The sequence below is a fragment of the Humulus lupulus genome, chromosome 6, assembly GCF_963169125.1.
Source record: "Humulus lupulus chromosome 6, drHumLupu1.1, whole genome shotgun sequence".
NCBI lineage: Eukaryota > Viridiplantae > Streptophyta > Magnoliopsida > Rosales > Cannabaceae > Humulus > Humulus lupulus.
In genome coordinates, this window is record NC_084798.1 from 19,002,041 (window position 1) to 19,074,129 (window position 72,089).

A 72,089-nucleotide genomic window follows, 5' to 3' on the forward strand; every position below is an offset into this window, starting at 1 on the left:
CTAACTCACAACAGTTTGGCATTCGTCAAGATCCTGTTCCACCACCCAAATCAGCTAATGAAGTGAGCACCTCTAATGCTAATCAGCTGGGTCAACAATTGGCTCAATTAATTGTAGTGGTACAACAACTAGCTTTGGGCCAACAGGTGCGGCCATGTGGAATCTGTCAAGTAGTGGGGCACCCTACTGATACGTGCCCTACTTTAGTGGAGGGAGAAACTGAGGGTGTTAACGCTGTAGGAAATTTTCCTGGTCAATTACGTCAGATGTATTATGAACCATTTTCACAAACTTATAATCCTGGCTGGCGTGATCATCCAAACCTTCGATATGGGAATCAACAACAAATAGCTCCACAACCAACAGCAGCAAGACCACTTGGTTTCACTACACAACAGAGGTCTCAGAATAATTATGTACCTAGACCATCACAACCACCGCAAGCTGCTCCACCACCAAGTGCCAAACCTTCTACTGAGGATTTAATCAATGCACTTGCTACAAATACTCTTCAATTTCAGCAAACCACCCAAGCTTCCATCAAAAGTTTGGAGAATCAGGTGGGACAATTAGCGTCATCATATAACCGATTGGAGGCTCATATGTCAAATAAATTGCCTTCACAACCTGAGATGAATCCCAAGGAGAATGCTAGTGCAGTAACTTGATGAGTTCTCATCATGGACAACATCAATATCAATAATGACTTCATTAGTCTCTGAAATATCCCAAACATGTTTATGTTTCACATCTTGAAGTACCTTCCAACCTCGACCTTTCACCAGATCGTCAAGATAGAAAACTTGCTTCGCTTGGGTAGCAAGTATATAATGGTCATATTTATACCATTCACCAGTGACATTTATACTAGCAATATTATTTTTAGTGATTGATTTGTTCCTGCTCGGATGAGTATTGAACCATTTGCAACGAAATAATATTACTTTATATTCACCAGTATAAGATAGTTCCAATACTTCCTCAAGTTGGCCATAAAGTGTCAAACATTTTTCTCTAGCAACAGATAGTCCACTATTTTGTGTAATGGGATTCTGATCTCGATTATGTGTCACAAATTGAACCTCATTCACAATACAAGCTTGGTAGGAATGAGCAAGAAAATCTGGCCCAGATGCTAAAGCTAGTAATTCATTTATGCAGTCAGGCGACCCGAGTTGGTGCAACTCAAACATCTATATATAGATTAAACTTAAATTAAGATCCTAGGCAATAAAACAATATACAATGTTTGAGTAAGTAATTTGGTAATTACATATTACCTTTGTTACACCCAAATTTCGAGGATGAATAAATGAGTCTCGAAATGTAGGCTCGTAAAGCGTAAGCTCGAAAATAACAAGAATTTGTTTAACACTTGTATAAATATGCATGATTCCTAACCTGTTGTTTTTGGAAATCGAGCACAAGTTTAAAGGCTCGATTTGTAAATTGTCAAGCTCGAAAGAAAGAATCTTCTCTGATGCATATTAGTGTTGTTCGAGCCTTCGTCGTAGGCTCGAGGGCATTGGTCTCCGAAGATTGAGTTCAATGAAACCATTAGATGAGGAGGAGGCTAATTGGAAAAGCGAGCTCGAAGTATTGGTCGATTTGAAAGCGCGTTAACCTTGCGTTCAAGGTCAGCAACACGTTTTACACACACCAGCTATTAGAATATCCCTATTCCTTAGGGATTTGTTGTTATCTGATATTAAATCCCGATTATCATGGGATATTATGTATTTAATGTATTTATTTACATTAATTTCATATTGGAATGATTAGTTGTAACTTCTCTGAATCAGGGGAAGATATTCTCCCAGCCAGGCTTATAAATAGCCTGGTAATTTTCATTTGTAGACACGCAAAAATTGATACTGAGAATACTCTGTCAAATTGTTCTGAGAAACCTTTGAGAGAGTGTTAAGATCAATAATATTGACTCGTGGACTAGGTAGATTTTAACTGATGAACCACGTAAAAATTCTACTGTTCTTTTCTAAAATATTGTTTAGTGCTCTTCAAATTTAAGTTGACGAAAAACGGCGTCAACAACCTTCTTATGAAACCATGTACGAAACTCTTTCTTCTGTAACTCCTCATGATTAATAGATAAAGGACGTTGTCAGATCTCAAGAAGGTGCTCACTGTAAATTAACATAGTTAACATATTAAAATTAATGATAATAGTTAATTATCACCAAATTTAATTTTATTAGAGAACTTACTCCATATAACATTGAATTTTAGGAGAATTGTTGAGAATGAACAACTCAGCTATGTTGCAGGTCTTCTGAACTAAACTCACTGGATGTCTCTTACTAAGTCGATGACATTGAGATTGAAACACTGAAAGTTGTTGTGGGACATAAATTATATCTTCATTCCGATCACGACATTTAAATTTTGTTTCAACACTTTTGAAATACATGGAGCAAAATGTCAAAGCCTCATCTGCAACATAGGGCGGAACATCGGGTGGGTTTTCGGGTGCTCGGGTTCGGGTGTAAGAAAATAGTACCGAACCCGCCCGAAACAAAGTCGGATTTAAAGCATTTTCGGGTTTCGGGTGTGCTCGGGTCGAGTTGGCTCGGGTTCGAGTGTCAACTGGTCTATTTTCAGGTTTGGGCCTTCAATGGGCTTTGACAGTTTTTTTCTTTCAAAAATGTCATTTTTTGAGTTTTTTTTTTTACTTTTGTCTTGTAATTTTTTTTACGTTTGTCATGTTGTTTTAGAAACTTAATTTGAACATAATGTATAAAAACAAATATAATTTTCATACCACATTTCCATCATGCCAAACATAATTTCAAGTTTCAAGTTTCAACACAATTTATAGAAAGTTAGAAACTTCATAAAGTCTCTTCCCTGACTAATGTCCATCAATAGTTCAAATTCAAAATACAAACATAGGAAAATAAAAGAAGTCATAAAGTCCAAAGTCCAAAATAGGTACAAACGTCCAAATAGTAAATACTAAATACTAAATAGTAAACACTAAAAAATTTGGTTCATAAAGTCCAAAAAATACAACCATAATTCCCAAACAAACTTCAATTCCCGGATTGTTGTGCAGACGATGAGGCTGTTGAGCCTGAAGCTGAAACTGAAGATGGAGCATGAACAGAGGGAACGCTAGCATCGCTCATCATCTTTGCAAATATTATTAAAATAAAGATAAATATTAGAATATAAAACACTTAGACACTTGAATTGAAATAATGAAAATTCGTAATAAAATTACCAGACTCAAGATCGTCAGAGGTTTGAAGCATTTCTGATTCATCCATATAGTCTCGAATGATGATAGGTTGATGTGAATCGCTCTACCAATTCTTGAGAAAAATTAATGCTTCAACCATCCTTGGGCTCAGTGAACTCCTAGAAGGATCCAAAATTCGACCCCCAGTTGAAAATGCTGCCTCAGAAGCAACTGTGGTAACTGGTATAGCTAACACATCATGAGCCATGATCGACAAGATCTTGTATTTGCATCCACTACTCGCCCACCATCCCAAAACATCAAAATTCTGACTTGGTAGCTCAACTGCCTCTTCCAAGTACTTATCGACCTCATTTTTTGACTTACCACCCTTCTTCTCCATTTTTCGCGCCACATACTTATCATGCAAGTTACATGACCTCTTACCCTTGTTACTGGTACTACTGGTGGTAGGCCGAGCAGACATGACATATGAGGACAAACCAGAAACAATAGCTTGAGATTGAGTCATTGATTGATCAACATGTGTATCAATTAACTCATGATATTGATCAAACATTGCCCGTATAGTTTGCTCCACCCCTTTAACCATCATAGTGCACGTTACATCATCATGAATATCACCAAAGCAATGATGGAGATAATCAAGCTTGTATTTGGGGTCAAGAACCAAGGCAATCAGAAGTGCCTCATTACATTCATCAAGCTTTCCCCAATACTTGTCATATTTCTGCTTCATATTCTTTGCCATGCAACACAACAACTCATCGTCCTCATCATCAAGTGTTAAGTCATTTAACTCTTGTTGCATGTTGCATATTTCAATGAAGTACTTATTGGCGGTGACGTATGTGGACCCACTAAACTTCAATGTTACATCATAAAATGTCTCAAGAAATCTCACAAAAACTAATGCATCCTGCCAATGTTGTTCAGATGGTGGTCCCTCATTTGGCTTCCCATCTTTGTCAGCCTCATTAAAATATTTCGAATAATTTCCATTACCTTCCATTCTTTCAAATGCCTTTCAAAATTTTAATGCACAATTAAGCATGAGGAATGTTGAGTTCCACCTTGTTTGGACATCTAAACAGAGAAGACCCTTGCATTCGATCCCTTCCTCATTCACACATTCCTTAAACGTTATAAGCCTAGAAGGGGAAGACCTAACATATCTCATAGCATTTCTAATTGCAGCAATGGACTCATGTTTTTCCTTCAATCCTTCACTGACAATTAAGTTTACTATATGAGCACAACACCTCATATGTAAGAACTTTCCTTCCAAAATAAGTCATTTCTCTTTCTCTCTAAACTTCCTTTTCAAGTACCTAATGGCAACATCATTAGAGGAAGCATTGTCTACCGTAATGGTAAACAACTTAGATATACCCCAATCATTCAGACATCGCTCGATCTCTTTGCCAATAGTTTCCTCTTTATGATCTATCACTTGGCAAAAGGTAATAATTCTTTTTTGGTATGCCCAATTATTATCAATCCAATGAGCTGTGATGACCATGTAATTCATATTTTGGATGGAAGTCCATGTGTCTGTAATAATAGATAGCCTCTCATTGCTCAAAACCTTTTTCAATGTCACCTTCTTTTCTTCATATAACTTCAAAACATCCCTAGTAACAGTCATCCAATAAGGGATCACAAACCTAGGTTGAAGAGTTTTCACAAATTTTTTGAAGCCCTCGCCCTCAACATGTCTAAATGGTAACTCATCTAACACAATATATTGTGTAAGGGCTATCCTACAAGCTTCTTTGTTATAAGCCAATGCTACTAAGCTTGTTTCCCCCTCCTTTCCTCCCTTAACCTGTTCAAAACTTAAAATCTTCTGTTTTTGGTCATCTATCCTCCATGAACTAAACTCACAAACATTCTTAAAATGGTATCATAGATGACTTGTCCCATGTTTTCTCGTGTCACAAAAAAAACCAGATCCACAATAGTTACACATACACTTAGGCGGAGGAGGCTCTTCCAAAGGGTTTGTTGTTGATGGGGGTGGGGGAGGAGGAGGGTCTTCCTTGGTGAAATGTTCCCAAATGGAAGACCCTTTTGCCTTTTTTGTAGGGAAGGGAGGCTTAGTACTAGAAGAAGGTTTACCCTTCTTCCTTTTTCCCCTAGGTTGATCTGTGAGGTTATCAGTGGGAGGAGGAGGTTGATCTTGATTATCTTCCGCATGAGTTTCATCGACTTCCTCCTCTGTATCCATCACCTAATACATATGATTTAACAAAAATACATAACTAAATCTAATCAATAGAACAACACACAAGCCTATAATCCACTACAACTGAGCAGCACACATTCACACACAAGCCTAGAATCCACTAAAAGAAAGATAATAAATTTACCTCAAGGTGCGAACTCTTAAAATTTATCGACAACTCCACACCTTCTTCTCAAACTCACCACCACCAACTTGTAACAAATTCACGAAAATAAGCAGCGAAATTTTAGCATATCACCTTAGAAATATATATATATTATATACATACAAATTTTGCAACTCAACTAAAAGTTTCTGTAATAAAAAGCTAAATTAGTAACTAACTTCACTACTAAATAATTAAATTGATTAAATAGATCCTAAACAAAATAATTTTAAATAAATTTATGCCTACCTTTCAAGAACACACATACACACAAATCAACTAAAATTTTATTGTATAAACAAAATAAAATAATAAGATTGAGAGAGTATATAATATACCAAAGGCAGAGTATATAATTTTATTTGCCCTATTAGTATTGCTTACTTACCAAATTTGTTTGTTTGAATATCCCAAATTTCATATTCTAATATCACTATCACCATGTTGCCCTCTTTTGTTGCATACTTTTGTTACTATCCTAATATCATTTTCTTTTATTTAACCATTTTCTTTTATAAAATCTTTTAAATGTTATTATTATTATTATTTTCCTATTATTGTATGTGATCTCATAGGAATTTAAAATCTGCTTATTTTGATAATTTAATATTACAACTTTAAAAAATATAGTAAATTTTGATAAGATTTAATTTTCTAGACTTCCAAACAAATTCAACTTGTAACAATAATAACATTAGACTAATAGGCATAATACAAACACATTAGTAGTAACTTTAAATGCTATTCAATAATTACAAACAAATATTTATGATGTAATGATAATAATTAATTGAAAGAGTACTCACATAGTAGTTGTGAGCTAGCTACTGCAGCAAGCAAGTTGCCTTCTTCTAGGAGCCGAAGAGAAGAGGAGTCCGATCCGAGCCTTCCAAGCCTTAGGTGCTCTGCTGCAGTTTCGACGAGGGAGGCTAGCGATGTGGACGGGAATCGGGAGGGAAGGATGAGGGCCAGCCACCGTCGACGGGGAAGAAAGAAATCAGGAGAGGCGGACTCCGGAGAGAGGCTTGGGACTCGGGGGGGGGGGGGGCAGCTGATGAGCTTACTCTGGCAGGGGGCTCGGGACTCAGGGGGGTCGGGGCTCGGGAGAGCAGTGCACTAGGTCTGGGTTAGGGATTTAGATTTTAGGTTAGAAAAAAAAAAGAATAACTAAACTAACAATAGGGAAAAAATGGGGCAAATTTGGATGCACTTTCGGGTTTCGGGTGCAACCCGAACCCGCACATGGTACTAGAAGTAAACCGGAACCCGAACCCGACACGCATCGGATTGGATCAGGCTAACTCGAATTTTTCAGATTTTCTGAAAAAACAGGTTTCTCGGACTCGAGTTGGTCGGGTTCCTCGGGTTTTTCGGGTTAAATGTTCAGCCCTACTACAACATATCCTTCTGCTCTAGAACCTTCTAGACAAGCTTTATTCCTGACATAGTTTTTTAATTTTTTCATGTACCTTTCGAAAGGATACATCCACCTCATACATACAAGGCCTTCTAATATAGCTTCATCAGGCAGATGCAACACCAAATGGATCATTATATTGAAGAATGTTGGAGGAAAAATCAACTCCATCTTACATAAAATGATAATAAAATATTGTTTTGCTTTCTCCATGTCCTTTACGTTCAATGTCCTAGAACACAATTGTTTGAAGAAATTGCACAATTCCATGATTGTGCCTAATATGAATTCTGGTAGAAATTTTCGAACACCTACTGTAAGCAACCGTTGCATTATCACATATCTGTCATGGGACTTCAACCCAATAATATTTGTGTCATTATCAATTAATTTCTTCTTCATATTGGAACAAAAACCATATGACATCTTAACTCCTTTTAGAAATTGACAAAATTGGTGCCTCTGTTCAACAGTCAAAATGTACGGAGCATGCAGCTTCAGTAACTTTTTGGTATGATCTTCGTAGATCCACAACTCTTTCCTACATCCCATTTTCTTAAAATTATTTCTTGCATTAATAGTGTCCTTATACTTATCATTTTCTAACAATGTTCCAAGGAGGCTGTCACATACATTTTTCTCGACATGCATCACATCTAGGTTGTGTTTCAACTGGTTTGAACTCCAATATTCAAGTTCATAAAATATACTTTTTTTTTCCTCCAATTACTTTCATCTGCACCTCGTTTGCGCTTCACACCCCCAAAACTGTCATGTTTACTGGGAACTTGAGGTGGTAGAGCATTAACCTACTCTAAAATTTGTTGGCAAGTAAATTTTCTTGGACTGTAACGCCCTACTTCCTTAGAGCCATTACTAAATGAGTTTAAAACGTGCATTTAACTCGCTAATCGAGGTTTTAAGGCAAAAGTGTGAATAAACCATAATCAGAGTCATACTTTGAAAATAATTCTATTTACTGAAAATCATAAGACGTTTAACATTTGGGATCCCAAAATACTGTTTAGAAATATTTAGAACTCAAAAATATAATCAGAGTCGGCTAAACGACAAAATCTAGTTTCAATACAAACATCTCCCAAAATACCCCTGACTGTGGCAGCCAGGACAGCCAAACATGTACGCGCCGCTTCACGCTCTCCGTACTCATGGTTGGTCGACTTGTCCCTTGCCTTTACCTGCACCACAGAGCACCCGTGAGCCGAAGCCCAGCAAGAAAACCCTCACACGTAGACAACATATGCATATCAATAGGCTATACAAATACGGCCATGCCGTCCCAAGCACTTTACCAGGCCCTGGGTTCACAGTCTGCACCGTAAGGATATCCCAGGTATCCTTTAGGGTCTCACCCTGGAAACTCGCACACCGCATGCTAAACGCTGCTCCCGACCCCTTGCCGCACTCGGCCTTGCACTCCACGTGCTTTACGCCGTTCTCGGCCCCTTGCCGACCTCGGCTTGCATCGTTCCCGGCTCTTGCCGAACATTCACACAATTGCATACATGCCATAATAAAGCAGATACCGAACATGAATAAAATCAATCAAAGGGCTACGCCCTCCAACACAATCATATAGGGCCCTGCCCTGCATACAAGCTCTGCGGAAACAGCAGTTTTCTTACCTGTGTCCCGAGCTTCCTAAGCACCGCGATCACTAACACAGTCCTCTAACCCGAGCGTCACAACACATGAACCATAATCAACCATCACGTTCTAATCCATTAAATAGTTCAAGTCAAAATTCAAACCTCCAGGACCTTGGTTTCCACCAAACTAGGTAATAGGAACCTTCCCGGGCCTTAACGTTCAAGTTCCCGAGCTAAAAACCCTCATTTTGCCAAAAATCCACATTTGGGTCGCGGCTCAGCCTCCCTTAAGCGCCGTAGCGCGCCCTTAGACAAAGACGAAATTTCCTCACATCTGCCAGCCTAGGGCCGTGGCGCCCAAACCTTGCGCCGCGATGCTTGGGAAATTCCCTCGAAGGCCACTAGCCTAAAAATGCAAGCAAGTCGCGATGCTGAAGAACAGGGCCGCGTCGCGAGCCCGAAACCCAAAATTCCCATGCAAACTTTTCGAGCTAACTCCCCTAAAAATCATTCCAAACACACCCCAACAATAGAATTGAATCCCATAATCACCCCAATACACTTTAAGCAGCACATAAGCCCATAAAAACCAACCCAAATCCTACTATAACTCAAGAATAATCCATCACTCAAAACACATGCAACACTCTAATATTCAGCTTAAAACCAGTGTGATAAACCAAGATCAAAGCTTACCTTGAGTTAAGTTAAGTCTCTGAATTTGGTCCTTGAGCCTCAAGCTTCTAGCTCCCAAGATTTCCTAGCCCAATTCCTTATTTTAATTAGCTTCCACCACAATTTTCCTTTGATATGCCTTAGAGAAAATAAAGGGAGAGAAAAGGAAATGCTTGGATCGGTTTCTACAAGTTTCTGAGTGTTCCCATTTCTTTTGTTTTATTTAACTTAAGCTTTAAGGTTACCTCAAGGCTCGAGGTACCAAAACGTCCCCGATGGCAAAATAGTAAATTTCCCCCACATTCCCTTCTAAACATTCTAACCTCAAATATATCTCCAAATATTTATTTCCATAACCCGATAACCCCATAAAACATCTAATACCCCTCGACTCGCCCCGAGTCAAATATTCAACCCCGTTGTGACTTTCTGACTAACGGCTCCCTAAGACTGTCTCGGATCGTGCTACATAGATATATCACCAACATATCACATTTATGCCCTCAACGGGCTAAAATTACAAACATACCCCTAATATCCAAACGGGGCCCACATGCATATTTAATTCAACTAAACATGCATCTCTTTCACATATTCACATAAATTCACATATTATAACCATAATTCACCCATTGCCCTCCAATCATGTTAATCAAGGCCCCTAAGCCTTATTATCAAATTTGGGTCGTTACATGGACGATCTCTCTTCTCAGGTTGGCCGTCAATTTTTTTGTTCTTTCTATACTTATGATTATTTCCCAAAAACCGCCTATGACCAACATAAGATGTTTTACCAATCACTCGAATGGACGAAGTATCTTCATTACATGTTGGACAAGCTTTGTATCCCTGCCCACTCCATCCAGAAAAATTGCTACGGGCAGGGAAATCATTAATCGTCCACAAAAGTGCCACTCTCATCTTAAACAATTCATTCTTTCTGCCATCTCTTGTGTCAACTCCGTTAGTCCATAACTCCTTCAACTCATCCACCAATGGTCTTAGAAATACATTCATGTCCTTACTAGGTGATTTTGGCCTTAGAATTAGAAAAGTCAACAGGAAGTACTCATCCTTCATGCACAACCATGGTGGTAGATTATGATTGGTCAAAACCACTGGTCACATATTGTACGATATACTCATGTTGCCAAATGGATTAAACTCATCGGCAACCAAGCCTGAACGAACATTTCTAGCATCTATTCCAAATTCTGGATGTCTGGCGTCGAATTCCTTCCAAGCAGCCCCATCAACAGGATGACGTATCACCCCATCTTCTTTCGATCTCCCCGTATAATGCCATATCATGTCCTTTTGTTGTATGACTTGAGCTATACATTCGTTTTAACTTGGGGGTTAATGGAAAGTAGCGCATTACTTTATGTGGAACTTTTTTCCCTTTCATCCTTTCATTTTTCCATCTACTATTCCCGCATATTGGACATGAATCTTTAGTTGCATGCTCATTGTAAAATAACCAGCAATCATATTTACACACATGAATTGATTGGTATCCCAACCCTAACTTGCTAAGTTTCTTTTTGGCATCACAGTGTGTTGGAGGAATTTTATTATCTTTCGGAAATGAAAACTTTAGCAACTTCAACAATTCATCGAAGGAATTGTTTGGCCACTTTCCCTTAACTTCAAGTGCATCAACTTTGCCAAAAAGTTAAGGGATGATATCCAATCACAACCCAGATACAACTCGGCTTCAATCTCATCGAACAACTCATCGAAATACTGACCCATTCGACTGCCATTCACCTCATCTGCTTCCTCTATATTTGCCGGTAAGATGAAATCATCAATGACGTTGATCATCTCATTTGCAACTTCATTATCCTCGACTACCTCATCGACAACAACTTCGTCCACCTACCCATGGAAAATCCACTGTTGATAACTTTCTTGAAAACCCCATTGAAAGATATGTCCCTCTACCGTATCCACTCGATGGAACCTCGAGTTAGGCATTTCAGACACGGACATCTAATATTTTCGTCACAGCCTTTGTGTTGCTTCGCCAAATTGATAAAGATTTTGAGACAGTTCCAATCCTCATCACTATTACGATTTCTAAAAAACGTCCAACTCTTATCGATCGGCATCTACGATACAGGAATAAATGACAATTAAATATCGTTAAACTACGTGTGTGCACCCTATAATCCACATTTTCACCCCATTTCTATAAGGGTAAGAACTTATCCCATTCAGGTTTACTGTGTACATAGTGTGATCTATACTCTTAATATTGTTTCATATCGGTACAAATTTTCGTAGCACCTCCCTATAGTTCTCATAAGTGGACAGACTAAAATTAAGTCTGCTCACTTACAATAACAAAGAAGGAGACACATACCCAAAGTTGTACTAATGAAACAATAAAATGAGTTATAGATCAAACTATAGATATATAGTAAACTCAAACTATCCATGCGGACAAAAAAGTCATGGATAATTCGGAGAGACATATTTAAGAGTCCTTACTGACTCAGCTTCTCCGAATGGGTCTAAGGTATTTAGTAATTACATATAATAAAAAAAAAATCACCAAGTTATAATAATCGTTCTATCCTATATTTGGTAATAAAAACTTACTACCAAAAAAAAGCAAGACAAATAAAAAATGGTCTTATGATGTATTATGATTTGTTAAGTTTTATGACATTTCCTTATATCATATATTCTATAATGTTTAAGTTTAAAAATCATTGCATATATTATTGTTTGTATAATTTAACTTTATTATCTATTTTATGTGTTAATGTTTAATTTGAATTATTTATTAAATTAAATAAGCCTTATATTAATTTTATAATGATTGATATTATTTTATAATAGTTTTTTTGGTAATTTTATTATAAAAAAAATCAATTTATCGTTTAAATTGAATTTTTATTTAAATATAGAAAAAATTATTAATTATTTATAATTAAATATCATTTTTTTAAGCTTTTAATTATTTAAATATTATTTTATTTATTTAAATGTTAATATCGGTAAAATTTTAATTTTAATAAATTATTTAATTAAGTTAGTCTTACATTAATTAAAACTTTTATTTTTTAATAGTTATTTAGTAATTTTATTATTAAAAAGTTTAATTTATCATTCAAATTTAATTTTAAATTAAATATAAAAAATTATTGATTCTTTATAATTAAATTTTAATAACTATCAATTTTTTTAGTTTTTTAATTATTTAAATCTTATTTGATTTCTTTAAATGTTAAAATCTAATTTTATTAAATTATTTACTTAAGTTAGTATTACATTAATTAAAAAATTTATTTTCTAATAGTTATTTAGTAATTTTGTTATTAAAATTTTAATTTATTTTATATTTTAATTAATTAAAAATCTACCGAAATTTTGACACCATAACGATTATATTTATAACTATCCCAAAATTTTAAATCTGCTAATAACAATTAAATCCAATCATGTTCATATTATTATATTACAAACATATTACTAACATCAAAATTTTAAATAAAATTAAAATCAAACTTTTATCATAAAAAATCAAACTAATAAATTGAATATAAAACTTTCAATATCAATAATTCAAACACAATATTATTTTTATTATTACTAAGTTAAAGATATTTTTTATTCAAATATTAACTGAAAATATATATACCTATCGGTTCAACTGTATAGGCAGCGACCCAAACTCCGGCACTGCTCCGGTGTCGTGGTGGTGGTGGTGGTGGCGGCACAAAAATCAAATGTGTTTGGAAAATAATATTAAAAAAAATTATATCTTAAAAAAAATTGAGAAAGAGGTCGAGATATACCTGCGATGGTGGGTGGTGACTGTTTGCCGGTGGTGAGGTCGGATGTGGTGGTGGTGGTGAAGGTTTTGGGAATTTTTTTTGGAATTTTAAGAAAATGGGTTTTAGGGAATTTATGAGAGAGAGGCTGAGAGAAAGGGGTTAGGAAGGGGTTGGGGAAGGCTGGGATCGGGGGACGGTTTGCAGAGAGAACACAAGAGGAGAGAGAAAGAAAGGTGCAGTAATGAGGAAGAAGAAGAGGTTGGGGCTGATATATCGTGACTATTATGTGCGGCAAAATTTTTTGCCACAAATAAAGGTCACTGATAATAATTTAGCAAAACGGCGCCATCCCACTGAAACCCTAAAAGAAAAAGGTATTATTTGCGGTGAAAAATTTCGCAGCAAATAAGACAATTTTCGCCACAAATATGAAGCAAAAAATACCTGCGGGAAACTTCCCTCCAAAATTTTCACTCACGTTTTCATGACTGTTCACCTTTGGGCCGAAAATTTTCGCTGCAAATAATTTATTCGCCGCAAATAAGCTTTTATTTACTCGCGCTAAACAGTGCACGCCCTATGTTTTCCGCGCATTTAAATACCATTATTTGCGGTGAAAAAACCGCCGCAAATAATTTTTTTTCGTCGTTAATATCCCACAATTTCCTAGTAATTTTTTAGGCAATTATTTGCCGCAAATTTAAATATTCGCCGCAAATAATAGGCTTTAGTTGCGGCAAAACTTTCGCCGCAAAAAATGCTATTTCTTGTAGTGTGGTAATCTCTAATCTCAGCATCAAGTTTTCTTTCTTTGTTTTCTTTCTTACAAAACCTCACTTCTAACTCTATTTCTCTCTCTCTTTCTTTCTTTACATGAAGTATGTATTGCTCAAGTGTACATCTCTAAAAGGAACAAGGGGTATATATACAATCAGATGACACTACTACAAAAACATGCTTTTAGGACACTTTTTTAGGGCACTCACCTAGAGCAAGCCCTAAAAACTGATATGTGTACTAAAAGTTTAATTTTTTTTTTAACAAAAGTTCCTGGACTTTTTAGGACACTCATTGAGAATTCTTAAATAATTTATTTTAAGGCACGCAGAGCGAACCCTACAAACTTATGTGTGTTCTAAAAGTTTGAATTTTTTTTAACAAAAGTTCCTGGACTTTTTAGGACACTCATTGAGAGTCCTTAAAGAATTGTTGTTAGGACACGCAAAGTGAGCCCTAGAAACTTATGCGTGTCCTAAAAGTTTGAATGATTTATTTTAACTAAAGTTTTATTATATATTATATCATAGAGAGAGAAAAACACAGTCCATTCTCTCTTTCTCTCTTTCCCTGGATTCCCTCTCTCTTCCCCCATTTCTCTTTCTCTCTCTCTCTCACGCATGCCTGCTGCCCAGCCACGAACGACGGCTCTCCGGCCACACCCCGCCTACATGCGCCGGTCCACGATGTTCCTCGGCCCCCGAAACTCCCAGCCCCACGAGCCCTTAGCCTCACGCGCCCCTAGCCCAGTTGACGGAGCCTCCAAAGTTCGGCAACCATGTGTGTTTCCGAAACGTTTTGGGCATTTTTCGACCACCCCGAGCCAAATGAGCACCACCACTGCATTCCTTGTGCTTCGGGCTTCAAAACCTCTAAAGGATCAGACTGAACCACCACTGTAGGGTGGTGGCGCCGTCGTCATCGTCAGAGGTCCGGCGGGAGCTTTGGCTACCATTTAATTTTTAAAAAAATTAAAATAAAAGATTTTAGGACTTGCAATGCGAGCCCTAAAAACATTCGTTGTGAGTCCTAAAAAAGCTCAGCTTTCAAGGCTCTCAAATAGAGGACTCACGCCCCGCAAGTCATAAAAACTTTAGCCCTAAAAAGTTTTTTTGTAGTAGTGTGGTTCACGAAAGTAATTCTGGTAAGAACTAAACTCTTTTTAGTTAAATTTGTTGAGTAAGTAGGTAGGACTTCTGTTACTGTTGTTTATCTGTTGTAACCGTTTTGTTGTGCAACTCATATGGAGATTTAATCAACACTTATCATACATGTCGTTTTCTTTTTTGGGAAAAGTTGAGAACCACCCACTTTTAGGAGTAGTTAACTAAAATTAGACACTAAATATATTTAGTTGAACTTTACCCATTATTATCATGAGACTTCCCAAATTACTCTTATTTGAGCACATGGTTCTAAGTGTTGTTGTAATGTGTCATATTATAGTTAAATTGGAAATGCATTCTAATTGTAGCGTGTTTAAGGCGAAAAAAAAGCATATAATTGAAGGGGTATAATGGGTACATTAATTGAAAATTTGGATACTAAAATAAGAGTTAAAAATAATGGGTAAAAATTAAAGTGGATCATTTAAAATGGGTACCGGGTCTAATTTCGACTTCTTTTTTATTTCTATATTTGCTTCTTTTTTTTTCTTTCTCATATATTTATTAGTTTAGTTTTGTGTAACTTTGTCCAAACCATCATTTTTGACAAAAATTAATGAAAATAAGACGAACAAAAAAACTGACTTGCAAATGTTGTACATAAAATTCAATTCAAAATTTAATAAATTACTAAAAAAAATTGTTGACTAAAATTGTAATATTTAGAACATAGATTAATTTAATGAATACGTATTTTTATATGTGAGAAATCATGTTAGATCCAATAGATCTAATATATATAAGAGAAACTATAATATATATATATTAATTTCAACCACTAAATCTAACAATGTAAAACCATGCATTAATTGATCTTATTTATTTAAAAAAAATCTAAATGAATTAACTAATTACACATTAAAAAAAAAGGTAGATAAGAGAAGCGTGGGTGTAACTACATTATGAAAAATAGTTAATGTGTGAGACAATAAAAGAATATAGAAAATGATTAGCTATCTAGTAGAATAATAAACTTTGATAACAATATATTATAACAAGCAATTGCAATTGTCAACATTATGATTTTGAACAATGAGTTTTATTAAATTCATTTATAAAATTAGAATTATAACTTTATGGTTTTACTCTTTATAGTTAGCTTGAATGGTACCTAAAGTTTTGTAGACCAACAATAAAAATAATGTATTTTTATTTGGAAGGATTAGACTATGAGTGAGACAATTGAATTTATTGCCATGTTTTTAATATAATAAAATATATCAAAGATTTTGATTGAAAATGACAATATTGATAATCGATAATATATTAAATAATATCTTACATTTTGAAATTAATAAAATTTTAATTTTCTCGAAGTCACCAAATAATTACAATTTAAAATCCCTTCCTTGATTGACGAAAAGTTTTTTCTTTTTTAAAGAGTTTGTGTATCAGACTTTTCTCTCTGTGTATGTTTTTATTTTTATTTTTTTATTATTCTTTGTTTAAACACCTTAGTTTTTTATTCGAGTGTTTGATCAAGTCACCATATATTGGAAAATTTTGTTTACTTTTAACAAATATAAACTAATATTTTTTTAAATAGTAAAACTAAAAGTTATTTTTTCAAAAAAAAAAAATAGTCAAAAAATTTAACCTATATTAAAAAATTAAATAAGAAAAAGGATTAATATCAATAGCGATAGCTACTTGAGCACTAATAATGAAGTATATATCTTCACCGACAAAAAATACACTGAATTTTATTTATTTTTTTAATGAAAATGGGAAACTAGCTTTAATAAATCATTATGTGATTAATTTTGAGTGTAACCCATTCGTATTTGTAAAAGAAAAATATGCATTTATGTTATGTTATTTATTTTGTTTGAAAGAAATTACGTATGAACAGGAGAACTAAGAAATATACGACGAGAAACAGTCCAAATAAACTCTATTACTGAACTAGCAATAGAAGTTCTCTGTACATGTGCCACACTATTTACAGAACGCGAATTAGCTTCGTGACTATATGAAATCATATATTTAATTATTATTTATATGCTTAAATTACAACTATTGTTGTATAAATAAAATTTTGTAATGTTGAAAAGCTTCATGAGAATTTGTCAAAAAAAAAAGCTTAATGTGAAAAATAAAAACATTTATCTTACACGGGAAAAAAGAAGCTTCAACACAATAAATTTTGGGATAGAAGATTTTAATTCATATTAATTAGTGACTTTGTAAGAATAACTTTGGGGTAGCTTATGCTATATGTGTGTATGTATCTTGAGAGAGAGACAACATGCAATTTTCGAGCATTATTAATAATCACATTATTATTATTATTTTTATTTATTTATTTACAGAGTAGCCAATAATAACTAGATTTGGCTAGACATGTTGTTTCTCGAGCCCCAAATTAACAAGCACAAAATCATACACATGAATATGTATGATAACCAAAAGTGGTGAGTGGTTAAATTGTTGGCTACAAAACCTACAATATATTTTCAACTCTATAAAGTAAATTTTTTATATAAGAATAGTTTTGTGATCAAATTAATTATATTTTAATTGAGAGGTTATAATTAAATAAATGTATTGATAAAAAAAATTACAAACACAAAAAAGTATTAATTTTAACAACAATAACAATATAAACTCTTTAATAACTATATTACATATTCAAAAGTAATTCATGTGATTTTCATGTAGAATAAATAACATAATATATATATATTTGACTGTATACATAATTATTATATAGAGATATAATTTCTTAATATGGAACTTAAAAAATATATAACTAATTATATTTTAGAAGTTATTTTTATTTATAACTAACCCGAATTAAGACTAAATAATTTTATAAAAAAATAGAAATTATTCTTGTTTTACTATAGTAAAATTATCTAATTATTTATCAAGATTGTAATTCTAGTCATCTATTATGATCGTATACTTTCAAGAATAGCCAAGTTCATACCTAATATTAGTTCGCCGTGACCAAGGTGAACTAGGCTCAAGTCTTAGACTTCCACAAATTTAGCCCCCAAGTTACAAAATAAAAGGTCCAAAATTAAAATTTGATTGGACCCAAATTTACTTAGGGCGGCTCATGTAGTTCATTTGTACTAAGTAGTTAACCAACACTAATACTTGAAAAATACGTAAGTGTTTTTTTATTAATCCTTGTTGTAAGATTGAAATATTAATTGTGGGCATTAATTTAATATAATAAACATATAACAAAACGGTACAAGATATCTTTATATATTAAATGAGGCAGTAATTATCTCACTTAATTTATTTAAATATATATATATATATACGGCTACAATTCATTAAAGACTTAAGTTTAGGTTAGAATACTCTGAAATAACTCATCATATTTGTTATATGGTACCAAATATAAATAGAGAATTGATAAAAGACATTATTAGTATCTATTACTACAAAGAGATGATATAATGTTATTGTTAAAATTTAATATCGGATTCTACACATTTTAATTTAATAATTATTATGAGTATTTCTAAACAATTATAGAGTTTAATCTATTGTGATGTTAGACACCTTAAAGTGTCAAATAACAATACTCATATAAATAATATGTTTATACTCGAAAAATGATCTGAAATTTAATTAAATTTGAATTAATATTTTATTGGTAATTTGGTTTAATTTTGAGTTTATAATTTGTATTTATGTAGTCATATTTTTAAAACAAAATTCATAGTAATGTCTGTTATAAATTATTTTTTTCTATTTTATACGAGAAAATAATTAAAAATTATAGGAGAAAAATATTATAATAATTAGGTGCTTGCATGTGCACGATAAGAACCGGTGCACTAAACTTTTTAGTCATTTCCGTAGCTACTTTTAGCAGTTAACACCACATGCATTGCCTTAATATTTATATTCACGGGGTAGCCAGCGGTTGTTGATCCGTTCAATTCCCCCACTCGCATTTCAGGCAGCGTGCCACTCACGCGCTCTCAACAACGAGTCTTTCGTGATAGGTGGCGACGAAAGGACGAAAATGTCCCCACCGCTAAATCAAAATAACTCAGGTGGGTCAGCCTTAGCTAGCTCGAATCCGACGTGTCAAGCTGTAAAAGGGTAAAGAAGCCCAATCACATGGGAGGATATGTCAACGTGCGTGTGTCTTTGTACTTTTCTCTCGATAAAAGATATATATAAATATTTTTTACTTTTATTTAATATTTAAATTTTTAACTTTTTATGTTGTTTATGATTTTTCATTTATGCTGCAATAAAATAATAAATTATTGCCTACGTACGGCTGCCGTAGCCTTAAATGTATTCAATTTAAATTATAATTAATATTCTTTTAGGGAATTATAATCAATGATACCATTTATTTATTTTAAATGAATCAATGTTATTACTTAGGCCAACAATTTAAGTTTATTTATTGTAAAATTCCATTTGGGGTTAATAAAAAACTATACCTGGAAGTGAAATTTGTTACAAAGTTACGTAATTTGATTATATTATATATTGTTTTCAAATATCTACTTGAAGAATACAAATTTTAAAGTGTCAGAAATCATAAATTTTATAGTTAGCTGTGACTATGGTAGATTTATGATTATTTATATCAATTGGTCTTTTTTTAGTCACTGTATGGCAGTTCCTATTTTAGTTTTTAAATAAATTATTACCTAGGAGCAGTAGTTATACATTATTTGTTTTATGATAATTGGTGAAAAATATAGATATTTTTTTTATGGCTATTTAGGATTTTTAGCCCCGAACTATTAACACTGCCATATTATGCTCTTAATTTTTTCAGGTCTTTAAAAATTTTCCCCGAACTATTAACAGTGACATATCCTACTTTACATCACTGTGAATATTTCGGGAGTCATTTTTAACGACCTAGAAAAATTAGACGGCACAATATGGTAGTGGTAATAGATCGGAGGTGAAAATCCTAAATAATATTTTTTTATTAATTCAAAAAGTGAAATAATTTTAGCTTTTGTAAAAAAAAATTAGTCATTTTATTCCCTCACTTTTGCAAGTATTATACATTTACCCCCTCACTTTTGATATTGTCTGCAAATGCCCCCTTTAAGGCAAAATTAGTTTCTTTTACCCCTAACTACTTATCTTAATATTAGTTTACCCCTAAACTTTTTATCAATCATTAAATATCACATAAATTGATAAAGTTGTTTTATTTTTACGCTTAAATTTGATTTTTTTTTATAAAAATAATTTTTTAGTCTTGATTTATTATATTCAATTATTATATCAATATTAATATTTTTTTATTTTTCTACCCGTAACAAACATGATATTATAAAATATTTCCGCAAATATCTATTTACTTATGCAACAATATATGATTAAGTAAAATTGATTAAAAATATGAAACATATTAAACTACTTATAATTTTATCAACCATCATAAAAGTAAATAATTTATCTTAGAAAATTATATTAATGAATAACCAAATAAATAATATAAAAAAATTTAAATTGCTTTTTTTTTAATTCTTATTGTTATCCCCAAAAATTGGAGATCGATGACGTGGCAATAAAAATGACAAGTGGCAAGGAATGATGGGGTGATCTGGCTTAGCAATAGCCCAATACATCAGTGAAGAGTTTGGACTGCTTGAGAGATGTCATGACCAAGCCAAGTGCACCCGAGGAGAGTACTTGGGCTGGGGTGTGCCTGGTCGGACTTTGGTCCGAGGAGCACTCCAAGGAGGTGTGGTCGGATCTTGGTCCGAGGAGTAGCCCCAAGAGGTCCGGTCGGACCTTGATCCGAGGAGAGCCCAAGGTGGAGTGGTCGGACCTTGGTCCGAGGAGAGCCCAAGGGTGGTGGTCGGATCTTGGTCCGAGGAGAGCCCAATGGTGTGGTGGTCAGATCTTGGTCCGAGGAGAGCTCAATGGTGTGGTCGGATCTTGGTCCGAGGAGAGGAGAGTGCCATGTTAGAGGAGAGATATGGCATGCTAGAGGAGAGTGCAATGTTAGATGAGAGGAGTGCATGTCCTACCACCATGCACTTGTCCGACCAACAAAAGCATGTTCTACCAGCAAGTGTATGTCCTACCAGCACTTGCATATGTCCAGCATGCATGTGTCCGACCAGCACTTGCATGAGTGGTCAGTAGGGGATATGGGTCGACCAGATAGAGGAGGACTAAGTCAAGATTCCCAGAAACGGCTTCAACAAGAACCGGTCTTGGCACGCGCGAGAATCTCTCATTCTTCCCACAAATTGGGGGTTTTGTTACATTTTGAATGTTTTTTGTAATTTAAATGTAATAAATATAATAAAATATCCCGATTCTAGGGGATATCAGATGTATGATCCTAAGCCTATAAATATATGGCTTATGGGATCAGAAAGGGTCTTCTCCTTCTTTTGGGGACTTTTGGCAATTTGAGATTTGGTCTGAGTTCTAGAGAGAGAAAGTGCATTTTCCTTGAGAGAGAACCCTTTTTGTATTCCTGAAAATTTACACCGAAGAAACTCAGTTGACACTGGTTCATCTGATCTTGAGTGTAGATAAAGTAATAAAATCTCTAAGTGGATTAGGTTATTACCGACTGAACGGGGCTAAACCACTGTAAAATCTTGTGTATTATTTACTTTTCTTGATTAAACTGTCTGTGTCGTTTAAATTCTCTTGAAGGTTTGTCGTTATTGACGTTCTCTCGTCGTTGGCTAAAAACACAGTCAACACTTATTTTCATCATTTTTTTATTCTTATTTTCACCAACTAATAATTATTTGTTTTGAAAAAAATAAATATTTTAATAAACTTTCATTTAATGTTATTATTAAAAAAATAACAAAAAACTATATAAATTTGGAAATTCTTTGAGTTTTTTCCAAATCAACATTTTCTCATTTTTTTTTAAGAATAAATAGTAATTTTGCCCTCCGAACTATGATCACTATATGATTGTGCCCCTTGAATAATTCGCAATATTAAAAATCCCCCCCGAGCATGTTAATGAAATATAAAACTTCTGTTAGATTTTGTCTGTTGGGGTTTTATGCCATAATTAAAACTCAATTTCTTTGTAATCTCATTTTATTATCAATAAAAGAATAGAAATCAATTTTTGACTTTGTCAATCACTTTGTTCACATGTTTTATTTTTATGATTATTTGTTTAATATAAACTTCTATTAAATCCCGAGCATATTGCTAATCATATTTATAATAACGTAATCACAGTGGAATATAAATATGATTATATGTTCAAACATAATTTAGTCCTAAGATTAGTCAGTGCACATGATTTACACTGACTTGTCAATTTATGATATGATCTACTTACACATTGTAGTGTTGTGTTCTTTCAAGAACATTAGCAAAGTAGATAAGATCGGATGTATTTGTTACATAGGACTGGACCGATATTAACAATAGATAGGATAAGTAAACATACCATTATTATCTATTATAGTCATATCATATAATTGATCACAAGTCAATTCAATCTCAATTCTGAGTGGTTAGTATTTTAACTGATTGTATTATTTGAGTTCTTTGACTTGTTCGTTACCAGCTTACCCTCGAACTAGCCCATACTTACATCTTGGGAACTCGGTAGTATACTTGAATGGGAGTGTTAATTATAGATATGAACATCTATAACTTCTGATGAATAAGTAAAACAATGGTTTCCTTTTAGTTTGGTTTGAGGTGCTAAGTGATAGAAATGTCATTTCAGTAATTAATATTAGTTTATTGAAATATCATTTACAATGAACTAAGTGTTTTAAGGATAAAATACAATGAGGGGTAAAATAGTATTTTAGTCTCATCTCATTGTAGACCGTCTATATAAGATTGAGTGATAATTATGGTTGTAACAACGGATAACTAATAACGTATCTATATTGCTTATAGAACGTTCTATGAATTCAGGAGTGCAATTCTGAGTCTTTAGTGGAGTCACGAGGAATTAATAAGTTAATAAATTTATGATAACTTATTGGAGCTCGATTTCATAGGCCAATGGTCCCAACAATACATTGGATAAAATCATCTAGATAGTCTCAATTAATTAATTTAATTATCAATTGGAATTATCAAAGTTGACCAGGTCAATTTTGGACAATTTCATAGAGTTATGCAATTTAGAGAAGAAAATAAATTTTAGGGAATATTTATTAATTAAGACAAACTAGTGTCTAAATTAATAAATAAATTTAAATCAATGTTCAAATTATAAATAATTAATTTGATAAAGGATTTAAATAATTAATCAATAGAAAATAATTTAAGCTTTTAATTTAACACCAACGAGCTTATAATTAAATTGGGAATTTCACGAGCCTATAGCCCATGAGAATTTCGACCTGACGGCTGATATTACCTATTAATTTATAGTTTTTTTTTTTAATTAAATAAGTGATTTAATTGAGCTTTTAAAAAGAATGCTAAGTGAGAGTTGAAAAGAAATGATTAGAATGTCTAGTTTTGATACATAAGGGTTTTAGACTCTTTCTACACAAAAAGTCATTTTCTAAGCATCTATATTCTCTTATCTTCTTCTCCCTGTATTTATCTCATGTGCTGAGAATCGCCCACTCTAGTCTAGGTGATTCTAAGTATATTGTGGAAGACTGTGAAGAAATTTGAAGATCAGTTCAGTTTTTTTGTGATACCCTGCGACATAAAAGATACAAGGGTTAGAGAAACTGAATGAATGACTTATTCATTCTACTGCATATAATGTAAGTGTTCTTATCATTATATATGTTTAAATTCACTTATAGAAACATGTTATAGGTTTTCTTATATTAATTTGTTTAATATATGATTTACATGAAAATAAAAAAATCTTATATAGTATTCCCAACATTGTCTTAGGTGGCTAAGAGAACTCCCAATAGATGCTCTTCTTTATCCTCTAAAATACCTCATCAAAACATTACTTTATTTATTTTACATATAACTTTTTCATTACACCATACATCAACTTCTCTATTTTTTCTATATGTCATTTAAATATATTTTTTATTCATTTTAAATTTGTTCTCTCATTATCAATCGTATCTTTATATCTTTTAATAATATGATATTTATCCATATATAATATCAAAATATAATTATACTTTATTTTAGATTATTCCAAAATAAATAAAATATAAATTAATACAAAATTTAAAAAATAATTATCAATATAATTATTATAACAAAATATAAAATAATAATATGTATATAAGTTTAAAAAAATTACTAAAACCATATAATATTATTCCTAATATCAAACATATGTATAGAAAAAGTTAGAAAAAAAATTAATAAAATATTTATAAATGAATGAATAGTTGTCTCTACATGTAAATAGTGAATAGTGTATTGAGCCAAAAAAATTTAGAGTGGCTCATTTTGATGGATAATCATTTTTATCACATTTGAGCTATAATTGTAGAATATAGCTATTTTAAATAAGCCATTGGGAGTGCTAACAAATTGACGATGTAACATTTTGTTTGTATGACATTGCCATATGTAGAATAATTAGTAATTTTGCCTCCCAAACTTTAACCACTACAAAATTGTGTTATTTTTTTTTAAAAACTAATGGGTGTAAATCACCACTTCTCGACTTGTGTTTTTGGCTTTGTTTGCTGATGGAGGAGACTGAACAAACCTATTAATGGATGCTACGAGTATTCCTACAATGTCATCACCATAGAAAACCCTTAGTTGTGGTCGCTGATATGGATCTTGGAATGCTAGAGGCGATAAGAAAACCTAAATTTTGTTCTTAAAAATAATTATTACATCATTAAAAATAAGAATAAAATCATTTTAAAAGATTAAGAAAATAAACATTACTAAAAATTTCAAATACTCAAAAATTACAAATCTAATTAATAACAAATAACTTTTTTTTTTACTTTTTATTTTCTTTTACAATATACAATAAATATATCTTAAAATAAAAATTAAAAATAATTCATTAAACAAGTTTGTTCCCCTTCGTCCTTCTTCTCTTAAATTAAATATTTTTTTATTTAAGTCATTCGTCATCCTCTTTAATTAAATATTTTTTATTTATTTTAGTATTTATTTTAAATTTTCATTCTAAAATAGATTTATTTTATATTGTAAAATAATAGAAAAAGTAAAACTAAAAAAAAGTTATTTGTTATTAATTAATTTTTAAATTTTTTTAAGGATTTAATTATTATTTTTAGAAAAAAATTAATTTTTTAAATAAAATGGGTATTATTTGGTAGCAGTCAAAGTTTGGGGGAAAAAATTGTTAATTATTCTACACATGGCAGTGTCACATCAACAGATAAAATGTCACATCATTAATTCGTTAGCCACTTGTGAAGAAATCTAACAGAAGTCTCATATTTCAGTAACGTGCATAGTTCGGGAGAAATTTTTAACATCGTGAATCATTCAGGAGGCATGATCATATAGTGGTAATTGTTCGGAGGTCAAAAATACTATTTATTTGTTTTTTAACTTATAACTAACGAATATATTAATAACATTATTATAAATAATATATTTTTATTAAATTTTTTCCTAACCATTTATTTAATTATATAATCCACAAAAAATTACATTACCAACTCCTATAAATTATTGGTAAAAACTGAATAAATCTTTTTTTTTTGTTTTAATTTATGTAACAGTTAAATAAAAATAAAATCAACTGTATGGCCAAATTTATAATAAAAATAAACTTTAAGGGTAAAAATGAAATTACTTTATCATGTATATGATATTTATTTAATGATGGACACAAAATTTGGAGGTAAATTCATATTAAGAGAAGTAGTTAGGGGTAAAAAAAATACTAATTTTGTCATTTAGGGGGTATTTCAAGATAATGTCAAAAGTAAAGGGACAAAGGCATACTACTAGCAAAGTGAGGGGGCAAAATGACTAACTATTCAAAAAGAAAAGCTATTATAAATTAATACTTAAATTATTTAGTTGAATAATATAAGTAAAAATATACTTCGAGCAAAAAGTATAATACTGTATTTATTAAAAAATATATTTAAGGAATGAAAATCCAAAAAAATAAATAACATTTTTGTCTCCCGAACTATAATCACTATATGATCGTGCCCCCCGAATGATTCACAATGTTAAAAATTCATTTCGAACTATACACGATACTGAAATATGAGACTTCTGTTAGATTTAGTCCTAGGTGGCTAACAAATTGATGATGTGGTATTTTGTTTGTTGATGTGGCAATAACATATATAGAATAATTAACAATTTTGCCCCCCGAACTTTGACCACTACCAAATTGTGCTATTTTTATTAAAACAAAATTTTTTCTTTTTAAAAATAATAATTAAATCCTTAATTTTTTTTAAGATTAAAAAAATAAACAATATTAAAAGTTTCAAATATTAAAAAATTAAAAATATAATTAATATCAAATAACTTTTTTGTACTTTTTCTTTTATTTTACAACATAAAATAAATATATCTTAAAATTAATCCTAAAACAAAGTTTTTTCCTTTTCGTCCTCCTCCTTTTAAATTAAAAAGTTTTTTTTATTTGTTTAAGCCCTTTATTTTTCGTCCTCATCTTTAATTAAAAGTTTTTTCTTTGTTTCAGTATTTATTTTAAATTTTCAATCTAAAATAGATTTATTTTATATTGTAAAAGAGAAGAAAATGAAAAAGTAAAAAAAATAGTTATTTGTTATTAATTAGATATTTAATTTTGTAGGGATTTAATTAATACCTTTAAGAAAAAATTAGATTTTTTTTAATTAAAATGACACGATTTGGAAGTTGTCAAAGTTCGGGGGGAGGGGGGGAATTGTTAATTATTCTGCACATGACTCTACCACATCAACAGATTAAATGTTACACATTAATATGTTAGTCAACTAGGACGAAATCTAACCGAAGTCCCATATTTTAGTAACGTATATAGTTCGAGGAGAATTTTTAACATCGCGAATCATTTGTGAGACATGATCATATAGTGGTCATAGTTTGAGGGGCAAAAATGCTATTTATTCAATCCAAAATATGTGGGTGAAAAACTTATTATAAAGTCAGAAGGCTCCATGGAATGACGATAATAGTGCGGATCATAGACGAGTATTTATAACTGAATGCAAGGTCATGATCGAGACAATGTAGGCATTCAAGGAAGTCTTCTTCTTTATTAGCTTTCCAAGCTAGGATAAGATAATCATAGTTATAATACTTCCTTAAACATTCATGTTTTTCTCATATGGGATTAAACTTAATTTAAATTTTTTTTTCTTATGAGGTTACAATGTGAACAATCATTTTAAGCATATGAATTTATAATTTTGATTTACTTTTGAAGGATAGTATAGATTTATAAAGAGCACACATTGATAAGAAGTGTATTCTAGATATATTCACGTGCTTTACACATGAACATGATCGACTCTAGGCATAGGCGAGCTATGCCCATACCTAAGGCCCAATTCCAAAAAGGTCCCAAATCCACATAGTTTAGTACTATTTTTAATATAAATGATATTAATTGTAATTATATAGAATCTCTTGCAAGTTTTCCAATTTTTTTGAATAATTTATAATGTTAAAAACTTAGTTTAGACAACTCCTTGCACTTGTACTTGTTTTTTTGTTTTGTTTTTATATGCATGTAAAAATAATTGTTTTGAACTGTTTTAATGCTTTTACGTGTTCATATAAAAAACATATTGTACTGATGGTACATTTTGAAGTGCTATATCACAAATACTCAATAATTAATATAGGTAAATATAAATATAAGATAATATTATTTTTTATTTCACTAATATAACATTAATATAACATTCATTGAAAACAAATTAAGAGTGGCTTTTAATGAAAGTTTATTTAAAAATGATTACCACTATTAAAAAGAAAAGAGGAAACAGCCTATGTATATATTCAATGATTTTTTTTATTTTGTTTTATATATTTTATTAAAGTTATTAATTAAAATATTGTTATCGAAATTGTACTATCTCCAAATAATTATTTATTTGGAACTTAAATTTCTATTATTCTTATTTATTTGAATCTAAATAAAAATAAAAATATTTAAAGTTTACACATGTAATTTTTCTTTTGTTAAAATTCAGCTTCCAATAAATGGAAGGATATTTTAAAAGTAAAAAAATAGAAAAAAATATTAAATACACTCTTTTTTAAATACTCTATTAATAATTTAAGACATTTTTAAAATATAAAATAATTAAATCATTCCTACAATAGTGTAAAAGGAATTACAATATAGAATTTTCTCTGAACTTTTAAAAAAAATAGAATAAAACGAAACGACAAACTTTTAGACATCAGTCAATTATTGTAGGTTGTCGTTTTTTACTCCAAAGCAAAACAAGAGAGCTTTCGTCAACTCTTTCGTAACAACGCTCCTCTCCTTTTTCAGCAATTTTTTCAAATTTTATTTTCCTGTTCTTGATTTTCGAATGAATTCATACCTGAGCTGAGCTAAGCTGACAAGACTACGTGTTTGAAAATTACCAATAGCCCTGATTGGACAGGTGTCCGACAAAGAAAGCGAGTACACCAGCTTATCTACACGCGCAGATAAATAGTAACTTATTCTACATAATAATAATTAATTAAATTAATATTTTCCATTTATATTCCAAATCGGCAAAACCGCTGTTATTCTCCCGCTCATTCCACGTTTTTTAATTTCTTTTTTAATTTATTTTTAATTTGGGTGAAAGGCTTCGATGATGCGCGGGTGATTCCACCCCATTTAATTTAAACCCTCGCCACCTCCCACAAACCGCCACGTCATCACACTGTAAATTTAAAATTGTCCATTATACAAAAAATAAAAAATTATTTAAAAAATGAAAAGAAAATTCAAACTTCAAATTTAAACTAATATTTCTTTCTTTCTTTCTCTCACTACCACTCACCACTTTTATTGTTCTTTCTCTCTCTTCATTTTTTTTTTCTTCTCTGCAACTCAAACTCTTTGGCTTAAAGAAGACGAAACAATCTCTCTCTTACTTACAGAGTGAGATAACGAAAAATATACATACGCATATATATATTTGTGAGTGTATATATATATATTCTTGAGAAAAAGGAAAAAAAGCGATGTTTTTTGCTTTTTCGATTCAAGCCATGTGAGCTCTCTGACACATTCTCTCCGTCTTTGATTTACTTTGTTGTTCCTTCTTCTATTTGTTCAGCATTTTGGGTACTGAGTCGCTGACTCGTCGACTCGCCAACTCGCTGGGTTGCTTCGAACCTTCATGGCCTCGTCGTCCCGAGCAAGAAGCAGCTCACCATTCTCGCACCGCAAGCAGTCAAGTCCTTACTCTTCGACTTCTTCGTCTTCTTCGTTCGTCAACGGTCGTATTATACCTCGCTCTTGTTCTACCTCGGCTTCTTCTTACTTCAACTCCGGTAGTGGTGGACTCGGTTCCCGATCCATGACGTCCAGTCATGGCCGCTCCGATTCTGTGTACGGTGGTCCGCGAGGTTATGGTAGTCGCACTCCCGTGGGATTCCCCTCTGAAGAGCTGCTTACTGAGCCTCTCGATGCGCCGAGGGCTGGAGGGGATAGTATATCGGTGACGATTCGGTTTCGGCCTTTGAGGTAATGGTAGATCTGAGCTAGTTGGATCAGATCTATGGAGTTTTGGATTGGAGTAAATTGAAAGTTTTGGTCGTAGAGCCTTGTTTATAGGTAAATGTGATTCAATGGTCTGGTTTTTTGGGGGTTTTTTTTTGGCTTGCAGTGAGAGAGAGTTTCAGAAAGGGGACGAAATTGCTTGGTATGCAGACGGAGATAAGATTGTGAGAAATGAATTTAATCCTGCTACAGCTTATGCATTTGGTACTATAATTTTCCTTTGTTTTCATTTCTTCTTGTTTAATTTTGAATTCAATTTTGATTGATAGTAATTTAGGCATGGGAAAATTCATGAAGTAAAAATGCAGATGATGACCAATCGATTTGGTGTTGAATTTGATTAAGTAGAGATATTGATTGTATGTTTTTTTTTTGGGTGGGTGATTTTGTTTGGCAGATAAAGTCTTTGGACCACATACGAATTCGCAAGATGTATATGAGGTAGCGGCTAAACCTGTAGTGAAGGCTGCCATGGAGGGTGTAAATGGTATTGAATTTTCCTTTTGAAGACTCTTAAAGGGTCATTTTTATTACTTGGAATCGTAGAAAAAATTAAATTCAGTAATTCATTCAAGTAAAATGCTTTGAATTAATTTGACTTTGAAAGCTAAATTACTAAATTGACAGAAGTAACTGCATTGAAGTTTCTCTATTGAAGTTTAATTTTTGTTAATATATATTTTTTCATATATTAAATGCAGGAACAGTTTTTGCTTATGGTGTGACAAGTAGTGGGAAGACGCACACCATGCATGTAATTGTCAATGTTTTAAATATATTGATTATATTCATTTGAACACTACTTAGGCTACAACTGTGAGGTTCAATTAATTTTTTTTAGAATTGGTGATTTTTTGTAAAATTTATTCCTAATTGGGTGCAATTCAGACTTAGCTGACTACTCAGTCTCTTACAATAAATTATTCCTGGAGGGTAGGCTTGCAAATTTTTTGGTATAGCTAAGTTGCATTTTTGCAGAAAACTACTTTTGTTGCTTGAGATTTTACTATTTTATTTTAGAAAAGACAAAACATTTTGTATTTGGCTCATCTACAGGATTATCTTTAATTCAATTTTAGGGTGTTATTTTAGTTTTTATGCTTAGAGAGAGGGTCCATTATAGAAAGGGACAACAAACCCCCTGATTCCATCATTTGGCAAAAGTGTTGTTTCTTATTACCTGTAATATTATTTACTTCTGATCCAAAAACAAACTTATGAAGTTGCTATGTGTTATATTATTCTCCATGACTTGTGCAATTACACACATGTAGACGTTCGACTCATTTCTTCTGACAATTTGAACAGGGAGATCAAAATGCTCCAGGCGTTATACCATTGGCCATAAAGGATGTGTTCAGTATTATTCAAGATGTAAGGACTATCACATTATATATATTTTTTCTTTCTAAATTTTTGGTGTGTATAGTGCAAAACTGACAAATACTCTTACATTTCTGTTTATATTAACTTTTCAATGACATTGACTTAAACCTTTTCTGATCTCCATATTGATATGTATTATCAGTAAAAAATTCTGGTTTGGAGTCTGACTGTCTTTTCATAGAAATATGGTTATGCTATTAGTCTCTGTAGTTTCATGATTGCACATCCTGATATTCATGAGAACTCTCTATAATCTAATTATGAAGTTGTAGGTCCACTCTTCAGGATGATTGCTTCACTGGTTGACGAAATTCTTGTACTCTTTTTTTTTGTTGGAGGTTAAAAATTTTAGTTAGTGAGTTTTTTGTTTGATACATGAATGTTATTTTTATGAAAGGTGATAGTCAATGTTGTTCTTGTTTATTCTGGATCTTGGTTGATTTCAATCATATACTGGTTTAAGTTTTTTGCTTTAATGACTAACTGATAGCTGGCTACTATTACAGACTCCAGGAAGAGAGTTTTTACTTCGGGTGTCATATCTTGAAATTTATAATGAGGTCAGTACTTCTCTTATGGGTGGTCAACTTTATAGAACAAGAATTTGCTTGGGAAGCCATATTCTTTCCTTTTTTTTTTTACTTTCTCATATTGCACAGTCGTATCTTATGAATTGTCTCTTACAGTTGCATTATTGAAATTGGTTTCTAGATCACATTTCAATGGTACAGATTTAGTTTTAATGGAAATGATTTTTTTTTTGTGTTTTTCTTTCTTCCCACCAATACTACTTATTTATACAAAGATGCTGTTATTGATGTTTGTATGATTTTACTTGTTAAAAATAGTTACTCTAATTTGTTTTACCTAATTGATTTGTTGAGCTATTTGTACTCTTCTATATCAGGTGATCAATGACTTGCTTGACCCAACAGGACAAAATTTACGTGTTAGAGAAGATGCACAGGTTTTTCACTTTTCTGTTATTCAAATTTTCTATAGAAACATTATCTACTGTTTTCTTTTGTTGATAAATATTTATTATATATATCACTCTATTTCATTCTACTTCTTGTGCTCTATTTTCTCTCATTTAGGTATGGGCAATAAGATTTTGTTTTTAGTGTTAAATAGTATCAATCACTTTCTCATGATGCAGTTTTTTTTGAAAGTTTATGAAGTACCTTTACGTTTCATTATTATGGATGGATTTCTGACATTTTGTTGTGGTCATGTGAAGGGTACCTATGTTGAAGGTATCAAGGAAGAGGTGGTTCTGTCGCCTGGGCATGCACTTTCTTTTATTGCTGCCGGAGAAGGTATTTGAACTGTCTCTTTCATCTATATGTATTTTTTATTACTCGGCAAGAGATGCTCTTTCCATAAAGATTAGATTGTCAAATCTACATTGTTTAAGTTCTGTTGTTGTTCGTTTGTGGTTGCTGGTTATGCAGAGCACCGTCATGTTGGATCAAACAATTTCAATTTGTTGAGTAGCCGAAGTCACACCATTTTCACACTGGTAAATGTTTATCAAATTTTGTTTAATGGTGTCTCAAATTTTATGTCCTTGCATGGATTAGCTTGCAAGTTTTTTAGCAAAAAATTGATTTCCATAGTCTTCATATCTGAGTAGAGGATTATTCAAAATAATAAATTACTGTCTTTACATTCCTGGGTTTTCACCGCTTAACTTAGTTATTTGAGGCAATTTTTTTTCCTCTCTCTAACTTGCTTATGCATTTGCAGATGATTGAGAGTAGTGATCATGGTGACGAGTATGATGGAGTCATTTTTTCTCAACTTGTATGGTTCAAATCAATTTCTTATCATACAGATAAATTATTGTTCACTTAATATTATTTTAATCTAATAATTATTGATCACTTAATATTATTTTAATCTAATTTTTGTTTTCTTATAAATTGTCTCTTTAGAATTTAATCGATTTAGCTGGATCTGAAAGCTCAAAAACTGAAACCACTGGACTACGAAGAAAAGAGGGATCCTACATTAACAAAAGTCTTTTAACTCTTGGAACAGTAGGTGTTTTACAATTCAATATGCTACTAAACTATAATGAATTTCAGTATTGTGCTTATTTTTGTCTGGATTGTTATCTACAGAGTATGCTGTATTTATCTCCTAAAATGAACCACCTAACTGTTCAGTTTTTTTTTCCCTTATATAATATTCTAAAATATTTTAGTAAAGGGCTCAATAATTTCTCAGTAATTGTTTTGTTTTGTAGTATGAGTAATTTCTCATATTTGAACATCCTTTGTGAATTGCAAGTTCAGAATCTAATTGTATAGTTGCAACTTGCAATGTGAAGGTCATAGGAAAATTGAGTGAAGGGAAGGCATCTCATGTTCCATACCGAGATTCTAAGCTTACCCGTCTACTACAATCTTCATTAGGTGGCCATGGTCATGTATCGGTGAGTTTGATAATTATAACCATTGTCATTGGAATGTAAATAAAATATTGTTTTTCTGAAAGGAATTACTTTCTTTCATGGTCATATTGATTCAGATTTATAATTACAAATTACTAGTACATTGCTTTTTAATGCTTGATTAATATTTCATTTTCATGATACCTTTATGATGTATTTTGATCATGAGTGCTGAATGATTTTGCAATTTAATCTATTATAATACATATTTTTTTTTTGCCCTTTTATAAACATTCCCAGCTTATATGTACTGTTACTCCGGCTTCAAGTAACATGGAGGAAACTCATAACACATTGAAATTTGCAAGCAGAGCAAAGCGAGTAGAAATCTATGCATCTCGTAATAAGGTGTGATGCAACTTTGGTTTATGATTAATTTTTTTTAAATGCCTTATATAGCGATAAACATTAAACTCTTCTCTCTCACCGTCAATTATCCCTCCAGATTATTGATGAGAAATCATTAATTAAAAAGTATCAAAGAGAAATTTCAACTCTTAAAGAAGAGCTTGATCAGCTTAGGAGTGGTGTGATTGTTGGTGTCAGTCACGAGGAAATTTTGAGCTTACGACAACAGGTATTTTATTTGCTTAGTTTTCTTAACCTTTATGTTTTCTTCATAACCAAATCAATTATATTTATATCTATATAGTTGCAGTGCATTATGTGTCTTCTTGTTTTTTGACAAATAGCTGGAAGAAGGTCAAGTCAAAATGCAATCAAGGCTAGAGGAAGAAGAAGAAGCCAAGGCTGCTCTCATGAGTAGAATCCAAAGGCTAACCAAGCTTATCCTAGTTTCCTCTAAAAATACAATTCCCGGTTGTCTGCCTGAGATTATCAGTCATCAACGTAGTCTCTCTGTTGGTGAGGATGATGTGAGTTCCTTTTCCAATTCTGTAATCATTGGATCTGCTTTTGTATGCTCTACTATAGTTTTTCTAACTTCTTAAGTGGTTTGAGCAACTGTAGACGAGTTAATAGTGTTTTCCCTTTGATTGTTGTGTGCTCAATTTGTCAATAATGAAATTGATTTGATTTTCTGTTGCTTTTTAAAGTCTAGTTACTTGCTGGCTGTACCTACTTTACAAATAGTAACCTTTCTATATTATAAGGGTTGTATTTCACCCGCACCGTGAATTTCTTGTGCTCAATTGTGAATAATGAGATAATATTACCCTCTTCTAGAAATTGGATGTAATGCGCGAGGGTTCTTTGCTTGGAGAGGGTGAGAGCCAGAGAGACTCCCAAATTTTGGCCTCAGATTCATCTTATGAGTTCAGGCATAAAAGATCTTCCAGCAGGTGGAATGAAGAACTCTCACCGGCTAGTAGTATCATTACTGAATCAACTCAAGCCGGAGAACTTATCAGTGGTTCAAAATTCTCTTCGGTATGTATTTTTTTTTAAATATGTAGTACAAGGAGCTCAACAATTGTTTTAAAGTAATGCATATTTGTCCATCCCAAATATACCACCATCCTTGCTTCACGATTGATACTTTTTATTTTTAAGGAATGATAACTAATTTACTGAACTAAAAAAGAGGAACAGAATAATTACTATTTTATTAAATTAAATTAATCAGGTTGATTAATTTGGGTACTAAGCTGTCATCACCGAATATGATATAGTCTGGACTTTGAATAACTATGAGCTGTTATGCATACTGTATTTTAGGGAGGGATCACAATGTCAGATCAGATTGACCTTCTTGTTGAACAAGTTAAGATGCTTGCTGGAGAAATTGCATTTGGCACCAGCACCTTAAAGCGCTTAGTGGAGCAATCTGTGAATCACCCTGAGAGCTCGAAAGCCCAGGTATACATTTATTTGATTTTTCCAAGCACATTGTGCATCTTAATGCAGTTGGCAATTAAAAATTGCTGTCATTGTTTTGAAAATTGTGGCTCCACCTTAATTGGGAGCAATACTTAAACATTGATGCATCCTTTGGATTTCCTAGGAGTTTCATATTAGGTATTTAAATGTTTTCCAAGGGCCACTATGTAACATGTTGGTCGTTTCATCTACTGATTTTTTGTACTCTAGCTAGTCTAGTTGGATCTGTGTAAGAAGTAATTTTAGAATACATAATCTTCTAGTTCTTTCCACACAATGCTGAAAGTTAAGTTCCCCCATGTCTCTTATGGTGAGGTGAGCAAAGTTTAATCCATATTTTTTCAAAATACAGATTCAGGACTTGGAACGTGAAATCCAAGAAAAAAGAAGGCAAATGAGGGTTTTAGAGCAACGCATTGTTGAAAGTGGTGAGGCTTCTGTTGCTAATGCATCAATGGTTGACATGCAACAGGTAATTTGAATTATTCATCTTTCACATGCATTTGTACTGTTTGTAATTATTAGAGTAAAAATGTTAATTTTTGTTTTAACTCTTGTTTCATGCTCAAACAGACAGTAAAGAGATTAATGACCCAGTGTAATGAGAAGGGGTTTGAATTGGAGGTGAGTTTTCTTTAATCATTTTATTGCTGTATCTGATGTATTTAAGTGTACTTGGTGTTTGCAAAACATTTTCTAATAATTTTAAATGTATAAACATTTACACTATTAACTGCAGATAAAAACAGCAGACAACCGTATTCTCCAGGAGCAGCTGCAGAATAAAGTTAGCATTCTATATTTTTTTCTTATTCTTTTTTAATACATTTCCATTATATTTCTAAACAAGCTTTACTTTCAATATGAGTGCTATTTCTTATGTGATTAATCTGAATGTGTTCAGTGTTCTGAGGTCAAAGACTTACAAGAAAAAGTAAACATGCTAGAGCAGCGTTTGGCTTCATTTACCGGTGATAAATCATCAGCTTCTTCCGAAAAGTATTACTCTGAAGAGTATGCTGATGAATTGAAGAAGAAAGTGCAGTCTCAGGTGATTACTGGGTTTTTAGCTTCTGCAGATATAGTTGAGTAGATTGTAATGTATTTTTGACCTTGGTGTTGATGAACATGTGGTATTGTTGAGCTGCATTGCTCAAATTTTAGTATCAATGATCCTATGGTTTTTTTCAGTCAAATTTGTGCTGTTAAGGAGTTTTTTGTTACTATAGATTCTGCTCTGCTTATTTGGGCCTAAATTTTATTCTGTTTTGTCTGCTCAGGAGATTGAGAATGAAAAGCTAAAGCTGGAACATGTTCAGCTCTCAGAGGAGAACAGTGGATTGCGTGTTCAGAATCAAAAGCTGGCTGAAGAAGCTTCCTATGCTAAAGAGCTGGCCTCTGCTGCTGCAGTCGAGTTGAAGAATTTGGCTGGTGAAGTGACGAAGCAATCATTGCAGAATGCAAAGTTAGAAAAAGAATTGCTGGCAGCTCGGGAGCTAGCAAATTCTAGAAGTGCTGTTTTGCATAATGTTAACGGTGTTAATCGCAAATACAGTGATGGAAATAGACCGGGAAGGAAAGTGAGAGCCTCTAGTCGTGCCAATGATTTTTCTAGCATGGGGGGTGATGAGTCATGGAATCTTGATGCAGAGGATTTGAAGTTGGAACTCCAAGCAAGAAAACAACGTGAGGCTGCTCTTGAGGCTGCCCTTGCTGAAAAGGAATTCATCGAGGAAGAGTATAGGAAAACAGTTGAAGAGGCAAAGAGAAGGGAGGAAGCCTTGGAAAATGATTTAGCAAACATGTGGGTGCTTGTGGCAAAGTTGAAAAAAGAGGGTGGAGCTGTCCACGAGATCAATGGCGATGAGAGGCAGAGTGATCCTTTAGAAACTATTAATGGCGGGAAAACAAATGACTTCGATGTAGCTACTGCCCCTAAAGAGAGACAAATTGTGGAAGTTGCTACTAAGCCAGCTGATGAAGTTCCCAAGGAAGAACCCCTTGTCGCTCGCCTCAAGGTATACACTTCTTTTACTCGATTTCATTCCTTGCATTATTTTAAATCCACAAGAAAAATCTGCCAGGGAAATGCAGTCGTTGCTTGAGAAATTAAAAGTTCTTGAAAAGAGTAAGTTGTCTCAAACTCGAGATGTATGTTTGCAGGCTCGAATGCAAGAGATGAAGGAAAAGGAGATGAAACAAATGGGGAATGGAGATGCCAATTCTCACATGTGTAAAGTATGTTTCGAATCCCCGACCGCTGCAATTCTCTTGCCGTGCCGCCATTTTTGTTGTAAGTCATCATTTGTATGAAGAATTCTACACACTTGCCTGATTTCACTTTCGACATTGCATTAACCAAATCTCATGTTTGATTTTGCAGTGTGTAAATCTTGTTCATTAGCTTGTTCAGAGTGTCCTATCTGTCGAACTAAGATTTCAGATAGGCTTTTCGCATTTCCATCTTGACTGACGCTGCAGTTACCCCCTTCCAACTAAGGTTCTTGTTCTTATCATATGATTATATTACAATATATTTATTTTATTTGAAATAATTTTCTTATACCAATTTTTTATTTTTTAAATTTTTCCAGGGAAGAATGTTATCGTCACTCACCTGTTTTAAAATTTTCCGTGCAATTGCGGTGCAAGTTAAATTCTTTTATTAGTTTGCATGTATGTAAACTGTCTAAAAGGTATATCGATATTTTGTTTTTCTTTTCCCTAGGGGAGGCTGTAAAATAAGAAATTTTTAAAGAAAGAAAAAAGAAAAGAAAAGAGAAGAGGAGTTATCAGATCTAAAAACTATGCAGAATGTTGCTTTGTTTTTCAAGATGCAGCAGAATGTGTGATTGGTCTTTGTATAGAAACAAATGTGCTTTTATTATTAAAGAAACAAATATATATATATATATTCGTAACAAAATTATAACTGTTTTTATTTCCCTTGTATATATAATTAGTAAGTAACTAACCTTTTCTTTATTAATTTTAATTAATGATCATTTTGCTTAAGCTTAACACCAAAGTCTACGAGGCATTGCTTAGGACTCCAACTAATAAAAGTGTAAGTTGCAAATGAAGATTTAATACTGTGAGGTCTATTTGTATTATTATTAGAGTGTCGGTGAAATCTAGTTATTATTACTACATTAGGTGTGTTTTTTAAGTAATAAACTATATATTATATATATGTGACCATTTAACTCATTGACAATAATAATTTCGTGAATGCAACAATTTATGTTAATACTGTGATTTGGTATAACAAGAGCTCAATTCAAATATAGCTTTTGTTCTTTCTTGTCCTCTATTTAAATCATTCCTTCATATTTGAAATGAAAAAAATATATATTATTTAAATGATATGGAAAAAAAAGATTTGTTTTTGGGTATAATACATGTTAAATGATAGGGTAAATAATTTCTTGGGAAGGTTTTTGAAAACTCAAAACTCAAGTAAACATAATTTAACGCAGTTCCATATATATTTATCAGTTTGTAGTACACAACATTATTTTGATATTCATAAGATCGTCCATCAACTAATTATTTGATTTCTGATTTGAGCATTTTAAATTATTCAAATTTTTTTTATAAATTTGTACAAGGTCGTGTAATTACATTATCCAACATCATGTAAAACAAATAAATTTATTGTTATATTATTTCATATAATATAATGTTATGTTAAATAATGTGACAAAATGTGATTTGTCATACCTTGTAACATATTATTGAGAGTCACAAAATTGGACATGTGTGTGCCCAAATGTGATATATTTTGGAGTTATAAAATCAGTTACAAATTTGTAACTCCTAAATATTACCCAAGAATGTGTAGATTGTATGTTACACATTTGAGATTGGATTTCACAAAGTCATTATGAAATATGGCTGTTAGAGACATGTTTTTAACTCCCATTAGGTGTTTGGATGTTACAAAATCATGTGGGAAATGATTTGAGATGTTTTGGAATGTTTTGGAAAAATGATATTTTATGCTGAAAATAGCCTGTGGCCGCGGCCACTGACATTCCCTGGCCGCGGCCAGTGAGGCTAAAAACCAATTTGTTTTTTCCAATTTGAACAGTTCTAACATTCCAAGTAACTCTCAAATCTCTATTTTAATTCCATAAACACCCAATTAAACATTGGTAACAGTCATGAGGGTTAGTGGAATTCGAAATTCAAAGGGTATCTCAAACTCTATAAATAGGAGTCTAATGCTTACTTGTAAGACATACCATTTTCTATCTACAAAACACTTGGCTGAAAAATACACCATTAGAGGCTTGATAATTCCAGAAAGCTATTTCCAAGAGAGATCCCTTAGTGCTTAGAGAATAGGAGGAAATAAGCTTTTGGATAAAAGTTTTGAACCTTGTTCAAGTTGTTTATCCTCACTACTCTACACTTTGGTTGTGTGAGAGTTTGTGTTTTTCATTGTTCTTTCTATTATTTTCTTCTTCTTGTTCTTATTTACTTGTATTATCATTGTTTTGAGTTTGTAATCTTCTTCTTCCACATCTTTCTATTTACTTGTATTTTGAGCAACAAAGTTGTAACACTTGTTTTTCTATCATTTTATCTTTTGTATTATTTTGCTTAGAGTTGTATTTTGGTTTTACCATTTCTATTTAGTACTATATAATATATTCTCTAACAGCTATAATTTATTCATGTACTAAAAATATTAAAAGTACCTATGGGTAATGATAAAAACAATTACTATCCAATAATTTTCATATATATATATATTTATATAAACAAAAATAAAATATAAATTGATTCAGTATCAAAACTCTTGTAAAAATCAAATTGTATGCTTAGATTTTCTTTGAGACAACTATAAAGATTGCAAATATATGGTATGACATATTTTAACATAACAATTTTGACAAGAGAGAGTTATCAACGGTTAAAAAATTAATTATAGCTAGTAATATGAAATAGTTACAGATAAGATTACTAATGGTTACTAATTTAAATACTCTTCATCATGGTTGAATAATAGTTTGGGATATTGGCTTGGCTACACAGCCTACACTTAACTGTAATTAATTTGGTATTATTATCACAAATAATTCTTATTATTTATTTACGGAAATAATTTTCCTCGAATTAAATATTATCATTATATTATCCATAACATAACAATATGTTAAGTTGGTGTTAAATTGTTTCACTTATTTAGCAAACGTGTAAAACTCAAATATAGTTGGTGCCATGCCACTCTTGGTTTGACGACGAGTGATTTCGTGTAGAAATTTATAATTTATAATTATTTATTTTACAAATGACAGTTTGCAAGTTAGTTGGATAGATTTTATCACTTTAGTCAATGGTGTTTTCTTGCAAAGTATGCCAAAATGTTTCATTTGATTTGAACTATGAGATTTCTGACATAATTTTTCCTAATTTTATTACATGTTTCATTTATGAATAAAATGAATAAGATTTTTGTCTCCTAATTTTTAATACTTTCAAGCCATTCCTTCTGAATTTTTTCGTATTTTTAAAAATATTCTCCAAATTATTGCAGCTAAATTATGTTTTTTGTTCAAAATTCGGGAGACACGTTTTGGTAGTTGTAATTAGGGACGGAGCCACAATGTGGCTGCAGGGGGTCCAGGCCCCGCCTAATATTTTATTTTTCATTTTTTTTAAATTCTAATAATTTTTTTGTTTTGTTTTTTTTTAATTTTTTCAAGAAATTTTGTTTTGGCCCCCTTATTTTATTTTTTTGCATTTTGGCCTCCATTGAATCGGGAGACTAGCTCTGTCCATAGTTGTAATAGTTTGGAAGCACAACTCTACAATTCAATAATAATTTAGGAGGCACAATTTTACAATAATGATACTTTAGGGGGTTTGAAAAAGTTATGTATCAATTCTTCAATATATCACGTTGCCTCTTTTGGACAAGGGGGTAAGATTTGATAGTGATAATAGTTCGAGGATAATTTTTAACAACACGAAAAATTAATGGGGCACGATTTTAAAGTGGTAATAGTTCGAGGTCAAAAATCATATTTATTATTTATAAATATGACCAAGTAACTTAATTCAAGCTCTAATTTTACTTCTATTAATGCATCAATCAATTAGTTTGACTAAAAAAAGTAGTCACTAGTGTTTTTAAAAAATTAAATGATTTGAAAATCTTGTTGTATAAGTTGTTATTATATCGGTGTTGTTAGGATTAATGCATCTACTTATATTTTTAAAACATTTTTATTTTCAAAATTATTATTTTAATTGAAAAGTATTTAATTACTAATATAATAAGACTAATAAATTATTATATTATTAATTTAGTATTGCATACACCAAGCAAAATATACACAATTTATTATTTATAAGATTAAAAATTATTATGTAAAAATTTAATTGAAATTCATGTATAGTATATTATAAAAAAATAATCAATAGTAAAACTTGGACCGATCTTGATCTTGTGAACTCAATGAGTTTTAAAATGTGTTCTTGATATTTCGTATGGCTTGAAGCAATATTTAATTTTTTGTCTATTTTCTGTACCATTTTTTTTACTGATTTTACAATCATAGAGTATCAGAAGATAATTATTGGGGTTGTTTGGTATGCAGGAATCTGGACATGGGAATGAGAATCTGAACACTTTCCCATGTTTGGTATTGGGTTTAAGTTTTTCTAACCTGGGAATCTGTACTCCAGGGATTTAACTTTTCCTAATTCTAGGTTCAAGTGAAACCCATCTGACAAATGGTTTTCAGATTCTCAGTAATGTGAAACACTTCAAAATTATTATTATTATTTTTAAAAAATTATCTTAAACCAATAATTTTTTAATTAATGACTTATTTTATTTTTGAAGCTTATAATATAAAAACAAATATACATATATCAAACTATAAAATGATAAATAATATTTGTTTATTTAAAGAAATTGATTTGTAAAGCCTTTATATCATTACTTTAGTTTAAAATAACAAATGAAATATTATTAAAAATAAAATAAGGGTATTTTTGTAATTTCAAAAATTATACTTGATTCTAATATTCAATAGATGTATTTTTTTAATTCTGTTAAAAAATATTTCATGAGTAAAATTGTTTATAAATTATTTTGATGAAATATATTATTATATTAATTTTATGAAAATATGAAACTTAACAGATTCCTATGCACAACCAAACACAGAAAGTGATATTCTCAGGAATCATAGATAAGATTACAGTGCATAACCAAACACAATGATGTAGGTTTCCAAACTATCAGATTATCTTCCCCAACTTTCCCAGTAATATGAAAACTGTGAACTCCTCATACCAAACGACCCCTTAATAGTAGAGGGTACTAAAGTTGTATTGGATCAAAACATAGGGTACCAAACATGCATGAATCCTTTAAAAAAACATAAATTAATTCAGGTTAAGCAAGGGCAAATTTATTGACCAAATTCAGGTGGATAGTACCATTTTTGACTGATTTTACAATTATAGGGTACTAGATGATAATTATTCATAATAGAAAATACCAAAGTTGTACTCGACCAAAACACAGGATTTCAAATACATATTTTCCTCATTTTAATTATATAATCATCTCCTTTGTTATATATTTCCAACATTTTATTTACAAAATAATTCCTATTATATCTATCTCTATATAATAAGAGCCTATAAGATGGACAAATCTTGGTTTAATGGTTTTTCTTCGTTTCTTTGTTAACGGTTACAACTAACATGGTTAAAACAATTTATTAATTATGAAGTATCCAAATAACATAATAGTAAATTCCTTCAAAGCTTTGAGAAAAAGGCATTATCAGTGAATAATATAAATATATGCATGAATAATGATTTAAAATTGTTTTGTTATACTTAAATTTCTAAATTATATTCTTTATTAAGTGTATTAAGTTATCGTTATCTTTTTTCCTTAATATTATGAGAGAAAGAGGCCAATAGTGTTGCTCGTGGTATGGCTAAATTTACTTTACGGTAATTTAGTAATATGGTTTGGATAGGTAATGATACTTATCTTGCTTGTTACTAATATTTAATTTAATAAAAAGATATTTTTTTTCTAAAGAAAAAGAACCAAAAGTAACTAATTAAAACAATTAATGGCCGATTTTAGTTGGCATGCAACTCCATATTAACTAGTTATTATGAACATTAATAAATGCAAATCCTATGATAATTTTAACAAAGTCAAATGGGATGTAATTCTCAGGCCATCAAATGTTTCATTAAAATCATCCCTTGGTTATATAAAAAGGTTATACACTTTTATAAGTGGGTTCTACTTTGATCTAGAGGTTGAGAATTGTTAATAATGTACAAAAATAGTCCTCTCTAAGAGATCGTCTTTTTCTAAAGAGGGTTATTATTTGACATTTTAAGGTGCTTAACACCACATGATGTATCACTTCATTATTGGTTAGCGATATCCCATAATATTTATTAAATTTAAATAAGTAGGACCCGATATTGAATTGCACCAATAACAATATATCACTTACTTGTGGTGTTGGGCATCGGTAGTGCTCTTAGCAATTCTCTTTTCTAAATCAAAGATGTATGGACCACTAATTATTTTGTGATGGTTTCTAATGGGACATTCTGCTAGGAATAGTCATAGTCACATGATATTACCCTTAAAACCGAACATACAAGATGTGTTTCTCATGCTCCTAGAGTATTTGGCTTTGTTCTTTATTTATGGTATGGTTACTAAATGAGAATAAGAATCATTTGTGTAATATATAACTTTATATATAAAAGTCATTTTGATTTTGATTGGATGCATATGTTTATTTTGAAGGGATACTCTATAATTTTATTAATATTCTTTTCCATTTATATTTATTTCATTGTATTTTTTATTATTTTAAAAGAGTTTTAGCATAAATACTCCTCAATTTTACTATATTTAGCAATTTAGTCCTTGAGAATTATTTTTTGACAATCCAGTCTCTGAGTTATAAAATGTAGCAATTAAATTTTTTGTTTTTTTTCCCACAAAATTCTTAGTGTTTTAATGATATTTCTAAGGAAAAAAAAACATTTGGAGGTGTATAATATTTAGAAAAAGTGTTAAAACTATCCAATAAGATGTTTAAAATTTTGTTGAAGAAAATGAACCAAAAGATTTAATTGCTATTATTTTTAAAACTAAAGAATTTGATTGTCAATTTTTTTCCTTCAAGATTGAATTGCACATTTATGCTAAAAGTTCTATTGCACACCAATAATATAATATAAATAATAATTCTTATTCTCATTTATTGTTTCCCAATTAATTTAATGAAAAATAAAAAGAAAAAAAACCCCAAGTTTGTTGATTAGTACTGATATTTTTTTACATTGATTTGCATAAACATGTAAAAGAGGAAAAACTCAAATTCCTTCCCACTCCCAAAAAATAGATGGTGTAGAAATAAGAAAGAAAAAAACCCTCAGAAACAACACAACCAATGTAACACTAATAATAATACAAAATTTAATTAGAAACATTATTATTCTTAATAAAAAGAATTAAAATGTCTTCAAAGATGAACTTGAAGGGGGTATCATTATGCAACAACCATTATCATCATCACCCCATTTTGGGTTGAAATTGAAGTAGTTCAACTTCATCTTCTTCATCATCATCTCATCTGTTTTTTCTGCATAGAAAACTCCATTATTGGAATGATACGAATTAGTTGTATTTGTATTCTTACTGATCTTAGATGGTGGTGAAATTTGAGGTACCCAGTCATATAGACCCACTTGATCTTGATCTTGAGATGAGTTCAAAAAGCATTTATTGCTGTCAAAATCATCATCCCTACTCATCTCATATTCTCCATCATTATTATTTGTCTGCATATATAAAAAAAATCACATTAATATAACCAAACCCACTTCAGAAAATCATATATAATTATAAACACACACACATATATATATATAATATTATTATTGGAAGCAAACCTTACAGAAGCCATTATTATTGTTATTTGAAGCTGAAGAAGAAGAAGGGTCAAGAAAATCTTCAACATGCCAACCAGGCAGTGTTTCCATTAGGTACTCTGATATGCTACTGGTTAAGTATGAACCACTTTCATTATTAGTAGTAGAATTGTATGGAAATGGAGTCATATTATCGATCGAAGAAGAGCTAGTGATCTCATTGTTATTGGAAACTACTGTTATAAGTCTCTTTGTTGTTGTTGTTGAAAATATTGGAGTGACTGAGCTTGTGTTAATGGCGGCTTCAGAGCTAGTAGCTGTTGATGAAGAAGTTGATGGATTTTGATACAAAGTTGATGAAGAAGGTGAGAGCTTTGCTCCTGTTAGAAGAAATCTATTGTGTTTTTTAGTGTGTTCGTTGGCTCTGTGAATTGGAATATCACATTCTCTGCATAGTATTGCTCTGTCTTCTTGACAGAAAAGAAAAGCTCTTCTTTCCTGGAAAAAGAAAAAACATAATTTCATACAATCACTATCTGTTAATTAATCTGGGAAAAATGAATGACAAAAACTGCTCTACTAAGGTAAACAAAGAAAACCCAGAATTTATTTTGTTTTGGAAATAAACTCTAACACCCCTACGATTCAAATATGTATAACTACATGTTTTGCCATCATTTTCTCGGCAACCAAACAGAACCCTTTTCGTGTAAGAGAAGGAAAGTATTACCAGACAGATGTCACAGAGAGGGGATTCCTTGAAACCAGGTTGAAGAAGAGAGAATCTAGAGTGTTTACTGGCGAGCTTATTGGCATGGTGAACACGACGATCACAATCATCACAGAGAGCAGCTTCATCGGCAGTGCAGAAAACAGAGGCTTCTTCTTTGTCACAAACATCACAACGGATCTTCATTTTCTTTTCTATGTATCAAACTATCCTTTTTCCTCTATATATATGAGTGTATACGTGTATATATATAGAAATAAGTATAAAGATTTGTGCAGGTGATATGGGATCGATAGAGACAAGAGATTATGGGCTTTAAGGCATTAGGGACCAAAAAAGATAACAGCTAGTCAGATGAGAAGTTTTATGTATTAAGAGAAAACTCTGGACAAAGCAACTGGCTCTCTCTCTCCTATGCTAGGCTTTTTCTTCCCCAATATTCTATTCAATACAAAACTATATATATATATATGTATATAATCTTTTCTTTATATTGACCCCATCACCATTCTCTCTCTGAAATTTGAAGAAAGAAAGATGGAGATATATGGTAAGTAGGGATAGGACTTAACTTTTTATATCTACCAAATTTATTGATACCCCAAAACTCAACACTTCTTTCTCCTATTTTTAATTAGTATATTCTGTATTGGCACATAAAGAGGGAGATATGAAAGAGAATGAGTTTGTCAGCTAATGAGAGACATGAGAAAAATTAAGGTAATATAATAAAAATTAATGAAGTGTGATTTAGTTGAGTTGGTTTGACCAAACTCTTTACACTTTGCCCATGAAAATGATGAGAACTTTGCTACATATAAGGGTAGAATTTTTGTACTATCCACATGTTTCAAAAATATTGACTCCTTGAAATTTTACAAAAATAATACTTAATAATTTTGTAAGCCCAATCAATATAAGCTAAGTAAGCAACTTGAAAATGACTTGATATAGAACCATGTGAAAAATGGGATTATTTTAATTTAGATAAGGAGCATTATTGGGTTGGTGTGGTTGTGGTGTTATTCTAGCCAAGCCATATGCACATTTAAAGAGGAGCAAATAGCTACAAGAATATTATTTTGAAGACTTAGATTTCATCAAATTCTATTATATTATATAATTTATTATTATTATTATCACTTTTGTAATATTCCATATTATTTAATTATTTTATATTTTAAATGTATTATTATTAATAATAATATTAATGGGATGTGCATGTTTGGGAATTTCTCATAAGATATATTTATCCCCTAATAATACTTGAAATTTTATTGTCACTATTATTACAAAAGAAGATTTCTAAGTGGCATATTTACATTGATAAAAAAATGTTAACCAACATAATAAATGAATGTTTTCCATGTCATGCAAAAACTGATATAGAAAATCCTTGTGTTCTTTACTATTACCTTAGTTGCTAATTGACATAATAGATGATCGATACAAAAGAGTGTCTTAGTTCTCGAATTAAAAGAAAGACTCATGGCGGAATTAAAGAAACGCTAATTGAATCTCTCTTTCCCTATTTTCTTCTAGTCATCTCTCTCTCTTTAATTGGATTGGGCAGGAATATTGTTGGAGGGTTGGCCAAGCCATGTTGCAAAAGACTTTGCTCAGAATCCAAGATGGTATAATTAATGAAGGTTTTTTCAATTCCTTGGATCGTTCATTCTTTTTCATCATTTCCATTCTCTCTTTCTATTTGGTCATGCAGGGAAGTCGTGCGTAGTGGTGTGAGCTACATTGCATGGACGTCATCGGAGGTTTTAGTTACACCATAAGGTATTTTTGTTGGGGTTGGAACGTCATCAAGGGCTAAGCCACGCCATAGGGATGTTTACATTTTTATTTTTGTATATTGTTTGCTAATCATTACACTTTGGTTTGTTTGCTATGAGGGTGGGTTTGATCTTTTTTTTTTCTAAAAAAAATTATTTTAACTTTTCATTTCCCTTGGTTTGTTTGCTTGAAGAATGGGAGTGTTTTAGTAGGGATACATTTGAACTTTGATTTGTAAATCATGATTTGATCATGGACATGTATGATTTTAGTTTTGGAAGGCTTTCTTTGATATAGGGTTGTTATTTGTTTATTCAAAACCAAATACAAAATTGCATTTTAAGAATGTTGTTAGGGAAGAAACATGTTTTATTTTGGTGACGACTCTTAATCATTATGTGCCCATATCACATTACAAGAACTAGAAGTCACATTCCTTTTGTTATCCCTGTTTTCCCCCGGGACGCGTGGCGTGACACGATGGGTGCATGGGCTCCCTCAAAGAGGTCCAGGCCCATCCTGAGCCCAATGAACAGGGAAGAAGAAAGTCCTGATAGACCTTGTCCAGAATGAACCGGGCCATCAGTAAATGAACCCGGACAAGATGTCCCCGTCCAGAATGAACCGGGCCATCAGTAAAAGAACCCGGACAAGGTGTCCCTGTCCAGAATGAACCGGGCCATCAATAAATGAACCCAGACAAGGTGTCCCTGTCCAGAATGAACCAGGTCATCAGTAAATGAACCCGGACAAGATGCCTCCGTCCAGAATGAACTGGGCCATCAGTAAAAGAACCCGGACAAGGTGTCCCAGTCCAGAATGAACCGGGCCATCAGTAAATGAACCCGGACAAGATGTCCCGGTCCAGAATGAACCGGGCCATCAGTAAATGAACCCGGACAAGGTGTCCCCGTCCAGAATGAACCGGGCCATCAGTAAATGAACCCGGACAAGATGTCCGGATAGGGAAAGTTTGGTCTTCCCTGAAGCTGACAGGTCCCCGAGAAACACAGAAGTTGGTCTCCTCAACTATGAACAAGAAGTTACGCATGGAGCGTACATTGTTCCTGGGAAACAGTGCCGCCACTACACTGACAGATCTTGTCCCCCGAATCTTCCTCGTAGACCGTAACACCCAGACTGAAGCAACTGTTTGTCACAAGTCTTATAATGTGATCATGTTTGGGCTGGCCCAATGGGCCTTGGTTAATATATGTTGTATATTTCAATCCTTTGTATTATGCCTCCATTAGCGAGCAAACTATGATTACATCTCTATTGGGCCAGGATTAGTCCAGCCCAAGCCCATTGCACAAGACTGCCTATAAATAGTGCCAGTTGTGCACAGTAATGGGGATCCCCAGGTTTTGCTTGTAAGCGATTACTCAGCTCAAATTTGCAGAAAACTCCATTGTCAAAAGCTCTCTAAGCTCTAATACAACTGACTCGTGGGCTAAGGCTCATTAAAGCCCCAACCACGTAAAAATGTTGCTTGCATTTTCTAAATCATTTCTCTTTAAGCTCTCTTATCTTTCATAATTCTAGTTGCCGAAAAACTCGGTAAACATAAGTTATTTGGATTGCGAACAAGTAAGCATACCATAGTATTTTTTATGAATCAGATATGATAGATTGGATTAGAAAAATTAAAATACAAAAATATTAAAAAAAGAGTTAATCATTGTCAACATCAATTATGAAAAAAAAAATTAGATAGAAAAAAAAGTGTAATTTGCCGTATTATCATTCATATAGAGAATTACTTAAAGTTGTTGTATTTTTTTACATAATACATTCTCTAATTACTTAACTAAATCATATGATAACATTTATTCAATCTATTTCAATGTTATCTTATGTTCTAAATGTGTCCATAAAGTATTATAATTTAAAACATAAAATAACGATGAATGGAGTGATCCCACGTTTTTATAAGTTAATTAATGTACCAATAGTGATATTTTTTTTATTGATATATATAGGGAGCGACTACAATACATCTCTTTATTTTGCAATATCGGAGTATTATTTTTCTATTTCGGCACCTAAATAGTTATAATCTCAAATTTTTTTATATGACGGTGTACATTGTATATATTTAGAATATCCTATAAATTTTCAAGAAATTTTGAATAGTTTACGAAGTCGAAATAGAAAAAAGATGCATAAGTGTTAAAAAAAAAAATGCATTGTAATATTCCCTGTATATATATAGATAGATCTTCCAATGTTTAGATAGGGAAAAATAAACAAAACCTACACATATTCATAGTCAAAATCCCAAGAAAATTTTCTAATAAGAACAAAAACCTTCACAGAAATGAAAGATAAATTAGAGAAATAGGGGATCATGTGGGCTAAATATATACTATATAATTTAAGCATATAACAGAAAAATTCCCCTTCGATGAATTTTAAATTTAATTACATTAATTTTAATAAATATTTTTCAATAAAAATTATACATTAATATAGATCTTTTAATTTAGTATTTTTTGTTGTTAAGCAAGTATGACATTGATAATAGCATTTAGAAGATGTCTTTTTTGGACTCCGATATATTTGGAAACTGCCCTGATTGGTAGTGTATTCAAATACATTTTTATGATTTTGAAAACTCAAAATCTGTGGGTCCCACAAGAATATGTGATTGGCAGCTTGTTTTTGGAAACCAAATCCAAAACAATATCTGAATTTTGTGTTGTAAAATTGAAAACGAAAAAATCATGTTTTCTAACTTATTTCCCAAAACTCTAAAAATAATATCATCTCTCCTCCCTTATCTCTCTCTCGGCAACACCAAAGGAACAGCGCCCAACTCCATCTCACTTGGTATTATCCTATTTCTTTCTTTAAATTATTATTATTATTATTAATGTTGTTTTCCAAATAATTATTATATATTATTTGATTGAATATGGAATATATTATTATTGATTATTATATATTGTTTGACTGAATATATTTATGTTTTTAGTTTTATACATTGAGCATGGATGATGAGTTGTGTTAGATTCATGCACTATTACTTTAATTTTGTTTTAAAATCAAAATTAATGACAATACAATATTATTATGAATTTAACCAATGTACTATTATTAAATTTTAATTTATTAATATAATTAAATTTTACTTAATTAAATCTATTAATAAATCAAAATTTAATATTATACAACCTATGTATATAAAATTAAAATAATATTAAAATTCAGCTGAACCACGTATTCATTTTCTGTTATATTTTCAAATTTAATACCAATCACAGATTCAGTTTTTTAAAACTCAACAACAGAGTTTACTGACATTGAACCAATCACATTTTCAGAAACATGTTTTTAGTCACTAAATTCAGATTTTCATTTCAGATTCTCACTTTTCAAAAATACCGTTTTCTAATCGCGAACCAATCAGACTTACACTCCCGAGACTCGGACTGTGCCTTGAGATAATAAGATTTAGACCTTAACACATAATTACACTTTCGATGCCCACTTTCTTCTACGTTTATCTATCTTTTTTTTTTTGCTAATTTCCATTACCAAATAATAATAATTATGTGGTGTAATAAAAATTATGAAATACGATGAATTTTTTTTAAGAAGATAGATAAATTTTATTAATGGGATCAATCTAATAATATACATAATAAGACGAATTGCTTACAAAGTTAATTTAAATGTCCAACTCCATTCACAATAGTCATCGTTCAAAATATATATATCAACTCTGATAATAGCAAAATACATTAAATCAATCAAAATATCATTATTAAACATAAAACAATATTCATAAATCCTAAGAAAACTAACGCATTTCGTCAAATGATCACAAAACAAGAGATCACTGATCATCTGGACAAACTCCAAACCTAAATCTGAAAGAGACTGAACGAAAAGATGCCCAGACTAAGCATATCGAGTGACTCTACTTAACTAACCCAATGAAATACATGCAGCCCCAAAAATCACAAACCCCATCAGAGAGAAAGTGGGACTGTTAGAGAAAATTAGTTTAGGCTGTTGCTCTTGTTGTTAATTCTATTACTTTGTAACTAATCTGTTTCATACTTGTACCAATCTCTTTACTCTGTAACCTCTTATTATATAATAAGAGTTATTCTCTCATATCAATGTAATAAAGAGACTTTGTTTCACTCTCTCTCTCTAGATTTACATGGTATCACGACCCAGCACTTTCCTGTCCTAATTCTTGATTTTTTTTTCTCTCTTCTTTCCTTTTACCCATTTCTCTGAGCTTCATCCATGGCTGGTCCTGCTGGTGCTCCCGAATTTGTCTCAGCTCCGATGCTCACTGTCCAACAACAACAATTTAATGCTCTCTCTCAGGCACTCAATCATGGTCTTCCCGTGAGTCTTGATCGCACTAATTTTCTCTTATGGAACGCTCAGATGGAAAATGTCATATATGCCAATGGTCTTGAAAATTTCGTGGATGGCACTACCCAAGCCCCTGCTCAACATCTTCCTGATTCTAAAACTCTCAGCCCATATTTCATTCAATGGAGGCGAAAAGATAGGCTAATTCTTTCATGGCTCTTCTCCTCTCTGTCTCCTGAAATAATGACTCAAATTGTCGGGATGACCACGAGTGCCACTGCCTGGTCTGCTCTTCAATCTTATTACTCGTCTTCTTCTAATGCTCGTATAATGTAGCTACGACTTCAACTTCAAACCCTAAAGAAAGGGAGCTTGTCTATGATGGATTACACACTTAAAGTCAAGAACATTTCTGATCAACTTGCTGCAATCTTCGAGAAGGTCTCTGATCAGGATCAAGTGTTGTATCTTCTTGCTGGTCTTGGGGCTGATTATAACTCCTTCATTGTTTCTGTAACATCCAAATCAAAAGCCCTATCATTTGGTCAAGTCTCTAGTCTACTTCTTGCTCATGAATCAAGATTGGAGCAACAGCTTTCAGTGGAAGACTCTACCCCCATTGTTGCTAATGTGGTTCACCACCAATACACATGTTCCAAAAATCCTCCGACCACTCGACCACCTTTCAATCGTGGATCTCGCTCCTCTAATCATGGTCGTGGCTATCACAATACTAGATCCACCCCAGCTACTGGTGCTTGCACTGTGTGCAAATGCTGTCTACACCCTGGTCATAATGCCTATCACTGCTACAGACGATTTGATCCAAATCTGCCTCCCCCATCTCAGACCTCTTCCCAGACATCCCCAGCTCCTATAACAGCCATGGTTGCCACCCCAGCTACTGTTGTAGATGACTCTTGGCTTCTTGACACAGGGGCTTCTCATTATCTCACTACTTCCATCACCAATCTTGATAATCCTTCCCCTTATACTGGTTTTGACAATGTCACAGTGGGTAATGGTTCTATAATCTCTATCAAATCTACTGGCACCTCTACTATTCCTACTTCTCAACATTCCTTTCATTTAAATAATGTCTATCATATGCCTAATATTGCCACTAGTCTCTTGTCTGTTTCCCAATTTTGTCATGACAACAATGTATCTGTTGAATTCTACTTCGATGCCTATCATATAAAAGACATTGTATCGCCCTGGCTACCCCAGAACAGTTACGGTGAACGATGAACCAGAAATTTGACCCGCTACCCGAGTCCTTTGGTTAAAAACTTGCTCTAAGTGTTATTAACAGGTTAAGGTGAAAAACAGTAAAAAAGAAATGATATATTTTATTAAGTACATAACTGCTCATGAGCTTATCAAAACGTTTACAAGCTATTTACAACTCAAAATGGTCACTATTGTTTCAAATTCACAAACCTGCCGACCTAAGCGGCAAAATAGGGTAAACCCCCTAGTTCCTCTGAGAACTCCTTGGCCGTGGTGGTCAAGCGGCCGCATATGTACACATCACCACCTAAGCTCTCCACTCAAGGCTGGGTGAGCTTTTCTTTCCCTTTACCTGCACCACATAGCACCCATGAGCCAAGACCTAGCAAGAAAACACAATATAGCATGATATAATATCAACAATGATCATAATAATCATTTAGGACTTTCAGTCCAAAACAAATAGGTGACAGTCACAAAAGTCACTAAAGTGGGTACAGCTCCCTTTAGCCATGTGACGATAGGGTCACCAGGGCTTAACAGATAAGTGAACCTTTCACTAGCTTAAACAGGATAGGTGCATGGTGATTATTCACCAACATAACCTTCCTCATGACTCTAGAGTCATAGCTATGGAACTCTGTTCCCTAGCCATGTGACAAGCAGTCACTTAGGCCTTTGGCCCTGGCTCTCAGTAACTAGTCTTAGACTAGCCAAGCGCTTATAAGTTTCATCGACCTTAGGGTCGGTCCATCATTAATGCCTTAGAGCCATTCAATGCTGATATTGATTAGATCTAATCTTCATTCGGCCCTGCGTTCAGGACGCTTATGCCGGTTCTGACTCTTAGGTCAGTGTCCCTGACTAGTCATTACCATATACAAGTAAACAACATTCACTAGCATTTAATATGCAATCCATGTCCACATTTATCAACCAACATGCCTCAATAACAATCACGCATGTCATACATACACAGGGTGCAGTTTTCTTACCTCAGATTCGAGCTAGAATGATTAAAAGAACGACCCTTGAGAACAATCAACCTTTAGTCCTTTAGCGGTCACCTAATCATAACCAAATACGAGACATCATCAATAAAAATGATCAACATAGGTTTCCAAACCAATATCTAGCCTCTGGGACATCAATCCAAACTAATCCAAGTAGTAGGAACAATCCCGAGGCCTAAAACTATGTTCCCAGGGTCAAAACACATAAACGGGCTCAAAACTGCCCAAGATCCGCGGCCCTGGCACCTTGTGCCGCGGCCCCCACCAATCCTGAAGGAAGGGCCGCGGCGCCCAACAAAGGCAATTTCCCCCACCTGCTTCTTCGAGCTAGGGTCGCGGCCCCCAACCCAGAACATGCCCATACTCGGTTGTCAACTTCCTAAATCCTCCAAAAACATGCCTAAACATTCCCAAATCATCAAACCAAAGTTCCCAAGCTTCCCAATGGTCCAAAACCATCAAAACCTGAGGCTCAATCAAACCAAAAACTCAACGATTCACAAAATCCAATTCAAAGCTTAGAAACTCTAAAAACTCAAAACTTAAACTTAGATTACCTTCGATTGGGTTGTTTTCCGTCAAATCCTTCGGTTAAGAAGCTTCTAATCTTTCCTAGGATCACTATGCCTCGATCCTCGCTTGATTCCGACTCCTAGAACTCGAGATATCTTCAAAAACGCTTCGAACAGTAAAACGAGCTAACGGGAAAGAACGAGAGGTTTTTTCTAACGTACGTTCTATTTGACAAGCTACTTCAAGCTTAAGTAACCTCAAATAAAACCTAGTGCTCGGGATCCCAAAAACAACCCCGGGGACATTATAGTCAAAACTTCCAGAATTCCATCCTGATCTCAATAACTCCCAATTTATCATTAAATAAACATTCTTATTACCCAATAATTGACACCGTTATGACAAAACCGCTAATCCATAATATAAGACCGTCTCATGCCGAATAGCTCGAATATATCTCCATAATAATGGAATCTCATTCACAAATCACAATACGCACCCAAATACACAAATATGCCCTTAACGGGCCAAATTATCAAAACACCCTAATATTCAAATTTGGACCCACATGCATGTATATAACATCATATCATAATATAATTCACATAAACATGTATATTATCATTTAATGGCATAATTAAACAGTTATGGCCCTCCCGGCCTACTAATCCAGTCATTAAACCGCATTAGGGATTCGGGGCATTACAGACATTCACTCGAAGAAGCTTCTTCATCAAGGAACTCTTGATCATGGCCTGTACATGTTACAAGCTGCTGCTTCTCTTTACAACAACAAGTCTAGGATTTCGGCTTATCGCACTACTATTCTTCCACCTTTTTCAGCTTTTTCATCTACTGTACCATTGCAAAATGTAATTCAGACCCCAGCTGCTATTTGGCATGCTCGGCTTGGTCATGTTCATCGTGATATTGTAAATCATGTACTTCATCAATGTAATAAAACACTTTCTTACAATAAAAATCTCATTTGTACTGCCTGTCAATATGCTAAAAGTCACAGGCTTCCTTTTTCCCTCTCTAAATCTTATGCCACACAACCATTAAAACTTATTCACACTGACATTTGGGGACCATCTCCTATTACCTCTACTGATGACTCACGCTATGTTTTACTGTTTGTGGATGACTTTTCCAGGTTTACCTGGTTATATGCTCTCACCACCAAAGATCAAGCCTTAAACATGTTTAAACAGTTTAAACTTTTGGTCGAAAATCAATTATTTTCCTCAATAAAACATCTTCAATCTAATAATGGTGGTGAGTTCAAATCATTTCTTCCCTTTTTATCCATGTGTGGTATTACTCCTAGGTTCTCTTGCCCCTATACTTCGGCCCAAAATGGCCGAGTAGAACGCAAGCATCAGCATGCTGTGGAAACAGGCCTCTCCTTGTTAGCTCATGCTTCTCTGCCCATGCAATATTGGCTCTTTGTATTCCGTGCTGTTGTATATACTATAAATCGACTTCCTACCAAAGTCCTTCATCTCAAATCTCCCTATGAAGTTCTATACAGTAAGTCTCCTGACTACTCTCTATTTCATTCTTTTGGTTGCCTTTGCTTCCCCGGTCTTCGTCCTTACAACAAACACAAACTTGAATATAGGTCCAAGTCTTGTATCTTTGTTGGCTATAACACTTCTCACAAAGGCTATCTTTGTTTAGATCCCATAGCTCATAGGATTTATACAACTCACCATGTAGTTTTTGATGAAAACTCTTTCCCACAACTCACTGTGACACACTCTTCACCCACCTCCACTGTCCTAAATTATATCACACCAGCTATTTTACCTTTCTCCTCAACTCCTTATCCCCCTACTACCACCATGACCACTCCTCCCGCTACATCTTCTCCTCCCTTATCTGCCCCATTGCTTACATTGCCCGATCCCATTACTTGTGCTCCAACAGTTACTACTAATATATCTTCTTCTATGCAGGACACTCCCACTGGCAACACGCATCATATGGTCACAGGGGCCAAAAGTGGCATTCGCAAGACCAAAGCTTCCACCACTCATCTCCCACCTCGTTCATACAAACTTGCTCTTACTTGTCCTCCTTGGAAAGTAGCCATGGAACTTGAACTCACAACACTTGCCAAGAACAACACATGGACCCTTGTCCCATGGCCTCTTCATGTCAATATTATTGATTGCAAGTGGCTCTTCAAGCTCAAGTACAATTCAGATGGTTCCATAGAGCGTCACAAAGCTCGTCTTGTAGCTCATGGGTTTACGCAAACTGCTGGGGTTGATGATTTTGACACTTTTCCCCGAGTGGTAAAGCCAGCAACCATTTGGATCATTCTTTCTTTGGCTTTGTCCAAACAGTGGTCTCTTCGACAACTTGATGTGCACAATGCTTTCCTCAATGGAGATCTCTCTGAGGCAGTGTTTATGTCCCAACCCCCTGGATTTATTGACCCTCGTCATCCCACTCATGTTTGCTGCTTACACAAAGCTCTCTACGACCTCAAACAAGCTCCTCGAGCTTGGTTCTCTAAACTGAGTTCTACTCTGAAAGCCTGGGGTTTCATTTGTTCCAGATCTGACCCATCCTTGTTCATTCTTCACAAGGATAACTTTGAACTTTAAATTCTGGTTTATGTAGATGACTTAGTCATCATAGGCAGTGATTCGTCAAAAATAGAGGGCATTGTTCGTGCTCTGTAGGGGTGAACATCGGTCGGTTTGGGCGGTTTTTTCACAACAAAAAATCCAGAATTCAGTTTTCGGTCTGGATTGGTGCAATCCAAAAACCGACTGAACCAAACCAGTTTAAAAAAAACCGACCGTTTTGGACCGCGGTTTGGTCGGTTAAACCGACCAAACCGAATTGATTATTGTTTTTTTTTTTTAAGTTTTAGTTAAAAAATTTGGATTGTTGGAATCCATTTTTGTGCATTTTTAAAACATAAATATATAGAACATAATTACATTTACAAATTTTAAAGTTTGAAACATAATTAAAAGTACAAATTTTAAAATTTTTAATAATTAATAATTATATAATATTATATTATTATTTTATTATGTTCGGTCGGTTTCGGTTTTATTGGTCGGTTCACCCAAAATTTCAAAATCGACCGAACAGTGGCAGTTTGCACCGTTGGCGGTTTTTTCGATTTTCGGTTTAAATGGTTTTGGTTTTTTCGGTGTTCGGTAGGTCGGTGTACACAGTTTTTTCGGTTTTTCAGATTTTATGCTCAGCCCTAGTGCTCTGCATAATCAGTTTGTTATTCGTGATCTTGGACAGCTTGCCTACTTTTTAGGAGTTGAGGTATCCTATTTTCCTAGGCACATCCATCTCTGTCAATGCAAATATATTCATGATCTCTTATTGCTCACAGACATGCTTGACTCTAAAGTAGTCTTAACTCCAGGATCTGTTAGCAAACAACTTTAGCAATAGGATGGTACACCCCTGGAAGATGCCACTGAATATCGTCGGGTTGTTGGTTCTTTGTAGTATGTCACCATGACACGCCCTAATATAGCCTATGTTGTCAACCGAGCCTGTCAATATATGCAAGCTCCAACATCCTCTCATTGGCTTGCTGTCAAGAGGATTCTGAGATATCTTCGAGGCACACAACATCATGGCATAACTCTTTCTGCATCCTCCAGCTTTCATCTTTCTGCCTTTGCTGACGCAGATTGGGCTTCCACACCTGATGACAGACGCAGCACCAGTGGCTATTGTGTCTTCTTTGGTGACAGTATTGTGTCTTGGTCTTCCAGCAAACAGAAAGTGGTGTCCCGTAGCAGCACAGAAGTTGAATATCGATCTCTTACCAACGCTGCTGCTGAGCTCACTTGGTACAAATATCTCTTCTCTGAGTTACATCTGCCTATTACTTCACCTCCTCTCCTTTGGTGTGATAATATTTCTGCCACCCATCTTGCCTCAAACTCAATTGTCCATGCTCACACTAAACATATTGAGATTGACTTTCATTTTCTTCGAGATATGGTTGCACGCAAGGAGCTCTCAGTTCAGTTTATGCCTTCGGAACATCAAGTGGCTGACATACTCACTAAACATCTACTTGCAACTCAGTTTAATGCTTTGTGTTCCAAATTGACAGTTCTTCCTAGACCTATCAATTTGAGGGGGCCTATTAGAGAAAATTAGTTTAGGCTATTACCCTTGTTGTTTATTTTGTTACTTGGTAACTAATCTGTTTCATACTTGTACCAATCTCTTTACTCTGTAACCTCTTATTATATAATAAGAGTTCATCTCTCAGATCAATGTAATAAAGAGACTTTGTTTCACTCACTCACTCTCTCTCTAGATTTATAGGGACGATAGGTGATAGCCATTATTATTGTGCAAACTGTTAGGAAAAATTAGTATTTTCCTCAATGGAAATGGTAAGATAATACAACTGTATGCAATAATATTACAAATAAATAATGATTGATTAAATAAAGTTACAACTCTATAACTGAAAATACAAATAAACAAAGAAAAAGAAGAAGAAGAGAATAGTGAAAATACAACTCTAAGCAAAAGATTACAAGTAAAATAAATGTGTTTGAAAAAAAAAAAAAAAAGATTACAGCTCCAAACAAAAGTTAAAAGTAAATAGAACAAGAGGATAAGAAGAAAAGCAATAGTATAAAATGTAAGAACATAAACAAAAGTAAACTCTCACTCACACAACCTAAGTGAAGAGTGTTGAGGATCATCAACTTGAACAATGTTTAAAACCTTTGTCCAAAAGCTTATTTCCCCCTAACTCAAGCACTAAGGGATCTCTCTCAGATATTGGAAATGTTTAATGAAATTATCAAACCTCAAGGTGTTTCTAGCCAAGTGCTCTAATGGATAGAAATATTGTGTCTTTCAAGTGAGCAATAAGCTCCTATTTGTAGAGGTTAGAGACACCCTTTGAATTTCAAATTCTACCAACCCCCATGGCTATTACCAATGATTAATTGGATTAATATGGAATTAAAAATGAAATTTGGGAGTTATTTGGGTTTTTTTAGCCGTTCAACAAAGATTGAAAAAAATGAAAAATTGGTTAGAAGTACACCTGTGGCTGCGGCCAGGGACATCAGTGGCCGCGGCCACTGCTCTCTGTCCCACAGGTCGCGGCCACCAACTTCCTGTGGTCGCGGCCACTGACCATTTTTAGCACACATTTTTGTGCTGTTTTTCCAAACGGCTCCAAACCCTCCCAATTGATTTTGTAACCCCAAAAACATATTATTGGGGTTAAAATCATATCTCTAACAGTCATTTCACATATGACTTTAATGAAATTCATCTCAATATTGTGTAACACCAAATTTACACAATAAAGGGTAATATTTGGAAGTTACAAATTTGTAGCTGAATTTGTAACACCAAATATGTTACATAACCAAATATGTTACATATTTGGATATTTCTCATATATCTAAATATTACAACTCTCTATTATGTGTTACAATATGTGACATTCTTTGTCACATTTATTTAATCTAAAATATTATATTATAATATAATATAATATTACATTCTATTATAAAATAATATAACACAAACTAAACACACTAAAAATAAAAGCACATTGAATTGTTGAGCAGATAGTAGGGTTTTCAGATTCAAGTTTGACGGGTTTTCAGATGTGTAAAACCTGTATCGAACCCGTCCGAAACTTTTTCAAGTTTTAGCCATTTTTGGGTTTCGGGTGTGGTCGGATTCGAGTGTAATGGACATGTATTTTGGGTTTGGGCCTAGTGAGGACTTTGATGCCAATTTTTTCAAAAATATCATTTTTTAGACTTTTTTTTTTTTTTACTTTTCTCATGTATTTTACAAAATAATAATAATAATAATTTGACAGCAAAATTTTCCAACATTCACGAGCCAAATTGTAGAAATATTTTTAGGTTAAAACTAGTTTTATTTCATACAAAAATTATAAAACATACATCTATAAAAAAACATAATTTTAAAACAAATTATAAAAACTTCATAAAATCTCTCCTCTAATCCTAATGTCTATCCAAAATTCCAAAGTTCAAAATACAAGCATAAAAAGTCATAAAGTCTAAAGTCCAAAATATAAATATATTGTCCAAATCTAAATAGTAAATACTACAAAATCTTGTTTATAAATTCCAAAAAATACAACCATAAAGTCAATAATCCATGTAGAACAAATTATAGAAACTTCATAAAATCTCTTTCTTCTCTAATGTCCTTCCTTTCTTCTCCTTCCAAATTTTGCTCCACCAAATCCAAAATTCAAACATTTTCAAAACAAATTAAAAATTAAAAATATTAAATAAATAACACCAAGTAAAATAAATAACACCAGTGGTTTCAAAATATGCAAAATTAAAGATAACCGAATAAATTATGAATAAAACAAAACAACATCTCACTTCACCAAATGAATAACACTATACAAAATTACAAATTACAGTAGACACTAGACAATTAGAAAATTTTTGAACCCAACTAATAAAACAACATACATATTAGTACATATCATGACGTTCATTATCCGAAAATATTCAAAACACATATCTAAATATCTATATATATATATATGGAAGAATTAATAATACATATATAAATATGTAAGGGAAATGGTCCAAGGGAAGGGATACCTCACCTCACCATTGTCTCGGAGACGAGTGTTGCGGAGTCGCCGCCCCAGCTAGGTCACCGCCGAGTGCTGTTGGGTCGCCGAGTGAGTACGGACGAAGATGAGATATCAGGAGAGATTCCACTCTTGCCGTGTCGCTGTCTCGAACTCAAAGGAGCGCTCCATTCTCGCAATGGCAGGCGGCCGTGAGAAGAGGGTGGGGCTGGGCTGGTGGAGAAAAGATCGAGAGAGGGGAGAGAGGGGTGAGGCCACCGAGTGAGAGAGAGAGTAGCAGTTAAGAGAGCGGATGCCAAAATGAAAAAAAAAAAGGTTAATGGTTTATTTTTCTTAGGTTTAGGGTTTCCGTTTTTGAAATCCGAATGAATTTTTTTTATTTCGGATATAGATTCGAAATTTGGGTTACACCCGAATCTGAGTATGTCTACTTTCAAAATCGAACCCGACTCGATTCTACACAAGTTCAGGTGTAATTCGATATGAAATTGTAGGTTTTTCGAAGAAAAAAAATGAATTTTTTGGTTGCGAGTCGGTCAGGTTTTATGAATTTTCGGGCTAAATATTCATCCAAGTAGATAGATTCCTCTCACAATGTAAATAATAATAATAATAATAATCCCAAATCAAGCAATAATTAGCACTACAAAATAAAATGGCAAAAAGGAATTTTCTTTAAGCTCTTCTTTGTATCACCTATTGTTACAATTTTTAGCTTAAGAATAAAGACTCTTAACTATATACATTTTTTTAACTTTATTTTTCATTTTATTATGATTTTGACCTCTTTTACCTAAATATATTATCAAACTTGTCCATGGGGAAGAAATTGTCAACATATTATTATGTTCCTCATATTAAGTTTTATGTGAGAAATTCTTGATCTGACTTATTGGAAAAGTGTGTATACATAAATATATTAATTTTGTATTGTAATCCCTAAGAGAAAACTATGTTGTGGGGTATAAAAACATAACCTGCATCACCTAATTATTCATATAAATATACATAATATTGTTAGTGTAGATAATTATTTTTTTTATTATTAATTTGAAAATCAATTTTAATCGAAATGTCACCCAGCTGTCCCCACTTTTTTTTTTTTTTAATAATATATATATATTCTTTTTATAAAATTTTACAGCATTGTTATAACTTATAAGGCACCTTTTTTTTATCAAAGTAAAAGGCCAGCTTTATTAAAATTCATAGCAAATCTTGCTAATGACAGGACTCCTGTCATATGATGGTACAAATTAATAGAATGTATAAAACCGGATATTATATTACAATATCATAGTGTGTTGTGCACCACAAATTATTATTTAACAATTTTCAATATATTTCCACTAATTTTATTTTAACTTTTATATATAATAATTTATATATTTTTTCCACCAATATTTAAAATTATGTATGGTCTTGTAACATCACCATTTCTCATTTTTATCTATAAATTATTAATTTTCACTACTAAAACAAAAAAAAGTTAATTTCGCATCAATCAAAAGTATCTAAGTATTTATGTCAGTGAAGAACTGACATAACTGACATAAAAAATTGATTAATAGCGTCACATGTAAGATTAACATTATTTATTCATCTCATGCAACCTTACTAAAAATATTTTTTTTTATTCTATTTTTAAGCAAAAAGTTGGACTTATTTCATAAGAAGATAACAAGAAAACAAAATGCCAATTGGATCCCTTGTCATATATAAACACATATACAAAGTACTATTTAGAGTTGAGTTGAACTCAATTTTTACGTGTGTGCTAATTTTTAATTAATATTATTGTTATTTTTTCCACGAAAATATCATTAAGTACACACAATAGGCACAATGAGGTATGCAAACGATGAAAACGAGGTAGCTAGTTAATAAGTTTACATCATCACCAAAGTAAACATATTATAGTCATGAGCATAATTCAATTTTGGATGACTACTACTTCTACCGCTCTCGTTGAGCACACACTACCATATCAGTCTCTATCCGATGATGTGGTCGAGCAACTGATATAGAATCTAACATTTCTACAAAATCAATTTTTTCAAGATTTTATTTGTTAGTACTCACCTAAAATATTTATGTTTTGTTTTTCGGTGTCACTTTTTAGCTGACACTAAAAGTGGTATAAAAGTGTTAAGCGCCTAAAGTACTAGTTATTTTTTCTTTTAAAAGACATTTTAGGTCGAATTAATAGTTTGTGGCAACATCTCATACTCTCGTCAAATTTAACATGCTCCCTCTCCAACAACAATATTCTCTCATCTCCTTGTCTATCTCATTTCCCTCTCTCTCGTCCTCTCAACCTTCGTTATGAAAGGTGTTTACCGAGTTTTTCGGCAACTAGAATTATGAAAGATAAGAGAGCTTAAAGAGAAATGATTTAGAAAATGCAAGCAATGTTTTTACGTGGTTGGGGCGTTAATGAGCCTTAGTCCACGAGTCAGTTGTATTAGAGCTTAGAGAGCTTTTGACAATGGAGTTTTCTGCAAGTTTGAGCAGAGTAATCGCTTACAAGCAAAACCTGGGGATCCCCATTACTGTGCACAACTGGTACTATTTATAGGCAGTCTTGTGCAATGGGCTTGGGCTGGACTAATCTTGGCCCAATAGAGATGTAATCATAGTTTGCTCGCTAATTGAGCCATAATACAAAGGATTGAAATATACAACATATATTAACCAAGGCCCATTAGGCCAGCCCAAACATGATCACATTATAAGACTTGTGACAAACAGTTGCTTCAGTCTGGGTGTTACGGTCTACGAGAAAGATTCGGGGGACAAGATCTGTCAGTGTAGTGGCGGCACTGTTTCCCAGGAACAGTGTACGCTCCATGCGTAACTTCTTGTTCATAGTTGAGGAGACCAACTTCTGTGTTTCTCGGGGACCTGTCAGCTTCAGGGAAGACCAAACTTTCCCTATCCGGACATCTTGTCCGGGTTCATTTACTGATGGCCCGGTTCATTCTGGACAAGGACACCTTGTCCGGGTTCATTTACTGATGGCCCGATTCATTCTGGACGGGGACTGTAATGCCCTGAATTCTCCGATGTGTTTAACGGCGTGAATAGTAGGCCGGGAGGGCCATGCTTGCTTAATTATGTTATTAATTGATAAAATGCATGTATATGTTGATTATATTATGATATGATGTGAAATGCATGCATGTGAGTCCATATTTTTAATTACAGGGGTGTGATAGTAATTTGGCCCGTTGAGGGCGAAATTGTATAGTTGCATGCATGTCGGTGGTATATTGTTAAGGCCACATTATAATGTGGATTTGTTCGAGCTATTCGGCATGAGACGATCTTTAAGTATTAAAGTAGTGGTTTAGTCATAACGAGATTGTTACACCCAGATTTCGAGCTATGTTAAATATGACATCGAAAGTTGGATTCGCAAATAAGTGGACTCATAAGGTTGGAAACATGCTCCAGGATTGAATGTCGAGCCTGCAGGACATAGACGACCTCGAGTATGGTGACCTCGAAGTATTAATGATCTCGAAAGATAGCTCCGGGTACGCTCTCATCTTCAGGGATGATCTTGGATCAGGGGCCCGAGCTCGACGCACATACGATCTCGAAAGCCATGTGGCCTCGGGAGATGTTTCTAGCTTGATAGATGACGGGAAACCTGGGAAGCTAAAGCCTTAGAGATACGTGATAACCACCTTGAATATCTACAAGTGTTATAAATACGAGATGTAATCCTCATTTATTACTGTAAATCCCCTAGAATCGTGGGATATTATTTGGTCAGTTATACGTCTCCTGGTCTTCAGGGGACCTTTCCTTTTATATCTGATTATAAGCATTTAAAGCCATTTATTTTATTTGCACAAAAAGAGTAACTACCCAAAATATGTGGGATAGTATTTTTCGATCTTCTCTATAAATAGAGAGGCCATGCACCATTGTAAATGACCGAAATTCTGAACCTTGAGAGAAAACTCTAGAGAATTCATTCCTGAAGAATTTCCAGAGATAATCCTGAGCTTAATAACAGAGACTCGTGGACTAGGCAGATTTAACTGCTGAACCACGTAAAAATCGTGTGTTTGTATTGTTTTATTTCAATTGGCCGTTACCAGTTATTGTTTATGTGCTCTTCTTTCACTGTTTGACGAAAAACGGCGTCAACAGTTTGGTGCTTTCATTGAGAGCATTAAGCATTCATCCCTGAGAAAATCATGGGCACAAACAATCAGAACACCCCTGAAGAAAATTACCCAAGACGTCCTGGAAAACAACCAATGGAGAACCCGAACGTTGAAGAGAGAAGTGGGTCCTCTGATTCCCGGGGACCACCTCCTCCACCAAGAGATGAGGATATGTACTACAATCCTGAGCGGTACGTTCCTATTGTGGAACTTGAAAACCGACAACTGAAGCAGCTGTTGGCAGAAGCCAACAAACGGAATGAGGAGTTGACAAGGATAGCCGCAGAGGCGCAGGTGGCTCAGCCCCCGCCTCCGCGCAAAAACCAAGTCCCTCCTCCAAGGGATGTACATGTTCCTCCCCGGAGGCCCCGCGGGTGTCCGCGAAAGGATGCTGCCACAAGGAGGTCGACTCAACCTCCGCCACCAGCAGAGCCATCCGCTCCACCTACGCCCCAGAGGAGTACTCGAGCTCGGGCCCCGGCTAACCTGCCTGTGGAAGTGCCTGCAGGAGCTGAGAATAACCGAACCCCTGCAGAGGCTCGGACTCAGGTACCTGGGAGCGCACCGAACGCAACTGACCCATCTCGGGAAAATTCTGGACCCTCCAGGCCGCGACAAGGGTGGCAGCCACCGTCGCCAATACGGTTCCCTCCGTCACCCATAAGATACCCTTCGCCCCCACACAGAAACGCTCAACCTGTTCGGGATCAGGATCAAGGGCGTGCGGGGGAAAGACAAGGAAACAGAGAGACTTTCCAAGAGCGGAGAGGCGCTCCATCTGAGAGAAGTCAGACGTCTCGGTCTCACACTGCGGAGACGAGGCGACGTGGAAAGAATCCATCGCGAAATAACCGAGCAATGAGTTTCACCAATGATGAGTCCGGAGAAACCAGGTCCGTCAGTAAACATGACCGAGGTCGTAAGAATACTGGAAGTCGCAAGAATCGTCCCGACCTGTGAAATCATCTGAATCAGAGTCGGGGGAATGGGGATCAAACAAATCCGGACCTGAGGGATCGCTTGAATAAGCGTAGAGATCCCTTGCGAAGACGTGAGCCTGGAATCACTATCAATGACAGTCAATTCCAGATAGCACCTCCTACTGACCCAGTCCAAGAAAGAATCGATCAGCTCGAAAGAGCCTTTAGGCTTTTAAAGAATGAACGAGGAAATGGTCGATATGAGGACTCTGATGAGGAGCTCGAGCCGTTTGCTCCCCATATTTCTGACACTCAATTTCCTCAAGGGTTTCAGATTCCTCACGTCCCTACGTTTGAAGGAAAGACCGACCCGTGTAGTCACCTGAGCACGTTCAACACGATCATGAGAGCCAGTAACGTGGGTTACGAGCTCAGGTGCATGTTGTTTCCAACATCATTGGCAGGACCTGCCAAAAGTTGGTTCGAAAAGTATAAGAGACACTCAATAACCTCATGGGAGCAGTTGTCTAAAGACTTTAAGAAGCAGTTCAGAGTAATGGTAGGGGTCAGACCAGAAGCGTCCACCTTAACTAACGTTCGGCAGCAACCGGGAGAAACATTGAAGAGTTACTTAACAAGATTTAATCTGGAAGTAGCCCAAGCTCGGGATGTGGATGACAGTGGACACCTCATGGCTATCCGAGCTGGCGTATTACCGGGAAGTGCCCTTTGGGACGACATGCAAGGGAAACTGGTAAGGTCAATAACCGAGTTTAACAGACGAGCGCAGAGGTTTGTCAATGTAGAGGAAGCGAGGTCGACGCTCAAAGCGACCTCCCAGTCCAAAACTACAACGATAAACATCAACTCTGCCTCAACCTCGGCAGACCCAGCGGCACCAAAGCCTGCCTTGGAGAACCCCTCCAAGAGGAAAAAGAACGAAGGAAGTAACCCCGAAGCTGAGGGAGGAAAGAAAAAGAAAGGGGAGAGGTATTTCTCCGTGTATAAGGTATACACCGAGCTCAATGAGTCTCGGGAGAACATATATCTGGCTAATGAGAACCAGGTCCCCTTTAGGCGCCTTGACCCGATGAGAAATCAAAAATCCAAGAGGGATTCCAGTAAATATTGTCGGTTCCACAGAGACACCAGACATACGACCGATGAATGTCGACAACTGAAGGACAAGATCGAAGGGTTGATCTCGAGAGGTTACTTCCGGCATTATGTCAAAAACTAGAGTACTGGTCAGGCGGCTGCGAGCCAGAGAGTAGTCGCGCCTCCGACCACGCAGAACAATAACTCCCGAGATCGGGAAGAGGACAGGCCCCCGCTGATTGATGGAGATGATGTAATAACCATCTCGGGAGGGCCTCACCTCGCAGGAGGGGGCAGGAATGCCCAAACGAGGTATGTTAACGAGCTAAAGACAGGGGACGGGTCTCCTTATGAACCCGAACCTAGGGCACCAAAAAGCCAGAGGATTGAAACACAGCCAATAACATTCACCGAGGAAGACGCCTCTCATGTTCAGTTCCCTCATCATGATCCGCTGGTCATTACTCTTCAGTTGGCCAATAAAAGGGTTCACCGAGTTCTCATAGATAATGGGAGCTCAGTCAACATCCTTTACAAAGCAACCCTAGAGAAGATGGGACTCTCCCTTCGCGACCTGAAAGCGTGTGCAACTACTTTGTACGGCTTTTCAGGAAAAGGAAATGCCTGTATGGGATCCATTGAGCTCCCCGTGACCTTGGGAGACTATCCAGTCTCGGTGACCAAGATAATGGAGTTCGTGGTAGTAGACTTACCATCCGCCTACAATGTGCTGCTCGGTAGACCCGCCCTGGTCGGGCTGGGGGCAGTTTCATCGGTAAGGCATCTAGCCCTTAAGTTCCCGACCCCCAGCGGAGTCGGGACATTAAAAGGAGACCAGTTGGCAGGGAGAGAATGCTATAGCATCTCCTTGAGGGGAAAGAAAGAAACAAACGCTCAAGCACTCGTTATCATACAAAACAAAGACGGAACGGTCTTAGAGGTTAACGAAGAGATCGATCCGAGGATTGAGGAGAAGGTTGACCTCGAACCTTTAGAGGAGCTCGAAGAAACTGATACCTTGAAGAAAGTGAAGGTCGGAAAACACCTCCAAGATGAGGCAAAATAGCAATTAATTTGCTTTCTGAAGAAAAACCAGGATGTCTTCGCGTGGTCGCACTCAGACATGGTAGGAATAAGCCCGAATGTAGCGAGCCGCGCTCTAAACATAGACACGAGCTTTCCCCCAAAGCAACAAAAGCAAAGACAGCTGGACGAAAACAGAAAGAAAGCACTGAAGGAGGAGGTGGACAGGTTAAAGGCAAACCATTTCATTAGGGATGCCTTTTACCCTGACTGGGTATCCAATCCGGTGTTGGTCCCAAAGCCCAATGGGACGTGGAGAACCTGTATTGACTACTCAGATCTCAACAAAGCTTGCCCAAAAGACTGTTTTCCGTTACCAAGGATTGACCAGCTCGTAGATGCCACGGCGGGGCATGGCCTGATGTCGTTCATGGATGCCTATTCTGGATATAACCAGATTCCCATGCACTCCCCCGACCAAGAACATACGAGCTTCATCACGGATAAAGGGCTATATTGTTATAATGTCATGCCATTCGGGCTCAAGAATGCTGGAGCCACATACCAGCGGCTCGTAAACTTGATGTTTTCAGAACAAATTGGGAACAACATGGAGGTTTATGTTGATGACATGCTTGTGAAGTCTCAACTCAACAAGAACCATGTTGATGACCTCGAAGAGTGCTTCGGCGTGCTAAGGAAGTATAACATGAAGCTAAATCCTCAGAAGTGCACTTTTGGGGTATCTTCAGGAAAATTTATGGGTTTCATTGTGAACTCTCGTGGAATCGAGGCTAACCCCGACAAGATCAAGGCCCTGATTGATATGCCCTCGCCTCGAAGGCACAAAGAAGTACAAAGTCTGACTGGCAGGATGGCAGCCCTAAGCAGATTCATCTCGAAATCTACGGATCGTGGTCTTCCATTTTTCAACTTACTGAGAGGAGGTAAGAAATTTGAATGGACAGAGGAATGCGAGCTGGCCTTTCAGGAGCTCAAAAAGCACCTGGCGGAACCACCCATCCTGTCAAAACCTGAAACGGGAGAAATATTGTACCTATACCTTTCAACTACCGAACACGCGATAAGTGCGGTGCTCGTCCGAGAAGAAGAGAGGGTGCAAAGACCCGTTTATTACGCCAGTAAAAGATTACTGGGGGCAGAGTCAAGGTACCCATTGATGGAGAAACTCGCGCTCAGTCTAATTCATTCATCCCGTAAGCTCCGCCCCTACTTTCAGGCACATCCCATCCATGTACTGACTGATCAACCACTTAGGCAGGTCCTAATTAAACCAAAGGCTTCAAGTCGACTTCTTAAATGGGCTGCTAAGCTCGGACAGTTCGAGATCACCTACCACCCAAGAACGACCATTAAGGCACATGCATTGGCGGACTTTATAGTGGAATGTACGGGTATAGCCGACGACGAGGTAATAACCACGGCCCACGAGCTGTGGAAACTTTACGTCGACGGCTCGTTAAATGAAAATGGAGCGGGGGCAGGGATCATTTTGATTACCCCCGCAGGAAGCAGATTTCATTCTGCCCTAAGATTTGGCTTTAAAGCATCGAATAATGAGGCCGAGTTCGAGGCTTTACTCGCGGGACTTCGTATAGCTAAGGAGCTCAAAGCTAAAGCTATACATTGCTACAGTGACTCCCAGCTAGTGGTTAATCAAATATTGGGTGAATACCAGGCTCGCGGCACGAGAATGGCAGCTTATTTGGAGAAGGCAAAATCATCGTTAGAGTGTTTCAAATTCTATACAATCGAACAGGTTCCCCGCGAGCAGAATTCAAATGCAGATGCCTTAGCTCGACTCGCAACGTCCGCCGAAAATGAAGAGCTGAATGTCGTACCCATAGAACACCTATCAGTGCCTAGCATTAACGACCCAGAAGAGGAAGATGTGTGTATGATCGAAATAGAGCCGACCTGGATGACCCCGATAGTTGATTATCTCGAAAATGGAGTTCTTCCAAAAGATCGGAACCAAGCTCGAAAGTTGATGTATCAACTTCCCCGTTACACAATCTTGGATGGAAGGCTGTACCGAAGGGGATATTCCATGCCGTTACTCAGATGCGTAACCCCTCCCGAAGCTAAGAAAATCATTGAAGAAATTCATGAAGGGTTCTGCAGAGATCACACTGGGGGGCACAGCCTGTCCAAGAAGATCATTCGCCAGGGATATTTCTGGCCAACCATTAAAGCGGATTCTTTCGAGTATGTGAAGAAATGCGACAAATGCCAGAGATTCGCCACGATACCTCGAGCCCCACCATCTGAGCTGACCATGTTGACATCCCCATGGCCTTTCGCGGTATGGGGCATCGACCTCATAGGCTCTCTCCCGACTGGAAAAGGCGAAGTGAAACATGCTGTAGTCGCCGTGGATTACTTCACAAAATGGACGGAGGCTGAACCATTGGCAACTATAACCTCAAAGAAGATCCTTGATTTCGTTGTAAAGAGCATCGTGTGCCGATACGGAGTGCCGAGGAAGATCATATCCGATAACGAAACCCAGTTTGATTGCGACCTATTCACCAATTTTTGTGAAAAGAACGGTATAATAAAGAGTTTTTCATCAGTGGCTCACCCTCAAGCGAATGGCCAGGTCGAAGCTGTGAACAAAACTCTCAAGAGTTCACTAAAGAAAAAGTTGGAGGAAGCAAAAGGACGGTGGCCCGAAGAATTTCCCCAAGTCCTTTGGGGATACAGGATCACGGCTCGAACCTCAACAGGACATACCCCGTTCTCTCTAGCATACGGCTGCAAGGCAATGCTGCCCATTGAAGTCGAAATCCCAACGATCCGAACTCAGATCTACGACCAAAGTTCAAACCATACTCAGCTCGAAGAAACCTTAGACTTGATTGAAGAAAAAAGAGAAGAGGCCCAGCTGAGAAATGCTGCCTACCAGCAACGAACTACCAGATACTTCAACAAGAAGGTTCAAGATCGAAAATTCGGAATGGGAGATCTGGTGTTAAGACGCGTATTCTTGGCAACTCGAGATCCGGCAGCTGGAGTGCTCGGGCCGAACTGGGAAGGACCATACCAGATAGAGTCAGTCATCCGACCTGGTGTGTACAAACTTGCGAGATTGGACGGGAGCCTAGTACCGCGAGCATGGAATGGCGAACACCTTAGACCTTACTATCAGTAGTATAGGAAAAGTGTTGCCTATAACCATAAGTTTCTATTTGTTTTAGCTTATTTGTTTTTGAATGTCATCAAATAAAAGTTCCATTTCGTTCAAATATGTTATTTCTTTTCATTTTTGCAATCTTTCTTAATCTAATAACCTATGGTCACACTCATAGGATATTAAGGGGGCATCAT

General features: G+C 34.4%; 2 protein-coding genes across 4 annotated transcripts; one reads left to right on the forward strand and one right to left on the reverse strand.

Moving 5' to 3' along the window:
• Window positions 1-28,908: 28,908 nt before the first annotated feature.
• LOC133781803 (kinesin-like protein KIN-7D, mitochondrial) lies at window positions 28,909-38,243 on the forward strand. Of its 3 annotated transcripts, none has more exons than XM_062220883.1 (26): window positions 28,909-29,060; window positions 29,200-29,609; window positions 29,752-29,849; window positions 30,043-30,132; window positions 30,347-30,399; window positions 30,954-31,019; window positions 31,538-31,591; window positions 31,939-31,998; window positions 32,272-32,350; window positions 32,486-32,553; window positions 32,781-32,837; window positions 32,969-33,073; window positions 33,367-33,471; window positions 33,730-33,837; window positions 33,935-34,066; window positions 34,182-34,364; window positions 34,675-34,878; window positions 35,167-35,307; window positions 35,681-35,800; window positions 35,902-35,952; window positions 36,068-36,115; window positions 36,233-36,379; window positions 36,609-37,346; window positions 37,492-37,621; window positions 37,712-37,828; window positions 37,923-38,243. In XM_062220883.1, the coding sequence occupies exons 2-25, from the start codon at window positions 29,263-29,265 to the stop codon at window positions 37,795-37,797; spliced, it is 3,270 nt and encodes a 1,089-aa protein (XP_062076867.1). In that variant the 5' UTR covers window positions 28,909-29,060; window positions 29,200-29,262; the 3' UTR covers window positions 37,798-37,828; window positions 37,923-38,243. The 3 variants fall into 3 exon arrangements, with proteins under 3 accessions (XP_062076867.1, XP_062076868.1, XP_062076866.1); XM_062220884.1 differs by having other exon boundaries at window positions 28,929-29,021; XM_062220882.1 differs by lacking the exon at window positions 28,909-29,060 and having other exon boundaries at window positions 29,075-29,609.
• A 6,322-nt stretch (window positions 38,244-44,565) lies between these two features.
• Window positions 44,566-46,570, reverse strand: LOC133781804 (B-box zinc finger protein 20). The gene is made up of 3 exons (XM_062220885.1): window positions 46,007-46,570; window positions 45,298-45,774; window positions 44,566-45,186 (listed from the first exon to the last, which is right to left on the reverse strand). The coding sequence occupies exons 1-3, from the start codon at window positions 46,190-46,192 to the stop codon at window positions 44,857-44,859; spliced, it is 993 nt and encodes a 330-aa protein (XP_062076869.1). The 5' UTR covers window positions 46,193-46,570; the 3' UTR covers window positions 44,566-44,856.
• Between the last annotated feature and the right edge of the window lie 25,519 nt (window positions 46,571-72,089).

Excerpts from the sequence above, each read along its gene's own strand:
- LOC133781803 (XM_062220883.1), top strand. The coding sequence starts at position 29,263 with ATGGCCTCGTCGTCCCGAGCAAGAAGCAGCTCACCATTCTCGCACCGC. Across the intron at positions 31,999-32,271 it reads GTGTTAGAGAAGATGCACAG|GGTACCTATGTTGAAGGTAT; the intron begins GTTTTTCACTTT and ends GGTCATGTGAAG. Across the intron at positions 36,380-36,608 it reads AGAAGAAAGTGCAGTCTCAG|GAGATTGAGAATGAAAAGCT; the intron begins GTGATTACTGGG and ends TTGTCTGCTCAG.
- LOC133781804 (XM_062220885.1), bottom strand. The coding sequence starts at position 46,192 with ATGAAGATCCGTTGTGATGTTTGTGACAAAGAAGAAGCCTCTGTTTTC. Across the intron at positions 45,775-46,006 it reads CTCTCTGTGACATCTGTCTG|GAAAGAAGAGCTTTTCTTTT; the intron begins GTAATACTTTCC and ends TTCTTTTTCCAG. Across the intron at positions 45,187-45,297 it reads ATAATAATGGCTTCTGTAAG|ACAAATAATAATGATGGAGA; the intron begins GTTTGCTTCCAA and ends TTATATATGCAG.